Genomic DNA, 60,948 nt, shown 5'->3' with positions numbered 1-60,948 from the left:
CTATAAAAACCATTCATTTGCTATGGACCGCTTAGGGTCTATAAAACCAGTTTTAGTGGCAGTCTGACCCTTCTCCTCTTTACATCTCTTGCCCTCATTAGACGATAGTAGAAATTTTCATTATTTGTGGCTGTTTTCTGTTGCTTTGACGCCCTGGGAGGCGATAAAGAGGTAACTTAACCCCCGCCCACTTTATGAACTCTGTAGCCTATTTTAAATAGTATTTACCGAAATGATTTTCTTATACAATGCATCATTATCAGCATAAATTCTGAAAATCAGCGCATTCTATCGTTTTGTCCTATCCGTTTTCCCGTATCTTTTTTATTCTTAATGTGCTTTGTTTTTTGTTTTTTTTCTTTTAAATATGTTACAGCGAATTGTCAATAACTCGAACTTCGATAGCTTGAAATCCTCTATATCTCGAATTATTTTTAATTCCCTTGGAAAAACCCGTCTGAGTCGAGGAAAAAAAACATTCAAAACTTGGAATAACTTTGCGGTTATATTTTACCACTGTAATTTGAAGTGACCCCAAAACTACTTCAATAACTCGAAATTCAGTATATAAGTTTCTCTTTACCTCCACAAGTTGAAGTTTGTCTTTGTGTCTCGAAGTTTTTTTTAACAGACCTCTGTTAGTCGAAACCCCGGTATGCAGATTGCAACGTGTAAACTTTAATATGTATTAATCCTGTTTAACATATTTTTGTATCACATTCTGTTAATGTTAAGCTGTCTATTTCCTAGTGAACTAAATTTATTATTAGTATTTGAAAGTCAATTCTTGACATTTGAAAGTAAAGTATTTATGTCATGCCTATAATGCACTAGTGAAGTTATTCTTAGCTTTGTAGTGGCTTAGAGAATAAATTTAGCGATTTTGTACCTCTCTAGCTCAAATTTTCATTTGACTTACCTCTATAACTTGTTACGGTTTATAAGTCAGGTTTTATGCAGAATGACCTCAATAACTCGAACTATGCATAAGTCGAACTATACATAACTCGAAGAGAAATCTTAGTCCCGTAAATTTTGAGTTAACATGAGCCGACTATATTTCCTTTTTTCTACACATGGGAATAGTTAGAAACTTGGATGGATTCAGGGAAGTGCTTTGGAGCCATGGATTCCCAACTCTCCCGATATCCTAAATTTTCTTCAGCCGCTGTGTGCTTCTGATTCAAATTACCATATAAAATTAGTTTTTTCATCATTGTCCCCCTCCCCAAATTTTTATGTATTTTTTGCGAACGCGGCTGGTTAGAAAATCAAATTTTGGCACCACAAGAATTTTTATTTTATCTTACGTATTTAAAAAAAAAAAAAAATTAACGAAAAGGAAAAACATTTTAACATTTGGCCCATGAACCTACGAAACGTAAAAACCATTTTGTTAATGCTTCTTGTAAAAGAAGGGAATCTGATTATTCGGGTCTCAAAACATTTTTTGCTTCCCTAACAGTAAATGTAGGTAGAAGGTAGAACGTTGCTTTGAAAAACTTAATTTATTCACAAAAAGGACAAAAAAGAAACAATTCACTTTCATCTTCCAAGAAATATCTTCTTTTTTCTTTTATAAAAAAAGGAAAGCCGAAAAAGTGTCATCCCTAGGGTAATCAACAGATCATTTTCTTCAAAACTTGTACCACTCTTTTAGCTTAAGGTATGATTCTTAGCCCATACCCGATGAGAAGGACATTGTAAAAATTTGTAAGCAATCCAAAGGTATTCAGTAGTACGAACTCTGAAGCGGAACTGTGAAGTACTCTAGAAATGGGTTTAATAAGTAACATGATTCAAGGATACAATGATATATACAAATATGCAGGTTAGTCTTCCATCCCTATAATAATGATACAATAATTGTGGCATATTGACATTATAAGGTGCCAAACTACTGAAAGGACATGTGGTAAATAGAATATGGATATTTCAGTTGCTGCTCTCTGGACGTTTCCTCCTACCCTTTTTATTTTTAGCAATACCTTTTGTTTGGTATTTCCATTGAAAAAATACCCTTTTTAATATTTTCGTCGAAAAACAGCAAAATTGCCATTTTGCTGTTGTCGCACATTCTTTTTTGTCGCAAATGAGTTTGACCCCCACCCCTAATGGTCAAATGTATGCCCTGAATTGTATCCAATTTAGGCCTATGGATGAATTTTCCGTAAGTAACTTTTCTTCCAATTGACTTGTGAGTTTGTCAAAACAGTGGAAAATTCATTGCATACACAATTCATATGATATATATTTTTCAGATGATATATTGGTGTGAAACCATTAATGGAGGAGGGTTTAAAGGTCATTTACGACACAAATGAACATGTTTGGATTCAGGATGAAACACTGATTTCAAAGATATGGCAATTTCCTTTTACCTCAATATTCCGCTAATGGATAAATTTACCGATCACCTTGCGCTTATTTTAATTCATATAAACTCATCTTTGTACGCAATCCTCCCCTGTTTCCTAAATTGTAAAAACAGGAAGGTCTCCAAGGTCGGCCAAGTTTGATACAAGTGCACACCCCTGTCATGAGAACAATTTTTGCTTCTTCATATTCAGAAAAAAAAATTTTATAGTATTTTCAGAGTCGTTTCCAGTTTAACTAGTCTAAAACCAAAGCCCCTTCACCGAATTGCCTCAATGTAGTTCTAGATTAGGTAAATGTATGACAGTTCATATTATTGACTCACCAATAAAATGAATATACCACTCGATGCCTTTTTTTATGATCTTTACGAATATAATAGTCGTTTCGGTAAAATTGGTGCAAACAGTATTACTGGCTTTCATATAAAGTGAATATACCACTCGATGCCTTTTTTAACGCTGTTTACAAATATAATAATCGCTTCTACCGCAAATTCAGATTTAAGCACTTTTTGACCTCTTAAAAATGACCTAAATATGGGGTATAAAAAATCTGTAATAGTTTAGAAACAAATTTGGGCTGTATATTTGCACATCAGGGGGGTGGGGGTAAAGCATAGCATATATTAAATACGTAAACTAACCATTGCTGTTTTTTTCGTTTTGTTTTTTATGTGTTTCTGCACATCGAATTTTAATGAGAAGAGAAATCACCAGTGCATCAGCACAAACACATAAAAAACAAAACAAACACCTGCAAGCGATTTCGAGATGTTATTTTACCCAGGTTTAGTACCCAAACGGTGCACATCGAATTTTAATGAGAAGAGAAATCACCAGTTCATCAGCACAAACACATAAAAAACAAAACAAATAAAAAACAACAATGGTTAGTTTACGCATTTAATATACGCTATGGTTTACCCCCCCCCCCCTGAAGTGCAAATATGTAGCCCAATTTTGTTTCTAAACTATTACAGATTTGTAATGACCCCATATATAGGTCATTTTTAAGAGGTCAATAGGTCAAAAAGTAAACAGCATTAAAAAAGGCATCGAGTGGTATATTCACTTTATATGAAAGCCAGTAATACTGTTTGCACCAATTTTACCTTCGTTTCTATTGAAAATTCAAATTTAAGCACTTTTGGACCTAACCTAAACTAGCCTTATTATAAATAATTTTGGTACTGAGAAAATGTGGTATTATTTTGTCGGAAAACGACCGATAACTCATACTTTAATTGAAAATTCGTCATTTTTAAGAGCTCAAAAAGTTCTTAAATTTGAATTTGTAATAGAAGTGATTATTATATTGGTAAAGAGCATAAGAAAAGGCATCGATTTGGTATATTCACTTTATTAGTAAGTCAATAATACGGACTTTCATACATTTACCCTTGATTGTATGCAAAAGTTTGCTGATTTTTTTGGTTTGTTTTGTTTTGTTATATAGCAAAAGTTAGTTCATACTGGCTTAAAAAAAAAAACGAAATCAGTGAACTTTCGTGAATATACAAGGGCTTTATCAGACGAAATTCTAGTTGAGGGGCTTCTTGCTACCTTTAACAGTAGTTGAGATAGATAAATAAAACTTTAAGGAGTGAATCCAGGGCCATATATCCTGGATTATGGCATTGACCCGTTGTCTCCACCGCTTTCATATTGCTATTTGGGTTTCTGGAAGGAAACACTACAAAATTCTGTTAACTGTTTTAAGAAATTCTAAAGCACTTATTAATATCATTCCTGAAGGCATACAAATAAACATTAACCTTCCCCCCATCCGCACCGAAAGGTCAAACATATACTCTGAATTACATTATGTGCAATGAATTTTCCATATCGCTTGTTGCAGTTGTCCTGCTTGTTTTATGTCAAACCAATTTGAAGGAAAAAGTTGACGCATGGAAAATTAATTGGGCATATATAATTCGGTGCATATATTTGACCATTGTGGCGGGGTTTCTCAAAAAGAGTTTATTGGTACGCCTTAAGAAATGATATAAATAAGCATTTTGAATTTTTTAAAGTGCATTTCAGAATTTTATAGAATCCTTCTGGAGGGTGGAAACCCTAAACTGATACTTTTCTGGGCCTTAGAAGATTCCATAGATGTCAGGTCTGAATGTTGACAAAAAAATTACCTTAATATTGAGATTTCAACCTCTTTCTCATTGGCTCTAGTTTTTTAAACATAGTTCAAATTATTTCAGTAGGAATTTAAGCAATATCAAGGGTTTTTTCCTTAATTTAACAAATAGATTTAGAAATCTTTAAAACATTATAAGTGAGAACTGACCATAGGTGTGAGGCTAAGAACATTTTTCTCCTGCCTCATTTGAGTAATACATCATCTTCTCAAGATTCGCTTTTATAACACTAAGAATGGTCATCAAAGTTCAGTGCCCTTTGGTGTGGAAGGGTAGAGATAGGTACTTCAAAATACCTTTTGATCATTAAGGCTTTGGGTACATTCATGAGTATCACTTTCCAGGCCTTGGGGAAGGGGGGGCTGGGGTACAGTTAAAGCTGGAAGTTACTCTGAAGACTCGAGGCGAAGAAATTTTGATTGCAATTACGTAAGACATTTTTAGAAGAGCGGAAAAACTGCACAATTACCCCTAATTTTATTCATCCTAAAAGTAAAACTTTCAAAAGTATAAAATAATTAGATAGTTTTTTGCTAAATTCTACCTTGTATTAGTTTTGAAAAAAAATACTTGACCGTTGGGAAGAAGTTTTCATGGGGGAGGGGTCAATTACTGTTTGTAGATCTGTTCTTGTTAGGATTTGAATGGAAGTATTTTCCTCTTTTGATACTGGGAGGGGGCTATCAGCCTGATGGTACCAATATTCAATGTCGAATTTAAAAGCAGTAACACTTGACACCTTCCCCGAGAAACAGATGAATTTAATCTGTTTTATCTTGCACGTTGACACCCCCGTAATTCACACGATTTTTTCTACATTCTCCCACTACTTTTATGTGGCTATCATGATTTTGCTTTTTTTGTTGTTTTAAATCAATAAAGTTGTTTATCTTCCGGGAACAATAAGCACGACTAGTTACCATCGGTTACCATGTAGAAATGCTTGAAAAAAAGGGTAATTTTAAATATTTGTTTTAGTTTTTAATTAGTTTTTAGTTTACAAGAGAATATTTAGTCACTTTTCAATTTTTTTTTTTTTAAAGGTAGCTACAACCTAGTAAGAGTAAATATTGAAGAGTTATGTAGAATAAAGGACTATACGCAGGAACTTGTTCCCTGATGGGAGGGTCGAAGTTGAAAAAAAAACCGTAAGTTTATAGGAAGTAAAATTTTACATTAGAGACTTTTTTATCTTGGAAAGTAGTGAATTTTGTGGCATGAAGATTTTCAGGAATAAATCCAGATCCTAAATAATGACCTAGGAAGGTCTTTCCAAGTATCTACCTTCACCCACTCCCATTGCAAAAGGCACTGTCCTTTCACGAACTTGGAAAATTTAATGTCTTCGATGAATGGCTTTTCGCTACCTGTAGCAATTAACCGTAAAAAAAAATATTCCAATATAAGCTTAGAAAAGCCAATTTTATGTATATTAGCAAACAAATGCAAAAAGAACGAATTAACCTACAAGAAATTTAGTGAGACAAGATTAATAGTTCAATATTTATATCAATTCAAGTATATAAGGTGTCTGAATTGCAGGGGAAATACAGTACCACTAGGTGAATAAGTCGTTCATAATTTTTATTCCGAATATTTGAGAAAATATTTAATACTTTTTAATTATTCAGAACATACCCAAGAAGTGAAGTTAGGTTAATGTTAATTGGATATACCAAAATATTATGAAAATGCAATACTTTTTTAACAAAATTATGGGAACAACAGCAGAAAATTATGGAAAGCAGGCCGAACAGAACGGATTATATTAAATACCTAACATAACCCAACCTAACTAAAATACCTATTCTATATATTAAAAAATTAATTAACATATACCTACAATGTAGCTTTTCCATTGAGCCTAAGCAAAGTGTCTCTAGATACAGATAGCTAAACCGATTTTTGTCAGATATTGCTGATCAAAATTTTTGAGTATGCTCTGAATAATTAATAAGTACCAAATATTTTTTTTTTGCAGCAGGAAATTATATGAAACAATTATATCGTAAATATGTTCGTTATGTTAGTAATTAAAAAAACAAACAAGTTTTTTTTCAAATTAAAGTAAGTAGTAACATTAAAACTTAAAACGAACAGAAATTATTACGTAAATGATGGGATTGCTAAACCACAACACATTGCTCTTTACGTCAAAGGTTTTTGGTTCTTTAAAAAAGAGCTTCTTATTGTTCTAATTAAACGAACATAATTTTCATGAGTCCTTGAAAGATTGGGAAAGAATTGATTTTAGCGTAAAGAGCGAGTTGTTGTGGAGGAGCAACTCCCATATATATGTAATAATTTCTGTTCGTTTTAAGTTTTAATGTTGCTCCTTACTTTCAGCTGAAAAACTTGTTTTTTAATTTAGTTTCTGATCGTTTTTTAAATAATGCCAGGAAATCTGGCTACTTCTCCACGGAAAAATCCCCCCTCTCCAAGGATTTATTCTCTAGACAATTCAATCTTGGTGAAAAAAAGTAAAGGATACGGCATTAGACTTTACAGTCCGTACCGGCGGTGCTGATCTCCGTTTCTTGGCCCTTCAGCTAGGAAGTGAAATGGGGGGCTGGGGGCCAGCCATCCTGTGCTTTCGCACACCCTTCCTGTTTACCTTCCCCAGATTTCTCCAGGTACCCATTTAGAGCTAGGTCGACTCTGGCTAAGCTTACAGAGTCACGCCACTGACCCCCGTCCCAAACTGAAGAATTGGGTACACTGGGATTCGAACCTGCGTCCTCTCAGACAAGGGATATCCTGGATAATTACCCTTAATATCTCCACATGTAAAATTGAGACGGAAAAGAGAAAGCAAGAGATAAGAAGAATTCCGTATAGTAGTTCTGACAGATTCCCTCAAATTTAAAATTTCCCATGGAAAATTTGTCCCCTGGAAACTTCCCACCCCATGAAAAATTATCCCCGAGGAAAATCCCCCCAGCAGAAAATCCCCCTCCCGAAAAATGTATGCATACTTATCAATAACAAATACTATACGTCAACAATAGGAACATTCTGTAACTTAAAGACTTATCCCCATGGACTGTGGGAGGGGTCATGATATCTCCAAAGGTATAGTTGTTCGGCCTTTCAACTCTGCTGAACAAAATGGCTATCTCAAAATTTTTATCTGATGATTTTGAGAAAAAAGGGCCGTGGGAGGGGGCCTAGTTGCCCTCTAAAATAACACGCATCCCTGATCTTTCTTCTGGCAGAAAATTTAAAATTTCACATTTTTTCAAACAGGCACTTGAAACTTCTGCAGTAGAGGTTATCTGATACGCTGAATATGATGTTGTGATCTTTAATACGATTGTATGACTTTTAGGGGATGTTTGCCCCCTTTTCCAAAAATCAGGCAAATTTTTATAGACTCGTAACCTTTGGTGGGTAATATTAAGCTTATTGAACCTTATATATTTGAGACCTGCATAAAATCGTGATTCTTTTGATATATCTATTAGTGTTAAAATTCCGTTTTTAGAGTTTCGGTTACTATTGAGTTGGGTTGCTTTTTACAGTTTGTTACCACGGACTGTTTGACTATCAGGCGATCACTAGTAATGAATGAATTATTGAAAATTTATTTAAAAACCTAACAAAGAATGTTTTGATCGGGGCGCGAAAATCATTTCTCTCGAATACCGTTGTCGAATATCCAATATTATTATATCGATCATTAAAATATAACTTTATTTGTTATCAGCAGCATTAGTTACGAAGCTACTCACTAATCAAGTAATAACCAGGGGGTATCTAAGAAAAAAGTAGTTCTTTGTCTTTTTAATGTGTCAAAAATGATGACGGTAAAAAAAAATGCGGAAGCATTGACAGCTACTAATGTACATTACGCAAGGAAATTACCTTTCTTTTTCCATTCATTGTCAATGCTTGAAGGTTGAAGTTTCTTTTGAAGGTTGGAGTCCGCAGAGGATTTTCCGCAGATGCGTGGAATGTGATATTTTATTTAAGGATTTTTTGGGGTCGTAATGGATAAAAAGACTTTTCGAAAAGGGTCGATAATGTTTTTTTTTAATTTCGAAATGATTTTTGGGTTAAGAAACTGGATTTGTCCGGGAAAAAGAACTTTTCTCTATCTTGGCAAGTAGCTGAGTTAGATGGATGAAAATTTCAGGAATGGACCCAGCTCCTTGGAAAGCAGCTACTTCCACTTCTTCCCCCTCACAAGGGCACTGTTCTTCGGTGAATTGACAACCTGTAAAATTCTCGATGAGGGGCTATCTGCTGTCTTGGAATGTAAACACTTTGGGTAAATGAAACTTTAAGGAATGGATCCAGAGATAATTCCGAGGGGACGCGCAGCTTCAGCCACCTAGTGTACATCTCAGAATGGCGAGTATACCTAACAGTTCTACCAGGCTTGGCGTAGTTTCCATTACCCTTTCGAAAGCTTTCATCACGCCATCTGGCGTACGCAATCTGGTGTACGCGATTTCTGAAAGCGCCTGCCCCCTCGATAAAATCATGGCCCGTGTAAGTCTTTTACGCCCCCTTCTTTGCCCATTCCCTGTTTTGTGAGGGTTAGGAAATTGTATAAAAGACAATTATTTATATTAGCTTAGGCAAAATAAAAAAAAAATAAAATCCTCCTAAAAATTGGTCTTGAGTAGAATTTTAAACCGTATTTGGATTAGGACATTTTTCAGTTGATAAGTTGTAAATTAACCATAAGTAAAATTTCAATTAACATTTGATAAATGAAATAATTATCTGTTCAATACAAACATATTAGCCCGAAATCTTTATTAATCTTTTTGAGATTCTTCATTTTAAAATGTTACTTTATTTGAGCTAAGAAGTGGGAGAAATAGTTCTAAATAAAATCTTTAGGAAATAGTAACTAATATTTTGTTTGTAATTTTACCAAAAAAAAATGTGTAACCAATGACCCTAAGTTTTGGTAAATTTACTATCAGCATATTATCACAGAGAAAAAGAAGAAGTAATTGTAATAAAACCTTATGGCTGATAAACTTTGTATTCTTCTTAATGCCTTAAAATTTGACATAGAAAAGTCAATCACTTTAAGTTCAAATTTTTCTTCTACTTACTGGCTTGAAATTATATATTGAAGAGCCAGTCAGGTTGTAAAATGACTGGATTATTGGGCTTCGGTTTTGTATGTGACAAGGAATTAAAGGGATTGGTTAACGAAAATATGTCGCTGGTGTAAACCAATGAAATCAAAGCACTGTTTTTACCGCGTAATTATTGGAAAGTACACTCGCTTTTTCTTTTTGATCTAACCCTCCTAGAGTTTTGGTAAACGAAATTTATGAGAAACTTCGGATTATACAAAATAAAATTAGTAAATATATTAAATTTACTTTGCAACATTGAATCTATCCTAGGATAACAAAATAAAATAAAATTTGGTAGACTTGGTATATTTATACCAAATACTTTGTAATTTAAACACTTGATAAAATTGTTAATTTTGAAGCAACAAATTATTTGGTTAATAGTACACATTTTAGGTTATATCTGGCAAAATTAAAAATCACACTATTTTAATGTTTTAATCTGATATGGCAAATCTACTGTTACTCGGAAATTCACAAAAATGCTATTACTACTTACACTAAAATTAGATTATTTTGCAATGATAAATAATAAAAAAATCGTAAGTCCTCTTTTGCTACTTAGTACTAGAATTACGAAATTGTTTTACACTGTTATACTTTCGCTGCCCATAAAAGACATGAGATAGCCTACGTTCACAATTATTATAATATATTAGGATTAAATCTAATAATTATCTTTCAAATTTTTGGATCTTCTCTCTTTTTAGAATCTCTGTGGGATTTCCCCCTTGAAATTTTGTTGCGATTCTCAGTACTTTTGTATTATACGAGAAACACTCGAGAACTTGGATCGAGAATGACGCGAAAATGAGACAAGAAACTAGTTAAGCAACTTTTTTATGCAAGACAATTAGCTTTGGCTCGGTTGGAAAATATATTGCATCTATATTTTATAGGGCTGCGAAACAGGCTTCTCCCCGGGAAATACCTCCCCCCACCTCGTAAAATACCCCCACCCGCAAAATAACACCGAGAAAAATAACCCCTCCCGGAAAATACGCTACCGTGGAAAATATCCCTCCCCTGTGGAAGATAACCCCGAAAATACCCTCTCCCTGTGGCAAATACCCCCCGCGGAAATACACCCCAGGTAAATTCCTCTCAGAAAATATACCCCCCCCCATGGAAAATAAGGCTTTCCAAATTAGAGAATTTAATTTTTTTTTATTTATGTAGGGGAAGGAATTTTGGTACTTGTGTATTCTGCGCCACTCACTAATGTTTAGGCTACGCTGTGTAAAACTCGATAACAAACCGGTTTCTCCGTTAGCTTTTTTTCAGCTAAGCGCGAGACAAGACAGACAAGTGACAGAATATCTGTGAAATATGTAATGTGGGAGTATTTGGGAAATATTGGAGGGAGGGTATTTTCTGCGGGGGCTATTTTCCATGGCGGGAGGGTATTTCCCGGGGAGGTAAACGCCGGTCACGAGGTTAGGTTAGAATAGGTTTGTTTAGGCTATGCATATAATATATGCTAAGCTCTACCCCTCCCCCTTAACGTGCAAATATATAGCCCAAGTTTGTTTATAAATTGTTTTATTTCATCATAATTATGTTTTATTTCATTAGCACTAACCAAACTTCACTTCTCGAGTGTTTCACGTATAACACTTAAGTACCCGATGCCCCTATCCACTAGTATTTAATGTGCCAATTATTTTTTCTGCATTGATTGAGTTTTGGTAATTTTGTACTTTCTCTGTTGGTATAAACCTGATCCTCTAATAAATCTTCAAATTTCCAACCCAAACTTTCAAGGTTCTTTGCCGCAGCATGCTGGCGGATTTTCTGCTTGATTTGTATTTGATTTGCTTTCACTTTCTACGGGCTCGTTTATGATATCATGAAGGATTAATAATCTTTATTTCTTGGCTATCCACCCATCTACAAAGTTAAAGAACTAGTCTTATTTACTAGTATCTTTATTTACCATAGCGTTGATCAATTTAAGTCAGATGGTGACGATTGAATGGTAAAATTGGTGATATGGCCGTAAAAAAAACAAAAAAAAACAACTGTTGGAAATATAAAATTTTGATTTTCATTGTCTGTCTGATAATACATTTTTTTTGTTATTGATAATCCTAAAATCGAATAGTTCATAGAATTCTGTAGATGGGGAGGGGGGAGATAGGGGTCAGCCATCGTGTGCTTTCACACTACCTTCCTGTTTACCTTCCCCGTATTCCTTCAAGTACCCATTTGACCTGGGTCGACTCTGGCTAAAGTCATACAACAGCCCTCTGACTCCCATACCAAATAATTGGTGATACCAAACTCGAATCCTAGTCCTGATGGACATCTATTACAATTTCAGTGGGCTAACCACTCGTGTAGGACAGCTTAAACGGGGGTTATCTATCGGAATTATTGTTGATAACCAATGGACCTTCATAATGCATGAAAAAAATCAAAATCGGAAAAATTGACAAATCTAGCTTTAGAATGTTACCCTCATTTGAATAAGCTAGCGAAATTTGACAAATTACAATTGAAGTGCCGAATTAAGACGGTCAAGAAATAACCATCAAGAAACTGTAATTTCAGATCCTAGTTTCCTAATTTAGAAATGAAATTCTGATTCGTAAATGCCAGACTTCCAACTGCATTCTGACTTGTTTCAACTACTGGGGGTGGGTTCGAGAAACTTTTATCGCGGGGGTTGAAATATAAAACAATATATTTTGAGCCGTATCGTTTTGTTTTCCCAGGCGCGGTGGTTCTTTAAACAAATCTTCAGTGAGGGTCTCGCGTACCCTTCCTGCTTTTAGCAGGTATGATGAAGAATTTATTATAGTTGTCACCATGTATATTGAAAATCCCAACTTCTTAGGAGAAGAAAAGTTATTTAGTAGTCACAAACCTTACAGTAGCCGGATTCCCAAATAGCGCTTTTTAAGCAATATCCAAGCATGTTTTCTTTTTAGATGGCAGGCAGAGCATCATGATATAAGACTTGCATTCAATATATTGTAGCCTATTGCAATCGGTAGCAAGTAATTTTCGTCTCTGACAATTGCTTTCAAAGAAAATAGTTTTCATTGGCTGTTAAGGATGGAAATCAATTGTAATAAGCTATATTGAACACGGGGGATGTCTTTCGATACTTCTAACTGACAGAATATGTTTCATCTCAAGCTCGTGCTTGACTTATGCGACAACCATGTCCCTAGAATTTTTGTACTTGCCGTCTGCAAGAAATTTAAGTTTTTTCGGGTTCCTAAAGGAATTTCATCCAAGAAAACAAAATTTTCGGAGATGAAATGACTAGTATAGAGGCACACAGATCAGTCTGATTAAACAGTTTGTGTTAGCGAACTGTATATAAGGCGTGACTGGTGCTAATAATAACCAGAACTCTAGATTATCAACCCCAAATGTACAAAATGTAAACTTCGTTTTTTTTTCCAATTTTCGATTCAGCTTGTATGAGAATCCTAAGACCATTATCTATAAAATATGGAATTTCTAACTTTTGCAGAGAAGAATGGGTTTTTTTCAAAAGGGAATAAAGAGCGACATAAAATATTAAAAGGACAGACCTGGCACGGCTTTCCTCTCCTTGACCCCCTGCTCTTAATGTTAAAGTTTAAAATTTTGTCCCAATGCTTTAAGAAGAGATAATCAAACAGAGGACAATTGGAATGGGATAAGAAGTTTTTCAAATGCCTCAAGAATTGAAGAGTTCAGTGATGCACATTTGTTTTTAAAACTATAAAATTTTCGGTTCAAATATTTTTAAAAGGCAAACATTACAGGCACTCATAGATGCTTTCAGTAAAGCATTACAGAAATTCAGCTCAAAGAGTGGAAGGACTGAGGAGGGGAAAGCCAACCTGATAGATAGGTAGAGTTGTCCATTTTGAGCTTTATCGTCGCTCTTTACTTTCATTTGAAAAAAAATTCATCTAATTATCTGATTGAGGAAACACCTAAAACGGGATCTTGAAAAGTAGCCTGGTTTGGTGCTCCACACCGATCTGGAAATGTTAACCTTGGGGGATTTCTTCTAAGTCACCTGTTCCATCAAAGCCATCCTTTATGTGGATGCTCAACAGCTACTGGAAAACTAGTGATTCGACTGGGAAAAAGACTTTCTGTAATTTGGATTCTCATGTTGTGCCCGGCATCGCAAATTACCTGTAAATAGGGTGCAAAAGAAGAAAAAACAGACGAATACTTACATGTTATAGCGACCACACATTTGTTCTTGATCTGAGTAAAACTTTTTTTTCCGTCTGCATTCAGAGATAATTAGCTTAGTCCCACTGATATAAACTACTAGGCAGGTATATTTTAATTAAATATTTAATATACGAAATTGGTTCGGTTAATTATTTAATATAATGCGTTCTGGGCGGCAATCTTTCAATAATTCTTTGTTGTAGTTTCCATAATTTTGTTACTAAATTATATTTTCATCATATTTTGGTATATTTCATGAGGATTAACCTAAATTCCCTTCTTGGGTGTGGTCGGTATAACACGTAAGTACCGATAGGTGTATTGTGACAACATCTTTTAAATCCCGCGATTCAATCCTGCGAAAAAGCGGATGTTTGAAGACATTTTAAGCTAATTTTCACTATTAACCAAATACTGCCTATGACTATATATTTGCACGACATGAGAAATTTTTGGCAAATTACTTAATTATTGTTCATGAATTTTCTCTGACCTTCAATTTCACACCAAAGTTAGTTTAAGCTCAATTTCCTTTTGTCCCGGCTTCATATTTTGATACTTGAGAAGAAGTCAAAAATGGGATGGAAAAGAAAATTCTCATTGAATTAAAACATAAAAAACAAGATACCCCCCCCCCCCCTCTTTGGAGACATTTAAAGTGATCCCTCGCAGAGTTGAGACAATGAAGGCAATTAGTCGGAATACCTGTCATATTCATCTCCTCCACTAGGAAGCTTTGGTTGACAGGAACACATTCCAGTGAGGTATCCTTGACGATCAGTTGTCACGTGGAACAGGCTTCAACATACATTAGGAATGCTTTTGAGCCCAAAATCACAAGGTCAAGTATGTATGCGTGGCCAAAGTCTTGCAATAGGCTACTGAACTCAACCCTTCCTGTAGAATTCAAAGATTCTTAATTTTCTGGGAATTTTTCCTTTACATTATCAAATAAAATCAATTTACTTTTATTATTGGCATCCCCGAAGACAATTCCTGCATACGGTGCCTGTCCAAGGCTATTACTATTTTTCACTTACTTACCTATATATTTCATGCCACTAGCCTTTTTACGGTTTTTTTTTCACCCCTCTCCCGCTGGAAATAAAATATAATATTCAAATATGTTACTTTTATTTCATTGATATCTCGTTGTTTGAACTCCTGAAAAATCAAGTTAACCCCTCCCCATTTATATTGAAATATACATTTTGCCCCCTCCCCCTATAATTTTGTGAATTGACGCCACTGTTTAAAAGAGGTTTCGTCCGTTTTATAAGGATGAAAGAGAAGAACGATGTATTAATGACAAGATAAATAGCACCAAACCGGAATGTATGGAAAAAAATCCCCATAAGGCTGCATTATTCCACTTTTATAGTTAAGCTCATAGCAAGGCCGGGTTTAAAGGTTTCATTTAAAATCAATATTTAGGTGCCATTCAAATATATGCGTCTTTACGTTTAGATCTTAGGACAGAAATAAATGGTGCCTGGTGGACTTTAACTAATTTACCTGATAAGGGGAAGAATTTTATTGCTACAAAAGCACTTTTCCGCTCATACAGAAGATTGTCTGTTATTTTGTATACTTTTTGTCTGGGTGAGGGGCAAAAATAACTGCTCTCCTTCCACCAATCCTGCGGGTGTTCACTTGGGAATTTTTTACCTGTTTGTACATCCATGCACCTTTTAGAAAATAATTAAGCGTATCAAAGGTTTTACTCTAAATAGTAAGAGGAATAGTCAATTTAGTCGATATTATCACATGCTTTGAACATTTTTTGGCTAGAAACGGAGTCAAATCTCGTAATATCCACTTTCAGTTTTGTTTCTTGCAGTGGCGGAGCCAGGCGGGGGGCGCGGGCGTCTCCCCTAGCGTAGTGGTGGACTTAGGGATAATATCATGTTGCCATATTAAATATCATAATTTTCGTTGAGGGTGAACAGCTTTTCATTTTTTTGGCGGGGTGGTTTCTATAACCACCCCGCCATACTGTTGTTTTTTGTATCAATATTTTTACATCGCTTTAATTTCAACAAATTTATTAGAACTTCAACCCTCAGCAGATTTTAGATTAAATTTACGACCATTTCCACAACCTACTTACGGTGTATAATCATTGAAGTTCCCTTTTAATTGCTGGAATTTCTTTGTTTGCAAGTTTATTGGAGTAAAATATTTTGCCCCCCCCCCGCTTAAAAATCTTGGATCCGCCCTTTTTTTATATATATTTTTTATGGACTGTTTCAAGTTGTGGATCTTCTGTTTAAACTCATTTGATAAAAATATACCGGGAACTAAATATCACATGTTTAGGTTACAGTCACGTTTGGTTAAAAAAAAATTCCTTCTTCCTTCTATGGCAACCTTTCAAAATTTAAACCTTCAATAGTTAAGCATTTATAACCTATCACGTGGCCAACTAGACCAACAACCCCTCTATGTATCCTTGATGACCAATACCCGGAAATAAAGCTTACATCTTCAACATTATCAATACTTAATTGGTATGTTTCGTTTTCATAATAATGCCATGAGTATAAATAACAGCAGAAAATCCCTATTTTTCTAGTTTTAGAGGACAAGGTTAGAAGGCCTATTTGCCCCACATCGGTATGGGAGTATGAGGATATGTTGCAATAATACTTGTCCTTCACCTTGATATATGTTAATTTAAAGCTCAAATACAGACAAACTAAACCGGAATCAATGGAGATTCCGCATCGCTTCCTAATTGCATAAATTCGCAGGATTAAAAATCGGGTTTTAAAAGCATTCGACAAAATGACTGGGATATGTTTACTAGGGTTTATATGACGCGTAAAGGCAACCAGGAATATACCGGTTAACAAAAGAAAAAAAAAAGAATAGAATCAGGAACAATTTAATTTTTCTCAACATTCACCGTAATGATTTATGACAAAAATAAAACAATGCATATAATCAAGCTCTTCGGGAGAGCCGAACAACTGTGGCCTATAATTTAAAATTTTCGTGTTTTTTAATTCGCTCTGGAGAGTTCCACTAACTTTTTTCTTAAAATAGGCCCAACGTGTATCGATGCATGATACCGATTCAGCACCAAGTATTTGAGGTCGCTATTTTCGACCCGTGCCTGGTCATCAAACAGCATAGAAAAACGTTTTTTTTTTAATTATTTTTAACTTGAATCTTACCCAAGAGGTGAGATGAGAGGATTGGTCATGGGGAAAGGTTGTAATCTATTTCACAGATTCTAAAACTAGCTGACGCTTTTGAGAAAGTGGCCGTAAAGTTAAAATACACCATCCACATAACTTATTCCGTTGACAGTTATCAAAAACTAAGTAAATTATATCTGCGGAAATCTTGTTCTATATAAAAAACATTCTCTTAATATATTATTTGTGTTTTGTATCATACTACTTTTCAAATAATTTAGACATTTTAAGCTTCTCCTTGAAGGTTGCCTAATTTCAAATCATTTTTGTTTTTCCAAAGATTGCAATTAAGGCCTATACTGCCATCTATACTTTAGAACATATTTATACTCTGTGCTATATCGTCAAAACTCCTGTCTAAAAGAGTCATGGCTTAAATGATTTTCTTTTTGTTCATACATGTAAATAGTTTTTATTCATTAAGTTTCTACTTATTGCTAATTTCTTTTTAGATCCAAGAGTGAAAGACTGGCCATTTATGAGTGGATGGGGGTCAACTGTAGGAATTGTTGCCGTCTACATTGTTGGAATAACCATTGTTGGCCCAAAACTGATGAGGAATAGAAAACCATATGAGCTTAAAGAAGTGCTATTTATGTATAACCTGTTTCAAGTGCTCTTCAGTGCATGGATGTTTCTCAAGGTATCTATCAGTCTTTTCATTCTATTTCATTTTATCCCCATCTAATGACACCTATATATAACGGTGACCCTTTTTCTAGGAACACTTTTTTCTTAAACGGTGGTTGCGTGATACAAAATATTTCTTTTTTCGCCCAAATTACCATGCGGAAAAACTACTGTCTGAAAGAGTTATTAAATATTTTTGTTTACACTTATATGTAGGAAGCTCTTGGCCACGATCATTAGAAGTTCTTTATGTGTTCTTTAAATCATTTCTTAGACCATAACGCTTTTCCGTTTACAGAATTTAAGAGAGAAAAAATGGGTATAGTTCAAATAAAGCTGTTTTATTTAAATTATACCCGTGTTTCTTTCTTAAATTCTGCCAGGTGGTTTTTGTATCAGATTCATAGCCTAAATTGTTACCCTGTCCTAAGAAAGGACTCCAATCGATAGGCCTAATCTGTTTGGTGAGTGTTGGTCCAGTTCTCACAACTTTTTATAAACTTGTGAAATCTCTTTCACACTTTCACCACCAATTTGAGCTAGCAACACTGTATTTAGAATTGCTTTTCTGCAGTTTGGTTCCATACAACAGTATGAATAAATAGTACAACAGTATAAATACCAAACGTATTTTCTAGCTCCTCTCCACTTGTGTAAAACCTATGACAAAGAGTATTTTGAAATACTGAAACCAATTTATTGTCTTTTTATTTTTTAATAAAGGCTTTAGCAGCATTTAGAAACGTTTTTATTTGATCTTACATGGTCTTATTTGTATTATACGTGATTGGGAGCGGAAAAGTTGCATCGAATAATTTTTGTTGCGTGCGAAGGGAATAAACGGAGATTCATTGGATACTCATCCGTAAAATGAGTTTTCGCAGTCATCAATTATGCATCTTCCTGTGTTTGTACTTAATAAACAGCTGAACTAATCAAGCCAGGTACGTAAAAAAAAAATCGCAAAACATTTTGTAGTCGTGGGGATGGCTGTAGGCAATAAATTATTAAAATATAACTGAACAAAGCAGCCAAACTAAATAGAGAGTAAAGGGTGTACGCCAATGACAAACGCAGGGGGAGGCCCCAGGGGTCTCCTCTCTATCCCGAAATTCTTAATTTACGAAAAGGTTACTTTAAAACGTCAGACTCACCCTTTCGTTTTGAACGAACTAGATATTAATACTGTATCAGAAGTATCAAAATTGGTATTCAATTATAAATAGTTTATTGGTTTATTGTATTACTCGTAAAAGTGTAACTCGTCGTAGAGAAACTCCAAAGAAACCATGGATTACTCGAGCTCTTTTAAAGGCTTTTATTAGAAGAAGGTATTTGTTCAAAATGTGGGCGGCTAGTAATAGTGTAAGTGATAAAACAGAATATAAGAATTATATTAACCAGTTAAATACACTACTTCGTAAAGCCAAAGCTGATTACTATTGTAATCAATTAAAATCTTGTGAAGGTAGCCCTAGAAAACATGAGAAATTATAAAATCCATCGCAAGTCCTAATTATGATGGTATATTTCCTGACGGTATACATGATGATAATACAATGGCTGATAGAATGTGCCGTCATTTTACTAACGTGGGGAAGGATTTCGTTCAAAGTATAGTCACATCTGAGCATGAAGGTAGTTTAAAAAAATATTCATTGAATGCAAATGATGTTTCAGCATATTTGAAGCCAATCAATGCTTCTGAGCTTTCTGGAACATTGAAAAATATGAAAATTGAAGCTACAGGCTTTAAGTTAAAACTTTAAAATATGTTTACCCTGTTATTTATCGGTCATTTAGTGTATTTATTTAATGAATGTCTTAGGACTGGAGTGTTTCCAAGTTGTTTTAAAATTGCAAAAGTTATTCCTGTTTATAAAGGTGGGGATAAAATGTACTAGGAAACTATAAGCCCATTTCTTTATTACCAGTAGTATCCAGACTGTTTGAGAAATTAATAGTCAAGAGAATGATTTAATTTTTGGAGAGAAAGTCATTTTTAACCCAAATCAATTTTGTTTTCGGAGGGGTTTATCTACTGAGCATGTTGTTTTATTTTTGACAACTTCTGTGAGTGATGCGTTGGATAATGGTATGAAAGTCACTTCTATTTTTCTTGATATTGATGAAGCTTTTCACTGCGTTGACCTTTTTATACTCATTGCCAAATTAGAAAATTGCGGTTTTAGAGGACCATTTCTTGAATTACTGTCATTGGTTTTAAAAGAAAGAACTCAATAAGTACAACTAGGGGATAATGTCTCTTGAGTCAGTAGTGTTAAATTTGGAGTACCTCAAGGGTCTGTTCTTAGTCCCCTATTATATCTAGTTTTTATAAATGATTTATGCAAAGCCTTTAATATGATTTCGTATGATCTTGACTTTGGATGTGACGGGGAAAAAGTAATAGTCCCCAGATTTGCGGATGACACTCATTTAACTGTGGCTACACAAACAGGAACTCAGCTTTTGAGTCGTATTAGTTCTTGTCTAGAGTTTGTACAAAAGTGAATGAAGCTTAATAAGTTAAATTCGAATTATAGTAAATCTTGCTTTTTACTGTATGGTAGGAGCTCAAATTATTACCCTTAGATAGACAGATTTAATTTTGCTGATATGAGTATTTTAAGAATAAATTGTACAAAATATCTAGAAGTTTTAATTGATGAATATCTTAGTTTTAGAGAACATATAGATTATGTTAGTCTTAAACTCGCTAGGAATGTTGACATTTTAAGAAAGTTGAAGGACATTTTCCTAAGAGATATTTTAAGAACACTGTATTATTCCTTAATTTATCCTTATCTGCTATATTGTTGTACTGTTTGGGGTAGTACATTCCTTCTCACTTCCATCGTATTCAAGTTTTGCAGAATAAAGCGCTTCGAGTTTTATGCGGTGTTTGTTTTAAAGACTCGGTACAAAAGAGGTATATAGATTGCAATATCTTGCCTTTAGCAGGACTTATTACTTTTTATCGATGCCTGTTTATATATAAATATTTTCAAAATTGTTTACCAATATTTTTAAGAGTATGTTTGAACTAGGAAGTGATATTCATACACATTTTACGAGACAGTCTAATATAATTCGTCGTCCGCTTGCTATAACCATAGATCTCAGTTTTCTATTCGACATCTAGGACCCCGTGAATGGAATTGGAATTGTTTACCTACGACTTTAAGAACCATCGATAATTTTCGTGGATCTCGGCTGGAATTAAATCTATTTTGCCTTAATATTTGTGCTTTTAGTTTCTTTTTCTTTTGTCTTTTTTCTTTTTTCAAGTGTAATCCCGTATCGATCAAAATGCAGGGTAATTGAATTTTTTTTTCTTTTTCTTTTTCTTGTTTTCTTTTCCTTTTCTTTTCGTTTCTTTTTTTATTTTCCTCTCCTTTTTCGTATTGTTTTTATTTGTATGTGTATTGGGGTTGTAAGCCCAAACAAGCTTTGCTTCGGGCCATTTGCTTGTTTTGTTTATTTATATTAATAAGCCCATCTTTTTCTCTCTTAACAAAATGACATGCTGGCTTTTCGCTCGATCTCTATTGACTACTTGTCCAGTTTAGCTTGCATTCGTCCATCAATCTGTGAATCAATTTTATAGGAATTCAACAATCCTTTAGATTTGGTGCACCTGTATAACTTGGCTTTTAAATTTGCAAACAATATATAAACAAAAATACAAATAATATTGGCTGTCTGATATCCTTGAGAATATACAAGGAAGCGTACATCCTATAGAAAGGATGTACGCAAAGAAATGTAGCACAAAACCAGATCGGCCCAGTGGCTTTTAATAGGAGAGGGGAGCATTTGCCTCCCCCTAGTTCTAGAATTTTTTTTACTTAATTGAAAAATGGCTTTTTGTATATTCAGTGACAGAATTAAAAACAAAAGAAAGTTGCCCCCTTCTTGATTTTGAAAAAACACTTTGGAGATTTTAAGTCCGATTCTGGGATTCCATATTCTTAGAGATTGGTTGTATGGAACCAGATATATATATATATGTATATATGTATATATATATATATATATATATATATATATATATATATATATATATATATATAAATATATATATATATATATATATATATATATATATATATATATATATATATATATATATATATATATATATATATTGGTCAATCAAAATCTCGTAACGGAAGGACCCATCTGATATATTCCTAATCTTCCACAGGAGTAAAAATAAAATTTAAGCTTTCCAAATTTAAGCTACCAACTAAACAATTTACTTTGTTTACACCTAGAGTACTTGAATTTGGCCGGAAGTACCTAAATAGCTTAATATAACAACTTTAAAATATATACTGTATCATATATAGTATACCTTTGAGATAGTGAAACACAGCACCAATACATATTCCTCTGCGGATCCCAGGTTTCATCATTTCAGATTATTATAAAAGGGTCGCAATTTTATATTGTAGATAATAGCAAAATGAGCTTATGCAAAGAAAACTGTCTTGAATTAGGTATTAGCTATGACGAGTTACTTGGGTTACATACCGCTTTTCTATCGCCTTCGGTTCCGGATAGAGCTTACTTCTTTAATAAAAAAGAGACATTTGTGTTTGCCACACGCGCAACCTCTGGACATTATTTTTAGGGGAAAACCAAGTTTTTAACACCCTTGTGGGTGACGAAGTGAGAAATGAATTGAATACATTTTAGCAATTAGTTTAAGGAACTTGTCTGTGAGTATTGTTTCTTTTGATAGCTGAAAAATAAAACTGCCTTTTTTGTGTACTTTTATTACAATTTATTATATTGAGATGTCTATTTTATGGTATTAGGCATTGAAAATGTACCCGTATGAAAAAGGATTTTGGAAGAAATGTCATAAATTAATTTTATTTTACTTTATAGGGATTCCAATATGGATGGTGGAATAAATACAGTCTCCGATGTGAGCCTCTTGATACCTCAAACTCATACACCGCCATTGGGATGGCCTCAATTGCCTGGTGGTACCTATTTTCTAAGTTTACAGAATTTTTGGATACAGTTTTTTTCATTATGCGAAAGAAATTCAACCAAGTCAGTGTCCTTCATGTTATCCACCATGCCGGTATGCCATTAGCAGTTTGGTGGGGTGTCAAATTCCTTCCTGGTGGACATATGACCTTTTTTGGCATGTGCAACACCTTTGTTCATATTGTAATGTACACATATTACCTCCTTTCGTCTTTAGGACCAGAGGTGCAGAAATATTTGTGGTGGAAGAAACACCTCACTGGTCTTCAGCTCCTCCAGTTCGTAGCGGTATTCATCCACAGTGCCCAAACGTTATTTAGCGATTGCGATGTTCCCACAGTATTTCCTGTAATCATTTGTTTATATGCCATGATGTTCATTATCCTTTTCTCCAATTTCTATATCAACAGTTATACGAAACCGCAGCACAAAAAGAAGATTGTTGAGAAACAAGAAGTGAATGCTAACACCATTACCGAAAATAACAGAGCGGAAAAAATTGAGCTTTCAAGTTCAGGAACAACTAAGAAAGGAATTCTTGACAATCTTGGATTCAATCTTCCCGTGTGTTTCTTATCCGATCATACTGTTGGATTACATAAAATGGAATAACAAATGACCTTCCTTACAATTTTTTTTTTCCAGCCTCATTGTGAAAATAGATTTTTGCAAGTCGTGATGAAGCGTTGTAGACTTTAGTGATACTATTCCAAGCCACTAAGTTTCAGATGTATTCTGTGTTCTTAAATTCTTATGTTTTCGTACAGTCAAGACTTTTTTCATCTAAATAATTCGAATACGATATGTCATTCGTTTCGCAGTACCGTGTATTTAAAGAAAGCGATTTCTATTTTTGTATATTTTGTACAGAGTTTAAGCAGTGCTTATTGTGTTTCCTTTTGTGATTGAAAATATAGGAGATTTAATAGAAACTCAATCTGACATTTTTACATACGTGCTTTTAGGCAAATGTAAATCAAATGGGAAACAATTCACCGTATAAGGAAACAATTGGCGTGTGTCATGTTTCAGTAAACCGTACGAACGACCCGGTTGAGGGGACGTCCTCAGCCTGTCTTGAAGGTTGGTCTTAAATTTAAAAAAATTAAAGAAAAGCCAAAAACTGGTGAATTAAAGGTAAAATTCAAAAAGCTGGCACAATCTGGATCTTTCGAGTTGAGTCGAGGCTGGCTCCGTTTTAGTGCACATCTCAGAATTATACCAAAAAGTCTTTTCGCTAGAGCTGGTTCTCAGCTATGTCCTATATAGCTAAGGTAAAAAAATAAAGCTACGGCAAAAAAAGAATAATAAAAAGTACTAAATATTAGAAAACCTCCAGAGAAATGGTTAAAATTAAAATCTTCGGGTTCTCCCTATACAGCCCTCAAAGAAAAATTGAAGTTATGTGTTGCCAGATTGAAAACGACGGTAGAGAAGGACGAGCTGTAAAAATTTGGAATATAAACTATTGCGTTACCATCTATTTTATTTCTGCAATGAAAAGAGCAATCAGTTTTCTGTGATGTATGACTACATAACAGGATATATACCTCTGCAACTTTGATCATTTCACTAAGATCCACTTGAGGAGCTTAAGAGGATAATAACTTATTTCCAGGGGTAGTTAGAGAAAGGCCCTTTGATTCTGGGCACAACAAAATGTTTCTTAGTGCCACTACAACCTACTGAACTGTATAATTAGCTATGGTTGTCTGAAAAGCATTAAACTTAAATTAATCTTGACCTGAGAAACTTACTATGAAAGATTATGGTCAGGGTAAGTAAATCAAATATCTGTATTCACCACTGATATATTTAAAATGAATTTGGTACGCCTGTGTCTGAAAGTATATACGGGTCTGACACCCCTGGAGGTAAGAGATAATTCTTAGTTGTACATGTTTGCAGGAGGAGAAAGGTCCTGTGACCTCTTCTCAACGTGGGAATACATTCTCCCTATTGTCCCGTGTTGGCAGATGTGTTGAGTTTTATATTACCTTTTAGAATAATACTATTTAATGACTGAAAAACAAGTGAGTATTGCTCGAATAGTTAATTTGGGGGTCAGAGGCTTTCTGAAATCCCGAAATTCATCATCTCTTAAAGACTTACTCATGTATGGGAATCGACTCGACTATCAACTTACAATTATGTGACTCAGAAATATCGAAAATAATAAGAGCAGGAGTTTAGGTTTTTAAACAGTCGTATTTTCTCACAAATGCAGCCGTTTTTATGTTCTGTGTCAAAACGTGTTATTATGACTGTTGAAAAATTTGTTTCCTTTAAATAATTTTATTTTACATTATAGGGATTCCAATATGGATGGTGGGATAAATACAGTTTCCGATGTGAGCCGCTTGATACCACAAACTCTTACACTGGCATTGGAATGGCCTCAATTTGCTGGTGGTACCTAGTGTCGAAGTTTACCGAATTTTTGGATACAGTTTTTTTCATTATGCGAAAGAAATTCAACCAAGTCAGTGTCCTTCATGTTATCCACCATGCCGGTATGCCATTAGCAGTTTGGTGGGGTGTCAAGTTCTACCCTGGTGGGCATCTGACCTTTTTTGGCGTATTCAACACCTTTGTCCATGTTGTTATGTACACATATTACCTCCTCTCGTCTTTGGGACCTCAGGTGCAGAAATATTTGTGGTGGAAAAAACACCTCACTGGCCTTCAGCTACTCCAGTTCATTGCTGTATTTATCCACAGTGCCCAAACATTTTTTAGCGACTGCGATGTTCCCAAATTGTTTCCTGTAATCATTTGCTCATATGCGATGATGTTCATTATTCTTTTCTCCAATTTCTATATCAAAAGTTACACAAAACCGCAGCACAAAAAGAAGATTGTTGAGAAACAAGAAGTGAATGCTAACGTGATCACTGCAAATGTTAGAGCTGAAAAAACTGAGCTTTCAAGTTCAGGAACGACTAAAAAAGGACTTTTTGACAAACTTGGATTCAATCTCCCAGTGTGTTTCTTATCTGATCATACTGTTGGATTACATAAAATGGAATAACAAAACATCCTTAAAAACATTTTCTTTCTCATTGTGAAAACAGTTTTTGCAAGTCTTGACAAAGCCTTGTAGACTTTGGTGCCAAGCTACTGAGGTTCGGACTTGTTCAGTGTTCAAACTTCTTATGTTTTTTGCGAAGTCAAAACTTTTAATCTAAATAACACGAATAAGAGATATCAACTGGATCGAAGTACCGTATATTTAAAGAAAGCGATTTCTATTTTTGTATTTTTTTTTTGTACAGAGTATAAGCAGTGGTTATTGTTTTTTTTCTTTTGTAATTGGAAATGTTGAGATTTAATAGAAATTCAATGTAAAATTTTTAATCCATGGTTTTAGGCAACGGCAAAATAACGAGAAAAAAAAACGCCGTGTTCAAAAGCCAATGGCGTGTCTGATGTTTCATTAGATGTTTCAATAAATCCTGGGTGCAGTTCTTGGGAGGGAGGCGACTAAAAATGTTCTGACGGACTGTCTTGGATTTAAAAAAAAGTTTAACACCACAAAGGAAAAGCAAATCAAAAGAAAAGTACATAATGTTATGGTAAAATCCTGAGCTTTTGGGAGGGGGATAGGGCTAGATCCATTTTGATGTATATTGCTTAGTTATGTCATGAAGTCTTTTGACTAGAGCTTTTGGCTTGTTCATCTCAAAGCCTTTGGTGCTCCCCTGTCTTCTATAAATCTTAGGGGAAAACCATGACTAAGACTAAAAATCTCCCAAATTGTAGAGATGGAGAAGACCTCCATAGATTTGAGAATGTGAAAATCTTCCGTGTCCCCTCACACCTTTTCTAAAAGAAAAATGGAAATTGAAAAACAGAAAACGTTGCTAAATTGAAAACGACAGTAGAAAAGTACCAACTCCGAAAATTTTAAATTAAATATTAGACCATCATCCATTTTGCATCTGCAATTCTTAGAATAAAGAACTATGAAACAAGAATGTATACTTCTATCACTTTGATCAATGTATCAAGATTCATTTGAAGATTCTTAAGAGAGCAGCAACTCGTTTCCAGAAATAGAAGGGCCCTTTGACTTTGAACAGGACAAAATATTTCTTAGTTCTAACACAATCTGTTGAGCCGAATAATTAGACTTAGTTGTTCAGACAGTATTTCACTCAAACTAACCTTGAGCTGAGAAAATCATTCTGAAAGGTTATAGTCAGGGTGTTCAAAGGTCTGAAGTTACAATGAAGATTTTTTAGCGAAATTGGTATGCACACCTGCTTAGGCACCAGCGGCCCTGACGCCCTTGGGGTCAAGCAGAAGGTTTTTTCCAAGGGATGGTCCAAAATACAAGAAGAGCATTTACATCACAATATTTTTCCAGGAAGGAAGGGGGTCCTTTGGATCATCCTCAGACTGGGAATTCTTTCCGCCTATCCTCTCCTGTGTGCAGATATTTAAGGTTTTCCCAAAAAGATGGTTTGAAAATAAAATAACAGTATTTTTAGCATTATCTGTTTCCAGAAGAGGTTTTTTGGACCATTCTCAAAGTGGGAATGATTTCTCCCTATCTTTCTGTATAGGCATATATGGAGATTTTTAGATTACTTTTTAGGATAGGGTTTAGAATCTAAATGACTTAAAATATGTAATTATAGTTCGGGTAGTACATTTACGAGCTGGATGCTTTCTACAATCCTAAGATGCGTAAGCTCTTGTATTGGGACTCAGAAATATTGAGACAAAACAGCGGGAGCTTAGATTTTTAAACCGGAAGTTGAGCGGAGTTAAGGGAATTAAGCGGGAGTTTTAAGCGGGAGTTAGATTTTCGCAAAAAAAGACTGTTTAAACGTCATTCACTTCATGAGTTTTTTTGCTCCAAGTTCATGCGTCACGACGGCTGCCTTGAACTATTTCAATTTGCCTGTTAAAAAAGCAGTAAAAAAATAGAAGCTTTCTACTCTATTCCAAGTTTATATTTTTGCCGTTTACATTTAACGAATTGACTTGATTGCTCAATGACTTGACTAATTTTTTTATGAATTTACTGTATCGGTGTGCGCACGTTTGCGTAAAGTAAAACACAGGCGTCTGAACAAAGAGTAAGACACAATAATAGTTTGATGGTTTTTATCTAACCATAAACTTGGCCTTGGAACACAACTGATCCTATTGGAACTGAAATACTTTCTTTAGTACAGAAGCCCCAAAGTGTATCATCTGTTTTGACTTTTTTGACTCGACTTTTATTTACATAATAAACAAAATATAAACTATTACAGATATAAATCACTACGCCAGGGAAAAATCTCAATTTTGCTGACGTGTAGCGATTAACTAATAAACATTCCTAAAGACATCCTAAATTAAAGATAATAATAAAAAAACTACGTTCCTAGAAATATTCCATCATTCCTACACAAATAAAATAGAAATCCTATATAAGTATTCCATCACTTCTTTTTTAAATGTAAAGATGCAATCGAAAATTAAAAACAGGATAAAAATAGAAAAAAAAATTATGCATTCATCCGGTTGGTTCTTCTCCAGATATTTACGATTGTTGGTGATTGCGGCTAAATAGGGTGGCTAACTAATACGTTAGCGGTCATAGTCTCTTCTTGGATTGATGCTCCACACTATTAATGATTGAAACTCTTTGAAGTGACTTCATCTTTTAGATCATTTGTTGGTAATCAACAATTTCAAACGAGAAAGTACTATAAAAGATAAGATGTAGTTCAAAAATCAAAGAAAAATGATGAGAAAAACTATTCTTATGAGTCTAAATGCATAAGTCCAATGCAATCGCAGATGTATTATATATGTCTAGTAAATACATAGTACATGCGCGGTATAGATACGGAAAAATCTCAAGCGTATATATTTTACATCAAGATGAACATATCAGTCACTACCATGATGATAAAATCATGCTCATTTTTTTTTATCAATTTCTATTGGTTCACACAGTCTTGAAAAGTTGTTAAGCTCTGATAGGTGAATGAGGCTTTCAGGAGTGGGTCTACGGCCAAATCAAGTCGAACATAACCTCCATCAAACGATTCCACCATTTCTAGTGATTTTGAATGTTTATGATTTATTGTTTTTCAAATGGCCAATCAAAACTTCTGTTTAATATATTTGTTTTATCACCCAATGAGTATTGATAAGAAAAACCTTACATTTGATGAAGTTATTGAATTTTTCATCTCATTGCGATCGACGTTACAAAAAAGATCAGTTTTTTGGTCTTTCTGCAGATACTTCTAAGATAAAAAAAAAATCAGTAATTTTCTAAGCTTCATGTGGTCAAAAGAATTTGTTCTTATGGCTGCTTTAGCACTGTTAAATATTTATATACTTATAAATATTTATAATATTTATATTTAATATTTATATATCTTAAATGTGCCATTAAAATTTACTTTCATTAGACAAAATCAACCAAAAACTGAAGAAAAGAAGATGAATTCCTAAGATGTGCCCTCTGGGAAATGAAATTTCAATCGCAATCTTTTAAATATTTCTTCTAAAAAATACTTAGAGATCCTTTTGTAATTGGGCTCATTTGTTTAGTGGTTGGTCGACAAAATATGGTATTGCAGTAGTTTCAACTCTTCAGTGGGCGAGGGCGTCCTTCAGCTGTCGGACTCGGAATAAGCCAAAGATTTAGGGCATAGTTTTAAAAAAGTTTGTTGACGAAATTTCAGGCTGGTTTGCCTCTCTCCCTGTTCATTGTAGTCTGCGAGTTCTTTCACCCTTAGTTTCGATTAAAGTTAACCTAGTGATCAATAGGGCGTTGCTATGGCCTACCCATTTCGTTTGAAACAGGATGTGTAGCAAACCTGCTACGTTAAAAAGTGCCTGAAGGTCACATAGTATACCTGCCCCTATGCAAAACCGGAAAGGCATGGACAAACAGGATTATTGCTCTTGAACAGGTGAAATAACCTGACCACAAAAATGATTTCTCTTTTGAATACTTCTTAAAAGAAAACACGTATTTAAGATTGAAAGTAGAAATACGTCAAAAGTTGAAGGCTGTCTTAGAAAGTAGCTGAGCTGGCTGAATGAAACTTTTCTAGACAGATCTACACTTCAGTGGGGTAATATCGTCAGAATCGTGGGGGAGGGGGTTCGAATTGGAGCTGATTTTCCCAAATCAAGTGAAAATGACAGTGATAACTGATAAATGAGCCGTATCAAACAGTTCGTGGTAGCGAACTGTAGTAAGGAGCGACCCGGCTCAATAGTAACCAAAACTCTAAAAAATTGAACTTTGATATCAATAGCTACACCAAAAGAATCGCATTTTAATGCTGATTTTAAATATATAAGTTTCATCAAGTTTAGTCTTAACCATCAAAAGTTACGAGCCTGAGAAATTTGCCTTATTTAGGAGAATAGGGGGAAACACCCCCTAAAAGTCGTAGGATCTTAACGAAAATGACACCATCAGATTCAGCGTATCAGAGAACCCTACTGTAGAAGTTTCAAGCTCCTATCTACAAAAATGTGGAATTTTGTATCTTTTGCCAGAAGACAAATCACGGGTGCGTGTTTATTTTTTTTTTCTTTTTTTTTTTCTTTTCCCCAGGGGTCATCGTATCGACCAAGTGGTCCTAGAATTTTGCAAGAGGGCTCATTCTAACGGAAATGAAAAGTTCTAGTGCCCTTTTTAAGTGACCAAAAAAATTGGAGGGCATCTAGGCCCCCACCCACGCTCATTTTTTTCCCAAAGTCAACGGATCAAAATTTTGAGATAGCCATTTTGTTCAGCATAGTCGAAAACCATAATAACTATGTCTTTGGGGATGACTTACTCCCCCACAATCCCTGGGGGAGGGGCTGCAAGTTACAAACTTTGACCAGTGTTTACATATAGTAATGGTTATTAGGAAGTGTATAGACGTTTTCAGGGGGATTTTATTTTGTTTGGGGGTGGGGCTGAGGGGGGGGGGCTATTTTGGAGGATCTTTCCTTGGAGGAATCTGTCATGGGGGAAGAAAAATTCAATGACAAGGGCGCAGGATTCTCTAGCATTACTATAAGAAAACAATGAAAAATAAAAATGAAAACTTTTTTCAAATGAAAGGAAGAAGTAGCATTGAAACTTAAAACGAACAGAGGTTATTACGCATATGAGGGGTTCTAAAAATACTTTAGCATAAAGAGCGAGGTATTTAGGAGGAGATAAATACCTTGCTCTTTATGCTAAAGTATTTTTAGTAATTTCAACTATAAATAGGGTCATTCTTAAAGAATTGGGACAAAACTTACGATTTAGTGTAAAGAGCGTGAATGAAATGAGTTGTCCCCTCCACAATCCCTCGCTCTTTACGCTAAAGTTTGACTCTTTGCCACAATTCTACTTTTTAAAACAATTAAAAGCTTTAGCGTAAAGAGCGAGGGATTGTGGAGGGGACAACTCATTTCATATACGGAGTAAACTACGAGAAAGCCATTTAGCCAAAAAAAGAATTAATATACAAATTTCATTTTAATAATTTATGTGCGGAGAGCCAAAACCAAACATGCATTAATTCAAAAACGTTCAGAAATTAAATAAAAAAAAAAACTTATTTTTTTAGCTGAAAGTAAGGAGCGACATTAAAACTTAAAACGAACAGAAATTACTCCGTATATGAAATGAGTTGTCCCCTCCACAATACCTCGCTCTTTACGCTAAAGTTTGACTCTTTGCCACAATTCTACTTTTTAAAACAATTAAAAGCTTTAGCGTAAAGAGCGAGGGATTGTGGAGGGGACAACTCATTTCATATACGGAGTAATTTCTGTTCGTTTTAAGTTTTAATGTCGCTCCTTACTTTCAGCTAAAAAAATTAGTTTTTTTTATTTAATATTACCATAGAGGCAAATATATACTGGCCCGTTTCTGTGGATGCTTGAATTATACAGACTTATCTTAGTCTTGACAAGATTTTTGCAGAAACTGAATTTCAAATGGGGAGGGGGGCAGTTGGCTCTTGGCCCATAGCAAATTACGACCCCGCTACAATCCATATTATGTTTTGTGAAGGTGTTCTCAAGTTCCTACTTCAACTTATTCCCTATTCCTTTTATAAGTTTGCATTGAAGACAGGTCCGTTTCAATAATTTCTAAAAAATTGTTTCCTTAATATTTATTTGAGTAGCTTTTGTTTGAATAAGTTTTGAAAAAAGTCCATTTTTTTCAAATACAAGGTCACATTAGGATTATCTTTCAAATTTTAGCCTCTTTCTTTACAAATCTGTAAAATTCTTTAAATAAGGATTTAGTAAATACATGAGGCTCGGGAAACTTGAAGGTTGATAAGGGAGAAGTAGATACTTTCACAGAGCAGAATTAATGTTCTGGATATTTACTTGAAAGTTTAATTCACCTTCTTGGGTACTGTCGAAGATCTTCAAAAGGATATCATTCAGAATTTCACCAAAAAAACTACCCTATTTATAAGAGGCTGCTACCCCCTCAGCCTCCATTTATTTCTGGAATATCTAACAAGTGCTTTTTAGCAAGAATTTTAGAATACGACTAACAAAGACAATTTTCAACTGAATCTGTATTATATGCTGATTGCCTTTCAAAACATTTGAACTTAAAATTTCTTGTTAAGATCGAAAATAGCTAAACAAGCCCACTTCACTTAGGAATTATTGTAATTAAAAGGTTTATAACATTACTCTTGTACTAGATAATTCATTCTTGGAATTAAGCTTAAACCCTAACCTCTAGCGTAAAATCAAATATAAGAAACTGCGATTTTTGAGGGGGGCATCCTTTTACACTAGGAGTTTTTATTTATTTTAGGTTTTGACGTTTCTCTTTACTTTAGTCTTAAAAATATGTCATCTTCACCATCTTCAGAGTCATCCCAGATACAAGGGAAGCTAATGAACCCCGTTCCCTCACAATTTACGCCCAGGTTTAACTTTTCTATAGAAAAATGCTTTGATAATCGTGAAATTAGTCATTTCAGTGTGATAAGATATCCTAAGATATCCATCCTTCCTTTTCGTTCTAAAATGAAATTTTTTTTCATATATCACAATGCTTCGATATTGAAAAATTTTAATTAGCTGCATTTGCTTTAAACCATAAAAATTCAGTTTAAGTGTTTTGAAAGGCAATTATTCAATCAACTTCTTACTTTTACCACCACACTTTATAGTTATTGCTTTTATCTTAATGGCTATGTCAAACAACTCGTTATTACAACACGTTGGCCCAGTTTAAGCCAATATTGTGATCTGCGGCACGCAGGAAAAAAAAAGTTTATCGATGGACAATTTATACATCCTGAGACGAAAAGTAATATTGTGATCTGCGGCACGCAGGAAAAAAAAAGTTTATCGATGGACAATTTATACATCCAGAGACGAAAAGTAATATTGTGATCTGCGGCACGCAGGAAAAAAAAAGTTTATCGATGGACAATTTATACATCCAGAGACGAAAAGTAATATTGTGATCTGCGGCACGCAGGAAAAAAAAAGTTTATCGATGGACAATTTATACATCCAGAGACGAAAAGTAGTACCGCACTTGGCAAAAGAAAAGAGAGAGCAGATTTGACCGAAAAACTGAAGGGAATGCATAAGTAACACCTCAATATTATTGTTATTGTCATCTTCAGAAAATAAAATTATTTTAATATTACAGGTAATCATACTCACAAAAACAGTAAAAGAAAATGTAATTTTATAAAATATAGACCAGGTGTTGCCTTCCAATTGTCAAAATATTCAGCATCTTGGTAAGCTGAGAATAATATTAAAGGAAGTTGTTTGCAATCTGAGTAGCAAAGCCCGCCTAACTTTCTTGCTTGTTTCCTACTAGTGGAAACCGTTATCAAAAATTCGTGGTAACGAACTGTAGTAAGGAGCGACCCGGCTCAATAGTAACCGAAACTCTAAAAAATAGAATTTTGATACCAATAGTTACAAAAAAAAATTGCATTTTAATGCTGATTTTAAATATACTAGTTTCATCAAGATTAGTCATACCCATCAAAAGTTACGAGCCTGACAAAATTTTCCTCGTTTTAGAAAATAAGGGGAAAACCCCCCTAAAAGTCATATAATCTTAACAAATATCACACCATCCGATTCAGCGTATCAGAGAACCTTATTGCAGAAGTTTCAAGCTCCTATCTTCAAAAATGTGGAATTTCGCATTTTTGGACAGAGGAGAATCACGGATGCGTGTCTGTTTTTTTTTTTTTTTTTTTACCCCAGGGTGATCGTATCGACCAAGTGGTCCTAGAATGTCGCGAGAGGGCTCATTCTAATGGAAGTTAAAAGTTCTAGTTCTTTTTTAAGTGACCAAAACATTGGAGGGCACCTAGGCCCCCTCCTATGCTCATTTTCTCCCCAGTCACCGGATCAAAATTCTGAGATAGCCATTTTATTCATCATAGTCAAAAAGCCTAATAACTATGTCTTTGGGGACGACTTACTCTCCTGCAGTCCCCGTGGGAGGGACTACAAGTTACAAACTTTGACCTGTGTTTACATATAGTAATGGTTACTGGGAAGTGTACAGACGTTTTCGGGAGGATTTTTTTGGTTAGGGAGGGAGAGTTTGGGGGGGGGGTTAAGTGGGACGATCTTTCCATGGAGGAACTTCTCACGGGGGAAGAGACTTTCTATGAAGAGGGCGCAGGATTTTCTAGCATTATTTGAAAAAAAAAATGAAAAAATAAATATGAAAAGTTTTCTTCTACAGAAAGTGAGGAGCTGCATTAGAACTTAAAATGAGCAAAAAATTATTACACATGTGAGAGGTTTACCTCCTCGTAATACCTCGCTCTTTACGCTATAGCATTTTTAGTAATTTTAACTATTTATTCTACGGCCTTTGTGATTCAGGGGTCATTCTTAAGGAATTGGGACAAAATTTAAGTTTTAGTGTAAAGAGCGAGGTATCGACGAGGGATGAAACTCTGATATACGCAATAAAAACATACGAATATAGAAGTTCGTTACGTAAGTTAATTCGTAAGTTAGATATATTTTTTTACTAATGAAAACGTTCGTAAAAAATTAAAAGTTCTAGTTGCCTTTTTAAGTGATCAAAAAATTGGGGCAACTAGGCTTCCTCCCTTGCTCCTTTTTCCTCAAAGTCTTCCGATTAAAACTATGAGAAAGCCATTTAGCCAAAAAACTTTAATATGCAAATTTTATCTTAATTATTTATGAGCGGAGAACCAAGATCAAAACATGCATTTAATTCAAAAACGTCCAGAAATTAAATAAAAAAAACAAGTTTTTTTAAATGAAAGTAAGGAGCGACATAAAAACTTAAAATGAACAGAAATCACTCCGTATATGAAATGGGCTTTTCCTCCTCAACGCCCCGCTCTTTACGCTAAATTTTTTACTGTTTTAAAAAGTAGAGTTAAGAGAAAGAGTCAAAATTTAGCATAAAGACCAGGGCGTTGAGGAGGAAAAGCTTTGTTCATATACGGAGTAATTTCTGTTCGTTTTAAGTTTTAATATCGCTCCTTACTTTTTTTTAAAAAAAACTTGTTTTTTTAATTTAATATACGAGAAGACACAAATTAGCAAGACTTGAAAATCGAACCATGGTAGCTAGCGCTAAGTATATTTGCTTGGTAAGTTTAAGCACTAAGTTCAAATTCTTACGCTCACGAATTAAAATAAGTATTCAGCTGTGACCTTGTTCTTAATTTTGCAATTGTTAACTTCAAGCTATGAATAGTATTTTTGAAAACCCTGCAAAATCATGACTGAGACACAATTATTAACGCTAGTTTATTGCAAAAAATTCATGACAACGTATGTGTGCTTAATGTTTAAGTAGCATGGGTTTTCCGTCGTTAGTAATGATAATTTTCTATAGTCGTCATATAACCCAGCTTTGAATTTGATTGGGTTTTTGCAACTGGTACTTTCCTGCAGCTAAGATATCAGTTGCCACACATAGGAATAGAATTATTTAAGAATAGGAATTAATTTTTTTTTGCGTTCGCAATTTACTTTGCATCTTCTTCCTTTCCCATTTTTTTTGCATTCTACTGTGTTTGTTTTCTTCCTTTTTTATGCTGTGTGAGTTCTTACATACTCTAGACGTGAAGTAACGGACTACTGGCTCCGTCACTAATACAGCACACCTATTTTGTCTTTTTTGGGCCAATAATAAAAATAAAACAGAGAAGTATATACGACCTTTGAAATTTTGAGTGAACCTCATAAAACCTTGAAAGATCAAGTAGGGATAGGGACTGAAGCCTTACCCTCTGTATAAATACCAAGTTTTAGTTTAATTTTTCACTCCCCAAATTAAGCTGCTAGTTGTAACGACATAATTACTTTAAACATATTCCTATCCCTGCTTTAAACTTGTCCCTAGTCGTAAACGCAACCCTATCCCTAGATTTAAATGCATCACTATCCGGTCATTCCGACGACAGCCAGCAGGTGTTAATTACGTCATAGATAATATTTTCTAGTTGCTAGTAGTGGCGGCATAATTACTTTAAACACATCCCTATCCCTACTTTTAAACTTGTCCCTAGTCATAAACGCAACCCTATCCCTAGATTTAAACGCATCCCTATCCTGTCATTCCGACGACATACAACAGGTGTTAATTATGTCATAGATAATATTTTTTAAGCGATGCGGGTGCATGCTATGTAATAGGATTTGCTTGTTACATAATTTTTTTTAAACATCATAGAGAGACAATGAAAAGAGCACAAACGAGACAAGTAGAGTGAAAAGATGAAAGACTAAAACAACGCGGATATTTCTTCTTTATATAAACTAGGCGTCAGCAGCACAAAAGAAACAAAGAAAAAAAACTATAAACAAATAAAAACGCCACCAATATTAATATAATACAATTGTCGCAACAAATACACACAGGGAAAAGAAGCTACTAGAGATTCTTCAATCTGAACACCAAAGTAACTGAGTACAATGGTTTAAAAATTGAAATGAAGTTATTTTTTCTGTTGCAAAATAATGTTCTTTTTCTCACCGATTGGAAACATGGATCAATGCTATGTTTAACTAAAATTCGTTTAAGCATCTCTTCCAAAATAGGCACAAAAGGCAAAGAAATGAAACTTTTGAGACATTTAATTCTGAAAACTGCGAAATACTAATAACCTTGTTATTATGTTTAATACGTGTATTTTCTATTATTTTATTAAAATTATGTTTAATGTGTCTATTTTCTATTATTCCATTTATAATTATGTTTAATTATTAATTGTTAAAGCGAAGTTTATTTATTAATTATTAAAGCGATTGTATTTATTATTACTGGTGGTGGTTTTATTTGTTTTTGGTTTTGTGTTTTGTCTTTTTATATTGAACTGAGGACGCCTAGTTTAAATACAGGGAAAATATCCGGATTATCTTAGTTTTTTCTCTCTACTTGCCTTAGTCTCGTTTGAGATTTTCTGTGGAGATTTATCTCTCTTTGTTGTTTGTTGTCATGTCTGTCCAATTCAGCTTAAGAACTTTCATTGGTCAAAGAAAGGAGGTATTTTCATCGGGATCTCAAAGATATACCTCTTACTATGGCTTAAAGTTAACTCTAATAAAAACCGACTTCCTTCTGGAATTACTTGCTAGGGTGGGATATCAAAATATTGTCACAATGGTGTTAGTGTATATTGTCTTGGCTCAAAGAAACGTGGCATTTTCATTAAAACCTGTCAGAAATAGCCGAATGCAAAAATCTGTCTCTTTTCGTTCGTTTACATGTTTCATTTTTCAAAACGTAATTTTGATAGCATCAAGATTTAAATTAATGGAATGTAACAGACAGGAGTATCCAATAGATCAATTTAAAACTAGGCATTTTCATTCAGGCCTCTCAGAAATAGCTCTTAAAATGGGTCAAATTTACCTCTAATAGCAGTCCACTCCCAGCTGGAATTGCTTGCTAGTCCCTCCATCAGAATTACTTTCTAGTCCCTCTCGATGGAATTTCTGGCTAAGGGGTCCACTGGAATTTGTTTTAGGGCTTCGCTGGAATCGGCGTCTAGGGCACCATTGGAATTGAATGCAAGGGTCCCCACTGAAATTGCTTTCTAGGGTTCTCTCCTTCCTTTAATTAATGGTTTTCCTTACTTCTGTTTCATCCTTTATAAAAAATTTTCACGTTTTGTTTTCGTTTGTTTTGCTTCAACTGTTTTTCTGTGTTTTAATAATGCCTTTAAATTTATTTTTGGTAATCAAACCTGTATGTAAAATAAAAATATTAAAAATTATTCATTTAATAAAAATTTTCACTTTTTAACTATAAGAAAGAGCTGTAAGAAAACAAACCATAGGGAATAAAATAAGAGAGTGCCTCAAACCCCGTAAAGCCCTTTTAAAAGAACAAGTGTTATTTATTTAACAAAAATCTTTGTTTTTTAATGATTGTTAAGAAACGATGTTGAAGTTCGTTTCAACGGTTCTGTTCGTCTAAGATTGCTTCTAATATAACTGCTAAATTCAGTGTGGTGAAGAAAGTAAAAGACTCTATTAGTAAAACCTGCAATATTATCTGATAATACACTCTAAAGTGTTCCTTAACAAGCAGGTGTACTGCAATGTAACCAAATTCTAGTAGTCGATTTTTCCCAATGCGTGTCAGTTATTGCAGCCATGTAGGAACACGCAATCCACTTAATTCATCTAGCATGCAAGACAGTGAATTCCCCGTTTGAGAAGAACCTTATCACGTAAAAAGTTTTACCTGAACAAAATATTAGATAGGGTTTCATAGTCCACCTGGTTAGTGCTCCATTCCTTTGAAGGCAAATCCCTTTCGAACCCTATTGTGGACATAAAATCTTTGAAATCCTAAAGAAAAAACACCTCGAAAGAAAAAAAATCCAGAAGAAAAAATCTCTTAAAGTATTACGCTCTATCCCACGTGTGCTCTGTCATTACCTAACATCCCATGTGTGAAGCGTCATTACGCAACAACCACGGCTGCACTACCATCATGTAACAACCACATGTCAATCGCCATTACGTAACAAGCCACATGTGTTTGTTCCTTAGTTACCCCACGAGGGTATTCCCCACGGACCCTGAAGGAACAAGTTAGACGAGATTGGGTCATCTTTAATACAAGTAAACATTCGCTTATTACATAACAACCAAAGACATCTTTATAAAAGTTCTCGAGCAAAATCTCTTAAAAGATACCTTGAAATGCCTTGAAATGTCTTGAAAAACGTTATGAAGAAAAATGAATGTTTTGAAGGGTCTTGAGTGGTCTTGAAAAATGTTTTGACAATGAAATTGGATGCTAGGGGCTTTCGGTGAAATTCGATGCTATGCCCCCAAAGGAAATGGATGCTAGGTCCCCTTAGAACTTCTTGCAAAGGGCCCCTGGTGGGATTGGTTGTTAGCCCCTCCCCGCGTTGGAATTGAATGCTAGGGTCCCCTCGTTGAATTGGTTGCTAGGCTCACCCCATTGGATTTGATTGCTAGAGCCCTCAGTTGGAATTGGATACTAGGGGATCAGTTGGAATTGCTTGTTAGGTTCCTGGTGGTTAGATTCGGATACCCACCCCCCCATTGGAATTGAATGCTAGGGTCCCCAGTTGAATTTGATACTAGGAACCCGTTGGTGTGGTTAGGTTAGGGGCTAAGGGTGAAAATGGATGCTAGGGCCCCGTTGGAATTGACTGCTTGGACCCCGATTGAATTGGTTGCTAGGGGCCTCGTTGGAATTGTTCAGTAGGGTGTTATTTTCCTCAACAGTGTAAATGTCGGGAATATTTGGAGCGGAAGCTGTGTTCATACATTTGTAACTCCCACAAGGGAAAGAGCAGTGACCAAATCCAACCCCAAATCCACCAAATACCCCAAATCCAACCCAAATTTCTCATTAAATTTTACCCTTGTCTTTACAGACAATACCAAACAAAAGAAATACATCATTTGCCAGGTATATTTACAATAATCTTCACCATTTTTACAACCTTTCTTACCCAAAACTTTTCTAGGAAATTCATAATCAACGGTTGTGCATTGGCGATCATGAACTGAATCATAAAACAATTCGATGGACCTTAATCATTCCTCATGTAGCTGCAAGATGGAGTTATAGTACTTATACGGGCATATGACCTTACATATTAATAAATCACGCACTTCATCATCTGGAAATCGTGGTTTAAAGTGGAAGTAACTATTTAAATCGTCACTTTTCTGTACTTGAATGGTTTGACTTAAAGATTTGGAGAAAAAACTATAGGAATCTAAGAAATCGATTACATTGAAATAATCATTATTATTTTCAAGTGTTGTTCCTTTGAATTATAAGAGCAGCAGCATCGTAAATGATTTGGGTATGACATTGTAAGAAAAAGAATCATCTACAGATGCTTGTTCTACAACTTCACCTATCTGCAATCGTGCCAACGCTGGTAATATAAATATCAATCCATTGTTGGAACTGTGCATGTAAACCGGTAGAAAATATTGCTGTATAGCATTTACATTACAAGATTTATGTGCCATCCCCGAAAGTTACTCTCTCCTGATAAAATTGCATTACTTATGTGATCATGATGGCAACTGCCATATAGGCACTAAACTCAAAAAATATTTTCTTCCTCGGCCTGCTCATGTCTTATTTTTAATGACCAAATCTTCGTCTGGTGATAGAGTCATTGGATAATTTGCATTGCACAAAAATTCGATTGACATGCTTGCTGTTTTAATAAGTGCAACCATAGATGCACCTACATAGTATTTCCATAACCTATGTTTCAAATACTTCTACGAATTTCATGGTATTACTCGAGTTTTCTTAAGCGTTAAAAAAAAGACTGCGATGGCTTCATATATTTTAACAGGATTCGAGTTCGATGGATCGCACACGTCAATGAGTTTTGCGTCGATGTCTACTGTTACTTTGTTGCTTTACAAGAACGAATTTTGTAACTTTTTCATCTGCAATATGATGTTGTTGACCAAAAGTGTCTAAACGGACTGGTTTCCATGACACTTGTCGCGCCTCGGGTTGCTTTTCAACTTTAAATCGGTATAGAATCTAGATAAATGCATTGGATAATAATAATATGTGTTCCCTTTATTATAATTTTTACCACCATTTAAAAACCCGACTAATATTAGTAAAGGGAAAGAAATTTCCCATTGCATCAGGCTCACTGGCAAGCTCAAAAGAAGCCATACCTGGTATTTCACTGAATAAATGGATAGAGTCCTTATTGAATATAACACCCCCTTTTATATTTAAGCTCACCCTCTTCATATTCTGTATCATAGTGTAAAACTGAAACCCAATCTTTAGATGTCCATTTGCTCTCTCAAAAGATCTCTCCTTTTAATTTTTATAGGATAATGTAACTTTGTACAGCTATAATTGACTTTTAGAAACTCTTCTTACTCCCCACCCCCATAAACTGCCAAATTTTCCAAATATATCTTAATGGCATCCATGACCTTGGGTTTTCGGTTTAAAACAAGGACTGAATACTTGAAGCACTTTAAGCCAGAATCCAAACGAAAGTGTTGTACTCCTCCATAAGCTCTTAAATTTGCATTATATTTTCTAAAATCCTTCTGTCCCCTCCTAGCTCTTAATTTGTTTAGATTTGTTGCATTTAAATCCGAATTTTCAATGGATAAAACAACTGACCCCCTTCCCATTTTCATTATGATTTCATTTTCATTGTGACTAGGCTCTTTAAAATGATTCCCACCCAATCTAGAAAAACACTCTCAAAGTTACGCAAGTCTGGGTGAAGTGTTTACATCTCCGTTTGGAGGTAATGCGAGAACATATCACTGGACCTTTCATTAATATTTTTGTGAAATAGATGCTTTCACACTGTTCCTACCTCCCGTCTCCCCGAGATGTTTTTCGACAAGTGCCCAGATCTTGCTGACATAGGAGTGTGCTATGTCCACCGAATTTGTATGGATGCTACCACTTGTAAGAGCATTGAAGAGGTTTCTAAACTCAGCTCTAGTAACATGAACGTTGCGCAAAGCGGAGTTTAAAATTACAAACCAGATGATTCAGGGAGTGAGCCAGCGCCACTTTGTCCTGGTTCCCTCATATCACAGTGAGAGGTTGGCACTTGATCTTCTAGCACCCTCTTGACCTCACTAGGTGCACTTGTTCTAACAGATTGTCCAAAAATTCTGCATCGGGGCTGAAATACCTCACAAAACTTTCAACATCAAAGTTAGGGGAAGGAACACTAATATAGCTCAGCCACGCACTTAAACCCCCCTCACGCTCACTTTGCAACTGGGATATATATAGATTTTTGTGGAATTCCGATGACAATGCCGGTATATGAACCTGGAAGACAATAAGAGCTAAATAGCTTATTGAAACCCTCTTGACGTCATCCTGTGAAAAAATTTACATTTGGCTGAAATAGCAGGCATTATAATTAAGAGTGCACGTACAAATGTATTGAGACCTCACAACCAGTTAAGACTTTTAAGGACTATACATGAGCTCTAAAAGTGAGTTTTCGGATTTATTGAGACCAAACTACCACTGATGAATTTAATGACTATACATAGGCCACAAAAGTGACCTTTCAGGCTTATAGCCTCCGCACTGCGAGCTAAAAATTTAAGTTTGGAAATCAAACACATAAAATTTAAAGTAAGTTGACCTTTTACGTTTTTGATATTATAATGTTCTAAAGAGTTATGAAAAAAACTTTGTGAGGGAATATTGACATAAATTGTTGCTGCTCCAAAGAGGTCCATGAACAAATCTTTAATTATGCGATCCAAATCCTTTTGGGGTGCGGTGTTGAAAAAGAATAAAAAGTTTTAATCCCTTAATACATTCATGATCTTAAGCTGTGAAAAAGTTAGGCTCCGAAAACTCCTTCAGAACTAACGGGTCAGGGCCCTTTATTATACTGAAAAGGAATATTAATCTAAGGACCATCAAATTTCTTCGTAGAACTCAAAGTTTTCAACACTGGAGTGTTTTATTTTTAGAAGTATGAAGATCTTAGTTATTTCCTCTTTTAGTAGCCTATCCCAAAGGGAATGTCTTATTTTAGTTACTTCTTTGGAGTCCCCCTTAAAACTATCGAAAAAGCGCTTCTTTACGTACCCTAAAAGAATGCATTACTTTTTAAAGATGGGGGGGTAGCATCATATTGTTAATAGTTTCGATAAGAGTTTAGTTCTCAGTAAAGAGCCCTTCAAATATTAAAAAGAATGGATTGTTTTTATGATAGCGAAATACCATTAACCCCTCTCTCAGAGGCATCAAACAAGGACTCTCATTGTCCTGCTATCTCAGGCTGTTGCCTTGCGCTAGATTCTAATATTAAAGCATTACTCTGAAAACGAATATACATTAGTTATGAAAATTGGTAAGTTTTTTTTTACTAGATATATACTTACATTATATACTTAAATTCTACTTACATTAATATCAATAGTTTGCATGTGGAGGCCTGAACAGGACACATCACGGCCTTGCATGGCGTGTATTGAAGGTCTGGAAGCTTCACTGTCATAAGGCGCAGGTCTTGAAGGCCCGGTGACTTCACCTTCTTTCCTGAGGAGAACAGATTTGCTAGTATTCTCCTCTTGTAATGGGACTGGCTCTTTGGCGCTAGGCATAATGCTCACTCTCTTTTGGGGAGGAAATAGGTTAGGGTTTTCCTTAAAAAGAAATTAAATTTTAGTTTTCCATGAAGTGAAAAAGTGCCTCTTATTCTCAAGACGTCCCCCACTTAAACTTAACTTTCCCCCTGTTACACCCCACCAATTCTATATCGATGCTATAAAATCATAGTTTTTACGCTCCCACGATGTTAAAGAAAAAAGAGAAAAATTCGAAAAAATAAGTTTTTGTAAAGACAAGTAAAGAATTCAACTAACCAAAAACCGAATCAAATAATGTACCTAAGTATTTTCTATTCCTCAATGAAATTAGTAAACTGCAGGATTACAACTAGAGGAGGAGGGGGCCCATTATCATTTTTGAAAAAGGACACTTGTTTACATTTTTAGTTTAATGAAAGAATATTACCCACTCTTTTCATTTAATACCTAGATAAAACACACTTATGTAAGGGTTTTGCACTAGAATTCAATTTTTTTAGCCATAACTCGCCAATTTGTGATTCAAATGTAATAACAAAGTGTTCAAATTTACTGGCTGGTAACAACCCCTTTCATGCAATCATCAGAAAAGTAGCTGTTCGGCCAAAAATATGCCTTTGCGTGATCAAAGCTATCACTAACAGTTTAACTCACCCTATACATTTTTTACCAATCTGTTAGAATATGCTTGAATGCGCTTTTAATAGGAAATATGTATTTTGCGAAAAAATTAGGTTATTCTATCATTGTGGGAATCATGCCGTAGCAGGAGGGAGATTTTTTAGATATTTAACTAATGTAGAGAACTAGAGTAGGTTAAATTTGGTTAAATGTACCTTCATGTTTGGTGGGAGGAGGCTACAGAAAGAGAAGCTTAGGTTTTGACATCTTTGAGACATATCGTTTCGTAAAAGTTGAGGTGTGTTATGTTCAAAATCTTACGTAAAACTGATCAATATTCCATTCTTAAACCTGTTTTTATACGCCTCCCCCAAGGACAAAGCAAATTACTCGGTATCCCCTTGAAATAATAGTGGATGACATTCCTGTTTTCCGGAAAATAACAGGATATCAACAAGCCATTGTTCAGAGGAAAATCAATAGGCTCTATAACGGTTCACCACATAGAATAGGGTAGTAAATTTGCTAATACGAAATGGTAAAAGAGCATGAATATACTGGGATAATATATTGACTATGACCTTACCTGGAAGGTGTCCTGAAGGTTTTTTCCTCTTCCTCATGTTTTTCTTAAGAACTGGAGAAAACTATGACGTAACAACCGAAGAAATCTTCGTTTATTGGGCTCCCTGAAGGTATCCTCCACACTCTTAGGTTTTTAAACACACTAATCATAGAAAAAACATCCCCAATTACATAAAGTGCACTTGCATCTCTTAGAAAATATCCCCATATGATGTAATTAACACCAGCTGGCTATCATGGCATGACCTGATATGTGTCTCATGGAATGGTAGGATAGGGCACTTGTTTAATCCAGGGATAGGGCATTAGTGGCAAGCAGAGGGCCATCACTTCTATATATATATATATATATATATATATATATATATATATATATATATATATATATATATATATATATATATATATATATATATATATATATATATATATATATATATATATATATATGCTTTTCCGCCATTTTGTGTTGGCAAATACGCACCCCTTTTCTATGCAGTGAGCCGGTATGGAGACTATTGATTTTCCTCTGAACAAAGGCTTGGTGATATCCTGTTATTTCCCGGAAAACAGAAACGTCATCCATTACTATTCCAATGGGAAACCGAGCAATTCCATTTGTCTCTGGGGGGAGGGGGTATAAAAACAGGTATTATAACGACAATTCAATTAGTCTTACTTAAGATTTTTAGCTTGACACACCTCAACTTAAAAAAAAACCTGATATATCTCAAAGATCATAACACGTAAGCCTCTCTTTCCATAGCCTCCTCCCACCAAAAACTAAGGTTCGCATTCCAAATTGAACCTAAGGTAGTTTTCTGTATTAGATAAACATCTAAAAACAACTCTCCCTCCTTCTACGACACCATTCACACAATGATAGAGCAACCTGATTTTCTCGCAAAATATACGTTCCCTATTGAAAGCGCATTCAAGCATACTCCAGCAGATTGGTAAAAAAGGCATAGGCTGGGTTAAACCGTTAATGATGGCTTCGATCATGCAAAGGTTTATTTTTTGCCGAACAGCTTCTCTTTCAATAATTGCTTGAAAGGGATTCTCACCAGCCACTAAATCCAAACAACAGTTATGACATGTGAATCGCAAAATTGGCAATTTTGGTTAAACAAGTTGAATTGTAGCACAAAATCATTACATAAATCTATTTTACGTTGGCATTAAACGAAAGGAGTGCGTAACATCCTTTCATTATGCTAAAAAGCAAACAAGCGTCCTTTTTTAGACAATAATATTGGTAAAATTAGTGCAAACAGTATTACTGGCTTTCATATAAAGTGAATATACCACTCGATGCCTTTTTTAATGCTATTTACAAATATAATTATCGCTTCTACCGCAAATTCAGATTTAAGCACTTTTTGACCTCTTAAAAATAACCTATATATGGGGTCATTACAAATCTTTAATAGTTTAGAAACAAATTTGGGCTATATATTTGCACATCAGGGGGGTGGGGATAGAGCACAGCACATATTAAATACGTAAACTAACCATTGCTGTATTTATTTTTCTTATTTTTTTTGTGTTTGTGCTGTTGCACTGGTGATTTCTCTTCTCATTAAAATTCGATGTGCACAAACGCAAAAAAAAAAATTGTATCAAACAGTTCGTGGTAACGAACTGTAGTAAGGAGCGACCCGGCTCAATAGTAACCAAAACTCTAAAATATGGAATTTTGATACCAATAGCTACATCAAAAGAATCGCATTTTAATGCTGGTTTTAAATATATAAGTTTCATCAAGTTTAGTCTTACCCCTCAAAAGTTACGAGCCTGAGAAAATTTGCGTTATTTTAGAAAATAGGGGGAAACGCCCCCTAAAAGTCATAGAATCTTAACGAAAATCACACCATCAGATTCAGCGTATCAGATAACCCTACTGTAGAAGTTTCGAGCTCCTATCTACAAAAATGTGGAATTTTGCATTTTTTGCCAGAAGGCAGATCACGGATGCGTGTTTATTTGTTTTTTTGTTTTTTTGTTTTTTTGTTTTTTTGTTTTTTTTTTGTTTTTTTTCCCCAGGGGTGATCGTATCGACCCAGTTGTCCTAGAATGTTGCAAGAGGGCTCATTCTAACGGAAATGAAAAGTTCTAGTGCCCTTTTTAAGTGACCAAAAAAATTGGAGGGCACCTAGGCCCCCTCCCACGCTAATTATTTTCCCAAAGTCAACGGATCAAAATTCTGAGATAGCCATTTTATTCAGCGTAGTCGAAAAACCTTATAACTTTGTCTTTGGGGACGACTTACTCCCCCACAGTCCCCGTGGGAGGGGCAACAAGTTACAAACTTTGACCTGTGCTTACATATAGTAATGGTTATTGGGAAGTATACAGGCGTTTTCAGGAGGATTTTTTTGGTTTGGGGGAGGGGTTGAGAAGAGGGGGATATGCTAGGGGAACTTTCCTTCGAGAATTTGTAATGGGAGAAGAAAATTTCCATGAAGGGAGAGCAGGATTTACTAGCATTATTAAAAAAAAAACAATTAAAAAATAAAAGTGAAAAAGCTTTTTCAGCTGGAAGTAAGGAACAGCAATAAAACTGAAAACAAACAGAAATTATTACCCACATGAGGGGCTCACCTCCTTCTAATACCTCGCTCTTTACGCTAAAGTATTTTCGGTAATTTCAACTACTTATTCTACGGCTTTTGTGATTCAGGGGGTCATTCTTAATGAATTGGGATAAAATTTAAGCTTTAGTGTAAAGAGCGAGGTACTGACGATGGGGCGAATCCCCTCATGTATGTAATAAAAACATGAGAATACAAAAGTTCTTTACGTAAGCTAATTTATAAGTTACGTAAATCTTTTACCAATAAAAAGATTCGTAAAAAATTAAAAGTTCTAGTTGCCTTTTTAATTAACCAAAAAATCGGGGGGCAACTAGGCTTCGTCCCCCTCTCTTTTTTTCTCAAAATCATTCGATCAAAATTATGAGAATGCTATTGAGCCAAAAAAAAAAATATGCAAATTTCGTTTTGATCATTCCTCTGCGGAGAGCCAAAATCAAAACATGCATTGATTCAAAAACGTTCAGAAATTAAATAAAAAAAACAAGTTTTTTCAACTGAAAGTAAGGAGTGACATCAAAACTTAAAACGCACAGAAATTACTTCGTATATGAAAGAGGCTGCTTCCTCATCAACGCCCCGCTCTTTACGCTAAAGTTTTTTACTGTTTTAGAAAGAAGAATTGAGAGAAAGAGTCAAACTTTAGCGTAAAGAGCGGGGCGTTGATGAGGAAGCAGCCTCTTTCATATACGAAGTAATTTCTGTGCGTTTTAAGTTTTGATGTCACTCCTTACTTTCAGTTGAAAAAACTTGTTTTTTTTATTTAATACAGCATTAAAAAAAGGCATCGAGTGGTATATTCACTTTATATGAAAGCCAGTAATACTGTTTGCACCAATTTTACCATAATAATGAGCTCCTCCTCCCTTAGTTGTAACCCTGAAGTTCACTGATTCTTTAGCTTTTTCCTCTAGTATATTCTATAATACATGTTTCTCTTAAAGTTCTAGTTTAGCTACTTTTCATTATCTTGAAAAATGGGGCTAGGAAAATGGGACGAATCTACTGGAAACGTTTACCCTGAGAACGTATTTGAGGCGTGTACCAAAACTATTTTATTATCCTTTAAATAAATAAGCACGAAACCCTATATTGTCAATTTTAGCTTGAGTTTCGAATTCTTGGCTTGAAATTGAAGCACTAAAATTCTCAGACGGGTTGAAAATGGCAAATTTTTCAAAGCTTTTCTTTTACTCTCGGTGAAACTAAAATACAAATATTCTAAAACTCAAATATTTGCATGACAATTTAAGCTGGAGAGAGGGGGGAGGATGTCAATTATAAAGAAGGGGAGGGGTGTGTTTAAATATTACATTTAAACCACCTTGTATAAAGCACCTATTGCTCTATTATAGAAAAAATAAAAGCAAAAATTTAATTGAGGAATAGAAAATGCTGAGATAGATTATTTGTCTCTGTTTTTGGTCAGTTTAATTCTTTACTTTTCTTTTAAAAGATACTTGTTTTTAGAAAATGTTTTTTTTTTCTTTTTTTTCTTTATCATCGCAGGAGCGTGAAAACTATGGTTTTCTATCATCGATTTAGAAAACCATAAAAACGGGATTGGGTACAATAGGGGGGAGGTTAAATTTATACGGGAGATGTCTTGAAAATAAGATTTAGTTTTTCACTTCATGGAACACCAAAATTAAGTCAGTATTCATTTTGAAAAATTCCCTAATACCTTTGGGAATTTCCCTAAATACTTAACAAGGTTAAACGGACTTTTGCCTACATTTGGTTAAAATACTCGAGAACTTCATTCTTTAGAGATCATACCAAACGCCTGGCTAAAATCCAATTGATCAAAGTTACGAGGGGAATTTTTCTCATGAATTAATTATAAGTTCACAATTATTGGTCTTTGAGAGTTGAGGAAAGCTAAAAAAAAAAAGGAATGTCCAATCCACATGACACGTAACAGTAAAGATTATGGATAGGGGCGGATCTAGAGAAAAATCTTGGAGGGGGGCACTGGACCAAGGGGTTGCAATATGATTTGAGCATAATGATAGTGGGGTGTACATAACGCTTTCGTCAGACCAGTTCGTTTGTGTGAATCTGGTTGGTGCTGATGTAAAATAACAAATAAACTTCTATGAAAGCCAATAATATTTTCCTATAGCAGTGAGATGCGTATTAACAACAGACGTGAGCAGATTCTTTGATTAATAAATTACTATAAATTACTTCATTGAGACTTCTGAATGAGTAGACCAGACTAATTTTGTTTCTTTAAAGATGAATAAAAACATCAATTAATGGGGAAATCTCTAATTTCTAAGAGTGGAAATGCAACTGTTTTTACAAGAGGTAGAGAATTGTAAAACAGCCCCTTGATCGGCTACACGATTCCAACATTTTCTATAAGGAGACTGAAAACCAACCGCACGCCTCGTTGCTGTTGAATGTCTGAGCAGCACTTGAAATGTGGGGGTCCTGCCTTGTCGCTTTGGCAGCAAGAAAATGTTTTGAAGACGTTCCACGACAAGCAAGGCAATATTCAGTTTTTACTCGTGTCAAGGGCTCCTTTTTTCGAGGATTCTTTAATCGGAATCAGAACCAAAACATGGAATGGGTCGTGTCCCGCACTGTCGAAAGCTGATTTTTTTTTTCAAAAAGGAAAGAATTTATATTATAATGTTTATTATAAACCCTATCTATACCGTGGCAGGGTTTAAAACCCAAATTTATTTAAAGATCCTAGTTTATTCGAAAACCACACAAATCTACTAATAATAGAGAAAAATATAATATATTAATGTGATTAGATATTTCATTTTGAAATAATGTCATGTACATTATCACAAAGTATTAATATTGTAATGTAAAATAGTTCCATTTATATACGTTTCTTTATGTTTCTTACCTTTCTACCTGTCTGACGTTCCATTAATTCTGTTTGATCAGTGTATTTACCTCCAGCGCTCAATCAAGTGCTAAATGATTAATTCTGAGCATTCCTCTCGTTAGAACCAGTTAGGTCATTTTTTCTTTGTAAAATTCCCCGTTAAGTGGTGAAAAATAAGAAAAATATTCTTAAAAATACACCCAAGTAGAGACAGCGTTTTCTTGTGATGATATTATTCACTTCAGAAACGGATGGTCTAGGATGTTCTGCCTTATCTCAATTTAGGGCGTTTTGCCGAACACGGTTAAAAACATGTGCTTTAATAATTTCTAACTTAACCCGTTAGCGTCCAACGTTCCCATCTGGGAACACCTTACTTTAATTTCGTATGATTAACACGGTAGCAACAAGGGCAAATTTTAAGGGTCCCTTAAACTGTCATAAGTATCAGAGAAGTTTTCAAATTTTTTCAGACTTGAATTTGATTTAGTTTGGTTCTATGGATTTTTTGAAATATGGAAAAAAAAGAAAGTTTTTTAGAGCTATCTGTTTCTAATGGAATACCAGGGAAGACATGTGGTTGAAACCTCTTGTTTTAGCGTTTTTTGTTCTTTTTTCACAACTCTTCGAATCTGTGAAACAATTGCACCAAAATATCTACAAAAAGAGGGATTGGGTATCAATTACCCAAAGTGCTCCCGACCGGGAAATTTGGGCGTTTCGCAGACTTACAATTTTCCACATGCTTTGTAGCAGCGATCACTTCTGTTTTGCAGGGTCCCCAGAAATGTGCTTCTATCAAAGAAACTGTAGCTATGGCAGACAAAATAACTTATGATAAGACAGACATTGATTTGGTCATTATCTATTTATCCCCAATAACTTCGGGATAATAATAAGCAAAATGTGGCGGCAATTTCGGGGTAGTCAATGGTGAAAAGGAGGGAGACAAGGGTCATAAAAAGAATTCAATAGTCTTCCAAGTTGTCTTACAGGGACGATAGAGCTTGGGATACTTGATACTTGTAAATCAGCCAGCCTATATCGACCTTATCAATTTGGGTAGTTTCTAACTTCCACATTTTGTTCGGATAACATAGACGACATTCCACCAGGACTTCGTCCTAGGAAGATAGTATTCTACCCTGCATCTTACTACAGTCAGGCAGCTCAATAAGATAGGGCATGTGGATTAGCTCTCCCAAATCCCACTCGGCAAACTCTAATGTCCGAAAAATTTCCCAAAACCCCTTTTATAATGTGTCTCCACTCCCGTGACTAATCCTTATCATACCCCTATCAATGACTCCTAGAAACCGTACCCTAAATCGATGGGCTCTTACGAAAGAGAATAAAAAAATCTGCCAAACGAAGAAAAAAAGAAAATACTATTTGAAGATGAAGATCTAGCAAGCAAGTTTAATTATATGACTAATTTTTCCTGAAAATGAGGTTTAATTTGTAATTTTGTGACGAAATGATTCGTAAACTGATCATGCAAGCATTTTCAGGTCTGAATCTCTAGCAAATCAAGAGCAAAATCTTGGGTAAGGGGGCCACTGGCGCCAATGTGACTCGAGGTGGGCACCAAATTAAAGTTTATTTTAAAAAAGATTAAAAAAGAAAGAAAAAATAACAGAATAAGGGCGTCATAAAGATCTTGGGGGAAGAGTCAACCCCCCGACCCCAAAGATCTGTACATAGCCTAAATTACTTTTAACTCTTTTATTCTTCTAATTTCAACCAAATTAGCTATATAGTTAGAATAAATAGATAGACCGATATATCACACGAAAGCCCAATTGGGCCATTCGCTATTCAATTAGTCACAAAATTAAGTTAAGAATTTTTTTTACTGGGGAGTGGACAAGGGCAGTTTAAAAAATTACTCTTTAACATAAATTAATGTTGTAAGTTTCCTTTTCATATCCCCATCATTGAAGCCCAGACAACGCACCCTAAAGCGACAGGCTCAAAAGAAAGTTAATAAGACAAATTTGCCAAAAAAAAAAACGAAAAAAATAAAACACATTTTGAAGATGAAAAAAACACATCTATTTTCAACCAAATTAGCTATATAGTTAAAATATATAGATAGATAGATTTATTCACACGAAAGCACTGGACCATATGCTATTGAATCAGTCACAAAACTAAAATTAAGAATTTTTGAGGGTGAAGGGGGTTTATTATTAGGCAAAAGTTATCTTTCAATTTCCGGGTATTTTCGGATATTTTACCAAAATATCTGGAAATATCCTTCGATCTCCTTGCAAATTCAGCCATCAGTCCTCGTCTCTTATCCATTCTATGCCCGTGTCGGGATTTTTTTATTTTTCTCCATTTGAACTTTTAACTGCAAGGCTACCTTGCAATATGTCATTGTGAATAGACAAATAGCTATAAATGTGTTACCATGTTTATGAAACGTGTTGAAGATACCAGTTTTATCTTCAACAGGTGTTTCCATTTTCGTGAAAAAGGGGAAAGTTCCATGTTCATAGAAAAATCTTTGCAGCAATCAAAGATTTTTATGTCAATTTTGCAGACATATACTGAGCCGGTTGAAGATAAATTATTTTCGTTCGTCTTAAGTTTCAACTTTGCTCTTTACATTCATATGAAAGCTTTACTTACTGTTGTTAATTGGTAAATCACCTACGAATAATTAATTAAATTGACAAGTATACTTAAAGAAAAGAGTAAAAAAGAAAAAAGGACAGAATGTGAATGAGGGTACCAGAAAAATCTTGGAGGGCTAGGGCCCCCGCCCCCCTGGATCCACCCCAGATTACGGATAAAATCAAAGTTACGCCCGAAATCAGCACCACCTTAATTTGGAGAATTGACCAATATTCAACCTTCAAGTGCAATCGTTATGATTGACTAATCGGAGTGACGATATTGTCACTGCTAAAAAACACTACTGTTTAGAAATTACTGTCTTAGACACTACTGTCTAAAAAAAAGAGTACAAAAAGGAAAAGGACGAAATGCGAATGAGGGCGTCAGAAAAATCTTTGGGAGTCTAAGACCCCCGCCTCCCGCCCCCCTGAACCCACCCCTGATTATGGATAAAATCAAAATTACGCCAGAAAACAGCACCACCTTAATTTGGAGAATTGACCAATGTTCAGCCTTAAAGTGCAATCGTTATGATTGACTAATGGGAATGACGATATTATATAAATTTAGACCAATTTTTTGCGATTTTTATTTTCAGCTTCTGTATTAAAAGTGGGACATTAAAATCAAAGAAAACTAAATACGAATCCTAATTCTTTTTTTTTCTGTTCATTTTTTCTGTTTCTTTTCTTTTATTAACAGATGCGACTAATGTGTAATCTGGGCCGCCACTATATCGGCTCGTGAAGTTAAAGCTCGAAACAGATGTCGCTTTAAGAATCAGTCAGAAAACGGCCGATAAGTGATTAGTGACTTGGAGTAAGTGTCTCACTGGAATTGAGTTTTCGGCACCAAGGTCGGTGCTGTTTGGATCAGTGGTCTGCTAATTTTGGGACCCAAAAGTACCCATGTCGGTACAGCAGCTTGTTTTTTTCCGTTACTCTGGAAAATTCAATAAATTAAATTTTTGTCCTAACATTTTATTGTTTAGCTTGGTTCCGAATCGAAGCCCCGATTAACGGAAATAGGAGGCTGGGGATTTTTTTTTTAGGGTACACAAAAAAGGTACCCTGCAAAATCGATGATTCCGGATTTTCAAAATCAAGAGAGGGAATTTTGACTCCTCCTCCTTGCTCCCAATTGGTTTGACAAATCAAAAGGGTGGGACCTCTGGGAACTTTTTTATGCAATTATCTTTGGTTAAAGCAGCCACAGATACTTTGTGGCCGATATGGATGTTTTATTCTTGTAACTTTACATTTTTGCCTCCTTGGGGGGAGGGGGTGCAGCCGCTTTAACTCAGCGAATATTTGTTCCCTTTTTTCTTCCATCTATATTATTGACTGTGTTCGTCCATCAAAACGGTTTTCGCAAGTAAGTATCTCATCCGAACCCATCACATTTACTATCTACATCAATTTATTGATTTTCCTGAGTGTGTCGATTTAAACAACTAAGACAGCTTCAAATTTCTTGAGTGCTGAAATCAGCCTTCTGTTGCCCCGACTTTATGTTCACAGAGGCCCAACCCAGGTAGTGTAGGCCCGACTCCAGTGTTGCTGCAATTAAACCACATTTTCAAGAACATTTCTCGTTCAAGAGTTTATCTTGTTAATTCTTTTTAAATATGAGGGGAGCATTGCCCAAAAAGTTCATTTATCAGTATATGTTTATGCTTGTTGCAAATGTTAAATTCCTTGATCAAATCCGTAAATGGTATAAAGTATCTTTGTGTTCGATTCTTGGCTACATACCTTACTAATCAATCCATGAATGGTATTTAGTGTAGCCTCTGTTACATAGCATATGATATGTCTCTGAACCGTATTTCCAACTAAACAGAAAGAATTGCAAATTACATAAAGTAATGTAAAAAAAATAAGTCTTTAAAATCTTGATCTTCCGGAGAGTTCGGAGAGTCTTTGCAAAGTTATTTGCCGGAAAAGTAACAGCGAGACTTGAGTTTGGCAGCAAGTCAAAAAAGTTCCTAGTTGTACACCAGACGGTGTAGAGTGCGTAACCCTCGTCGCGCACACCACAAAAAGAAACAATTTAGAGAATATAAAAACTGATTGAGTTTTTTACCTCCTCGGGGTAAAAAAAAAAGGGTAAAGGATACGGCATTAGACTTTACAGTCCGTACCGGCGGTGCTGATCTCCGTTTCTTGGCCCTTCAGCCAGGAAGTGCAATGGGGGGCTGGGGGCCAGCCATCCTGTGCTTTCGCACACCCTTCCTGTTTACCTTCCCCAGATTTCTCCAGGTACCCATTTAGAGCTGGGTCGACTCTGGTTAAGCTTACAGAGTCACGCCACTGACCCCCGTCCCAAACTGAAGAATTGGGTACACCGGGATTCGAACCCGCATCCTCTCAGACAAGGGATCCCGAATCCAGCGCACCAACCCACTCCTCGGGGTAAGCATGCTGAAGCATCAAATGACTTAAAATCATCGAAGTAAACTAGTACAGCCAAAAGAAAAAGTACTCAGTATTAAGTAAAAGCCATAATCACTCGACGTTGTGAAGAACAGAAAGACATTGTTTGGAGAGCTGCCATTTTTGAAGTTTATTGACAGCAGTGAAAGTGAAACTTTACATTGCACAATTTAAAAAAACTCGCATTCATGGTCAAATTGTTGTGAATGTTAAGAACCGTATTACAGCCAATCTTAAGAAAACTAATCAGAATAATTAAAGCAACCTCAGTCGAAAGGTTGAGCTACTTGAATTTTGATTTGAATTTGGACAAAAGTTTAGTCTACTAAAATAGAATTTGAATTAAAAGAGAAATCTACGATATTTTTGACTTAACGAATACTTCTGAAAAAGAAAAGAAACAGATAAACAAAAAGGAAACTTCTAGTCGGGATCACGCATGCGTAGGTGACGTACACCTTTCCTGAGGAAAGCGTACATATTTCTACAAAAATGTATATATTTTATATTTATGTACACATTTTAGAATTTTCCATTAAACAACAATGAAACCCAAATTTTTAACCAAAAAATATTTCGTTTTTTGACAAAAAGAAACCAAAAATGTTGACAATCCAAACAAAAAGGCCTCCGTGACAAAATAAAAACAAATACAAAAGTGAAAGTAGAAGTGCAATGATGAGACACAAATGATGAAAATCATTCTTTTGTAAAATAAATCTTCACATCTGTTGGATGAAATTTCTGCTGAGTCTTATCACTTTCACTCGTCAGTTTCTTTGTAATTTCAATGAATTCTGACATTTTTCAAGTTTGTTAAAAAAATTCTAAGAAAATTCTTAATGTTAGAAGAAAATAAATAAGGATTCTTTTAAGGAAAGGGCATCCGACTTAGAATGATAGGTGTTTAGGCGCAAATCCAGAGTTGTATTTGCTTTTTTTACGAAATGTTCGCATATCGAAAGCAATTTGTTTGCTATTAAAAAAAATCATAATCAGTTTCCTGGCTTAGAAGAATTGCTGTATAGGAGAATTGCTCCCATCCCCTCCTGTGGAAAAAAATGCCTTTGTCGATAAAAATTAACTTGAAAGAGCTAACTTATGAATAAAAAAACACAAAAAGGAGAAGATACATAGAGGGTTACAAGATTGTTAACCAGGTATGTAATCACTAACACGGAAAGTAATTTAGTACTTGTACCCTGAATTTTTTTTTTTCAGCGGACTGTTGGTTCTAATTTTTCAGATTCTCATAAGAGCACTTTGGATTAATCTAAATGAACTCTATTCCATAAATACGGCCCAGTTCTTTCCAGTTTAGGCACTCTTTCACCTTACATGCACTCTTTTTTCTCATTTTATTGGCCTATTTATGGTAAAAGTTAAACCCAGGGCTTGTCTTGTAGGCTAATTGAAATCTATTTAAAGTTAAAAATTCCTGGACAGTCACTGATTTTATACGGCTGTCCAAAATTAACAGAAATTAACTCCAGAATCTTGTATTTTGGGAATCATAATTTCAAACGTTAATAGTACCAAAATCAAATATCATCTAAATGTACCAAATATATTAGCGGCTAGGTTTGGAATACTTGGCATAAACTGCTTGCCAAGTTACAATCAAAAGGAGGACCAGCAAGGTAATGTATTATCAGTCACAATTTAACATTCCTGATATCAAACAGTTCGTGGTAACGAACTGTAGTAAGGAGCGACCCGGCTCAATAGTAACCAAAACTCTAAAAAATTGAATTTTGATATCAATAGCTACATCAAAAGAATCGCATTTTAATGCTGATTTCAAATATATAAGTTTTAACAAGTTTAGTGTTACCCATCAAAAGTTACGAGCCTGAGAAAATTTGCCTTATTTAGGAAAATAGGGGGAAACACCCCCTAAAAGTCGTAGGATCTTAACGAAAATGACACCATCAGATTCAGCGTATCAGAGAACCCTACTGTAGAAGTTTCAAGCTCTTATCTACAAAAATGTGGAATTTTCTATTTTTTGCCAAAAGACAAATCACGGGTGCGTGTTTATTTGTTTTTTTTTTTTTTGTTTTTTTTTTTTTTTCTTTTCCCCAGGGGTCATCGTATCGACCAAGTGGTCCTAGAATGTTGCAAGAGGGCTCATTCTAACGGAAATGAAAAGTTCTAGTGCCCTTTTTAAGTGACCAAAAAAATTGGAGGGCATCTAGGCCCCCTCCCACGCTCATTTTTTTCTCAAAGTCAACGAATCAAAATTTTGAGATAGCCATTTTGTTCAACATAGTCGAAAACCATAAAAACTATGTCTTTGGGGATGACTTACTCCCCCACAATCCCTGGGGGAGGGGCTGCAAGTTACAAACTTTGACCAGTGTTTACATATAGTAATCGTTATTGGGAAGTGTACAGACGTTTTCAGGGGGATTTTATTTTGCTTGGGGGTGGGGCTGAGGAGAGGGGGCTATGTTGGAGGATCTTTCCTTGGAGGAATCTGTCATGGGGAAAGAAAAATTCAATGAAAAGGGCGCAGGATTCTCAAGCATTACTATAAGAAAACAATGAAAAATAAACATGAAAACGTTTTTTCAAATGAAAGGAAGAAGTAGCATTGAAACTTAAAACGAACAGAGATTATTCCGCATATGAGGGGTTCTAAAAATACTTTAGCATAAAGAGTGAGGTATTTAGGAGGAGATAAATACCTTGCTCTTTATGCTAAAGTATTTTTAGTAATTTAAACTATTTATTCTACGGCCTTTCTGATTCAGGGGTCATTCTTAAAGAATTGGGACAAAACTTACGATTTAGTGTAAAGAGCGAGGTATTAACGAGGGTACAAACCCCCTCGTATACATATTAAAAATATAAGGTTATGAAAGTTTGTTACGTAAGTTAATTGTTAAGTTACGTATATTTTTTACTAATAAAAACGTTCGTTAAATATTAAAAGTTCTAGTTGCCTTTTTAAGTAACCGAAAAATTGGAGGGCAACTAGGCCTCCTTCTCCACCCCTTATTTCTCAAAATCGTCTGATCAAAACTAAGAGAAAGCCATTTAGCAAAGAAAAAAGAATTATTATACAAATTTCATTTTAATAATTTATGTGCGGAGAGCCAAAACCAAACATGCATTAATTCAAAAACGTTCAGAAATTAAATAAAAAAAAAATAATTTTTTTAGCTGAAAGTAAGGAGCGACATTAAAACTTAAAACGAACAGAAATTACTCCGTATATGAAATGAGTTGTCCCCTCCGCAATCCCTCGCTCTTTACGCTAAAGTTTGACTCTTTGCCACAATTCTACTTTTTAAAAAAAATTAAAAGCTTTAGCGTAAAGAGCGAGGGATTGCGGAGGGGACAACTCATTTCATATACGGAGTAATTTCTGTTCGTTTTAAGTTTTAATGTCGCTCCTTACTTTCAGCTAAAAAAATTATTTTTTTTTTATTTAATACACTACCATGGTTATTCTCCATTTGAGAAAAGCTTAGCAAACGGCTTTTGATAGTTGCCTCTCAAGTGTTAAAAATGTCAGAACTACCCTAATGAGTAACAGCGAGGACAAGACCACATATACGTGTTTCCTTAGCGATCTTCCTTCGCAGGAAGAAGAATACTTGGAATAAGAACCGCAAGTAATGTTTTCTTTATTTGGAGCATGTCTACAATTGTGCTGCTTTTTCAAAAAAAAAATTTTCAGGATGCTCTCTAATGCAAGATCTCAACCGCCAAAGAGAAAAAGAAGGATCACTTCACTATAATTCTGTGTTAGAAAATGTGGGTGAACTTCATTGTTTTACACATTTCTACACGGGGACTACACGTTGTGACGCATTTTCTTTAGCCAATCATGTTTATTATAAAGGGGATGCCAGAAAGGGAAGCCAATAACACCTTGTTTCAAAAACTTGATTGGCTTTTGGGTTGTGGAGTTCTAAACCAGTACAAAGAACGAAGAGTTCTATGGCCACAAGATTTTTTACGTGTAGGCTAGTCCCTCCGTCACTCTGCTTCTAGCAAGGAACGACAGGGCACGAATATACATTCATACTGTCTACTCATGCTTCCATGTTGTGTTACCTGGGTTTCAAGCATTGGCATAATTTTGTCAAAAACATGGGAGGATTGGCGGCAAAATTGGAGCCAATTTTCCCAAGTCAAATGTAAATGACGGTGAAAACTGAAAAATGAGTCATATAGCATCATACAGGTAAAGACATACTAAATAAAACTGACCTGTTTCTGTGGATGATTGAATTATAGAGGCTTACTTATTTTAGACAGGATTTTGAAGAAACTAAATTTCAGCTGGAGAATAGGAGACTAGGTCTTGTCGGGGGGGGGGCAAACTGAGGTCTAAGAGGGACAATTGCCCTCCTGATGCATATCAAATTGCGCCCCTGGTTTTAAGCAATAACCTTCCCATTGCAAATATAGCATACATTAGTGTTCTCTTTTCTTAACTAAGTTTTTTCGAATGGGTTTCGAAAACCCATTGATTTTGAAAATTTATCTTTTTGAAAAAAAAACGAGTCAATCTTTAAAACCTAGGGACCCTTCAAACCCTTTTGATTAGTATTTTGGAAACCAGAGAAAACAATCATCGTATGTCACTTACATTCTTGCGTCTGCTATGAAGTTCTAGGCCTTACAATTTGAATCTCCGCTGAAATGGCACTGAAGTAGTGCCAACAAAAAGTTGCGATGGAACAAAGGAGAGTATTTAAGCTTTCTTAGGCTTTTCTTTCGTTTGGTGCCAGCCTCCAGTTGATGAAACATAATGAATCTTTGCTTTCAGATGTCCAGTTTTACGGAAAGTTAGTAGAAACAACAAGCACTCATTATAAAAAATCCTAAAGGCCCGTTCACAATAAGATTTTACCAACACCGAAATTCAACAAGCATTTAATGAGCCAATCAGAATCTTTCATAGATTTTTCTGCTTGGTATTAGCCGATCAGAATTGTTTATATAATTTTTTTTTTCATCAGCATCAGCCAATCAGAAAAATATTATGAGACATCTGATCGGCTCAAATTACGGCTAGCTAAATTTGGTATTAGTAAAATCTCGTTGTTAGTGGGTCTTGGCAGAAACTACAGGAGCCCCTTCCTTGCACGCCTGGCGAAGGGGTTTTATAGTTCATCCGCGTAAATTATTGTAAGTTTATTACCACTCGGAAAAAAAAACCGAATGGGAAGTTATTTTTATGTCTCTGGTTTCCAAGAAAAAATTTCTGATTATAATTGTTTCACAGTTTGAAAAGACTCTTGAACATTATTCTCCATTCCAACTGTATGAGGATTAAATGTTTGACTTCTTTAAAATGTTGACCAACTGAAAGTAAATACTAAGGAGCATACAAACTAAATATTAATACAATGCTTCCCGATTCTTAACAGCTGTTTGTTTTGAATTGTGTGTAGAAGATGGGATAAGAAATATCTAGCTTAGAGTACTACTAAATATTATTTTGAAAATTTTAAGAAGAGGCAGGTTAGCAATAGAGCTTTCCACAATATCATATTCGGCCGTAGTTTTCAAGTAAAACTTGATTTATTATGAATTTGAGCTAAGAATTTCCTAGAAAACTATAACTTCAATCAAAACAAAATGAATATGCTTTATTAAAAACTTTCCTTGTTTTATTAAAAATTTTGCCAGTTTTACAACGCATAAATCAAACACAAATAACCTCGTTAAAAAATCTCGACTGGAACAGAACCTTTATTAATTCCTTATAGAGGAACGTTTCCCTGATATTTTAAAGACTTTAGGTCGTTAGGTATACTTCTTGGTGTGTATGATCCCGAGTCTTTTCATACAAACAGAGGAAGCAGTCATCTTTTGAGAATAGGTAAAGGCCCTTCACACAATCACAGTCTTTTCACAGCCCTTCACAGTCTTTTCATACAAACAGAAGAAGCAGTCATCTTTTGAGAATAGGTAAAGGCCCTTCACACAATCACAGTCTTTTCACAGCCCTTCACAGT

General features: G+C 35.0%; 1 protein-coding gene across 2 annotated transcripts; it reads left to right on the top strand.

The window, feature by feature from the left end:
• The first annotated feature begins 1,672 nt into the window (after positions 1-1,672).
• On the top strand, positions 1,673-26,014 carry LOC136037089 (very long chain fatty acid elongase 7-like). 2 transcript variants are annotated; one of them, XM_065719539.1, is made up of 3 exons: positions 1,673-1,831; positions 17,480-17,670; positions 24,976-26,014. In XM_065719539.1, the coding sequence occupies exons 1-3, from the start codon at positions 1,777-1,779 to the stop codon at positions 25,693-25,695; spliced, it is 966 nt and encodes a 321-aa protein (XP_065575611.1). In that variant the 5' UTR covers positions 1,673-1,776; the 3' UTR covers positions 25,696-26,014. The 2 variants fall into 2 exon arrangements, with proteins under 2 accessions (XP_065575611.1, XP_065575610.1); XM_065719538.1 differs by lacking the exon at positions 24,976-26,014 and adding an exon at positions 22,557-23,596.
• The last annotated feature ends 34,934 nt before the right edge of the window (positions 26,015-60,948 follow it).

This window comes from Artemia franciscana, chromosome 16 (genome assembly GCF_032884065.1).
Source record: "Artemia franciscana chromosome 16, ASM3288406v1, whole genome shotgun sequence".
Classification (NCBI taxonomy): Eukaryota; Metazoa; Arthropoda; class Branchiopoda; order Anostraca; family Artemiidae; genus Artemia; species Artemia franciscana.
This window is presented reverse-complemented; position numbering and strand designations above follow the sequence as displayed.

Excerpts from the sequence above, each read along its gene's own strand:
- LOC136037089 (XM_065719539.1), top strand. The coding sequence starts at position 1,777 with ATGGGTTTAATAAGTAACATGATTCAAGGATACAATGATATATACAAA. Across the intron at positions 1,832-17,479 it reads TGATATATACAAATATGCAG|ATCCAAGAGTGAAAGACTGG; the intron begins GTTAGTCTTCCA and ends ATTTCTTTTTAG. Across the intron at positions 17,671-24,975 it reads GTGCATGGATGTTTCTCAAG|GGATTCCAATATGGATGGTG; the intron begins GTATCTATCAGT and ends TTTACATTATAG.